The 71,752-nt window shown below is 46.4% G+C and overlaps 1 protein-coding gene across 1 annotated transcript; it reads left to right on the plus strand.

Moving 5' to 3' along the window:
* Positions 1 to 2,725: 2,725 nt before the first annotated feature.
* On the plus strand, positions 2,726 to 56,184 carry PKP1 (plakophilin 1). The gene is made up of 14 exons (XM_032791899.2): positions 2,726 to 3,066; positions 11,503 to 11,603; positions 22,933 to 23,339; positions 31,318 to 31,462; positions 32,712 to 32,919; positions 34,274 to 34,451; positions 37,940 to 38,054; positions 38,612 to 38,767; positions 39,113 to 39,289; positions 43,421 to 43,574; positions 44,287 to 44,473; positions 49,788 to 49,872; positions 50,990 to 51,093; positions 52,760 to 56,184. The coding sequence occupies exons 1-13, from the start codon at positions 2,865 to 2,867 to the stop codon at positions 51,059 to 51,061; spliced, it is 2,187 nt and encodes a 728-aa protein (XP_032647790.1). The 5' UTR covers positions 2,726 to 2,864; the 3' UTR covers positions 51,062 to 51,093; positions 52,760 to 56,184.
* The last annotated feature ends 15,568 nt before the right edge of the window (positions 56,185 to 71,752 follow it).

Here is a 71,752-nt window from a genome sequence, read left to right on the forward strand (position 1 = left end):
CCACCTGCAGCTCTGCCAGTCCTCTCTCTAGTCCTGATGTGCAATTGTCTGCTATTCCAGTCCTGGGACCACACACAGCCAAGCCTTCTCGATTTTAACCTGCTGCAGCTGCCTCCTACTGTTCTGTCTTGAGCCTCTCTTTAGCGAAGAATGGTAATTAACTTTGTGGTGCCGTGGACAGGTGAGCGACTAGGGACTAAAGTGAGAAGAAAAGTGGGTGAAATTCTCGTTGCTGCACCTGAAGTGCTCTAAGTATGAACATTGCCATGTTTTCTTTCTGTTTTGACATTGATCCTGGCGTCATGAAAGCGTGAAATTTGTGGCCCTTTTACCATCAAATTTAGGGGGACCATATTTATTAAAGTAAAATCGGGATGGCTGGGGCTCACCCAAGCCATGCCCCCCCCCCCAAGATTGCCAGAACTGCCCTCCCCATGCTGCCCGAGGCTGAGGCTGACCCTCCCCACCCCCATGCCGCCCATGGCTGGGGCTAATCCCTTGTGCCATCTGCAACTGGAGCTGATCTCCTGAGCTCCGCGCCACCTGGAGGGGAGGGGGGGAGCAGATTAGCTTTCCAAGCAGCGCTGCCCACCAGCAACAAATTTCTCCACTCCTGCTGGCAGGCAGCGCCGCCTTCAGCTGACACCCCTGCTCTCCACTCTGCCTTGTAGCTGGGACAAGTGCCCAGTTTTGGCAAAACTGTAGGGACGGCTGGGACAGAGCTGAAAAAGGGGACTGTCCCAGCCAAAATGGGACACGTGGTCACCCTAGTCAACTTACTGTTTTCACAAAATGTTTCAGGGAGGCGTGAAACAGGGCAGAACGAAATGGTGACCGGGTCCCCTCCATGTTTTCCTCACTTCTCTGTACAAAGCCCATCAACCTTATGTGTGACCCTAGCCAGCACTTCAAGTTAGCCCTCCAGCCATACAAAGCCAGATCACTGACCCTCTCTGACACTGAGGTCCGATAAGGAGAAGCCTCAGTATGTAGCATGTAAGGTTTCTGCATTATAAGGATCTCTGTACAGAAATGCAGAGAAGCTTGTTCCTCCTGAAGCGTGTCTGAGCCTTGCACCTGTACTCAGCAGTACCTGTGCCTACACCTATCCTAATTAGTGCTTCGGCCTGCTTCTGAATTTGTCTGTTTCATACTCGCTTTCCTACAGGTGCACCCGTTTTTTATGGCTGGAAAATTGGGCTTTTGACCAAACAAACATGGTTTCAGGAAGAGTCTGGTTCCCCAAGAATGTTTATATTTGTAGTTGGAAAACTGACAAACTCAAAGCTGAAAAATTTGGGGGGGGAGGGAATGGGTTTTGTGCTTTTGGGTTGAAATTTTCAATTTTTTAATATCAACTTCCCCCACCCCTGAAATTCCCCTCACCCCTAAATTTTCTGACCAGCTCTGCTTCTCATGCATGTATCATACATGTATCTGGTATCTGCATTTGATTTTCTTAGTGAGAAGCTGTAGGCCATCCTCAAGTGGGAGTGGAAGTGGAGCCCAGGTCCTCAGAGGGCTAACTCCCATTGCTTTCAATGGGAATTAGGCACCTACAGACCTCTGAGGATCCAGGCTAGAGTCCCCTGAATTTTCCTGTCAAGTGCATGGAATGAAGAGCAGAAGTAGGACCAGTTCCGACTCTGGAGGGTCTGTCTTTGGGGAGGGCTCCCCATGGTGCTCCAGTAGCAGTACTAGAATCTAGAGGCCCTAGCCAAGCACAGAGCCTTATTGTGCTAGGTGAAAGGTGTTCCCTGCCCCCCACAGCTTGCAGTCGAAGTGGACAAAGGAAGTGGTATCCTTTGACAGAAGGGGAACTGAGGCAAAGCAAATCACACAGGGTGTCTGTGAAAGATCCAGGAATTGAACCCTATGTAGTGTGTCACCCCCACACGCTTCTGCTGAGCAAACACCATGTCTGAAATTATCTGTTCTGCACTGTCAACCCAGGCAGCTCAAACTCCAGTTTGAGCCCAAACCCCGCTACTGTCCATGCAGAAATCAGTCTGACTTGGGCCAGAACCCCTCTGGACTTGTGCCCGTAGGCCCTGCTCTGCGGGTGGATCAGAGCCTGAGTCCTGCTGAGACTCTGCTGCAAGCCGCAGACCCGAGTCAGAAGTTCAGCATAGCGCAGTACGGACGCGTTCGCCCAGCTGAGAGCCCTGGGTCCAGCAGCTGAAAGCCAGGTTTACAATGCAGCGCGGATGCTCTAGCAGACCTGGATTTACAATGCAGCGTAGAAATGCCCACAGAGAGACTGCCTGTCCCCTAGGCTGTTGGTGCTGGTGCTGGATGCTGATCCAGTTCACGCTGGGGAAAAGAAAGAAACCTCAAAGCAAAGAAGGGAGGGAGCAGGCTGCGTGGGGAAGGGCCCAGTGGTCCAGGGAGGAGGACAGTCATGCTGGGTAGTTTTCTACCTAGACACACAGCTGGCAATGAATCTGCAAAGGGGAACTGGAAGCTGACACTCCAAGGATGAAGTTTCCCAAGTCTATTCCTCTCCCACTCCATCTGCCTGCTCTCGCTTCTCTACTGCCTGATGCATTTATGTAATGAGCTTAAAAAGCGCAATCGCATCAAAGTCAGCAGCAAACCTGCCTGCCCTGCAGCACCTGAGCTGAGCGTGCTGTGCTCTGAGTGGGTGTGTGCAGGCAGGGAGCTGTATATCCCGTCTGACGGAGGGCGTGCCAGCTCACACCCCAGCCAGAGAGCCAGGGGAAGGAGCACGGAGAAGCCAGCAGCAGAGGGACATATGGCAAGGAGGGATTCTTGAGGTTTAACCCCAGCTCAAGAATTGTTACCGTTGTGTTTTCTCAAGTGCAGTCAGGTGAAGTTCCAGTCCACTCGCTCTATCTGCAGCCATGCTTCACTCTCCTCTGAAAACAGCCCTGGCTTATGAGTGTTTCCAAGACCAGGCCAGCTCTACATTGGCCTTGCCCTCGGATCACAAGCTGAAAACTAGAGGCACGGGAAAACAGAGGGTCCAGGAGCAGGTGATGATGACAGTGAAACGGCAGAAGCAAAAGTCCTCTCAGTCATCGAGCCTTGGGCGCTCCAACCGAGGTAAAACCCCAGCTGCTGCGCGCCGAGTAGCAAGGGATTCACATTCCCCCTCCCTGGGCTGCTTCAGAACCCGCAGTGGGTTTGTATTTGGGGTCTTTGTAATCTAGGCTATTTTGGTTCTGGGTTTTGTCAATAACTGACAAGCTGGTCTGTTTCTTTGGAGTTGCCTGCTGGGATTTCTCTGTCCAGAAGAAATGGCAGGAAATCTGGAAGGGCTAGCACAGGACTCGGCGTCAGGACCTCTGGGTTCAGTCCCTATCTCTGTTGCTGTGTGATTGGGAGCCAGTGACTTTACCCACTCTGTGCTGCCATTTCCCCATATGTAAAGTGGCCATCATCCCCTTCTCATGGCTTGCTGTGAGGCATAGTTAGTGTATCTTCACGATGTGCCTTGACAGCATCAGATGGAAGGTGCAAAGCATTATTAACTCTTTGTTCCCTGACTCTAAATAGTGTTTCGCTTCCCAGACAGTGATCTGTTTTCCTCTGCGTATTTCCCTGCCAATTGGATTATTTGCCAAATGTCTTATGACCTGCTCTGTATCTGGGCTCACAGCTTTGTGCCCTTTGGGTGGCTTCCTCCTCCTCTAGTCTAGGCTTAGGAACGCTGACCGTGAGCAGCCCAACACATGTTTCCTGTAACCTCTCTGCTAGGCTCAGTGTAGCCAGCCAGACATGTGCTGTCTTTATACAGGGCAGCTCAGGCGTGCTAAGGAGTTTAGAGTGGTGGAGAGCCAGCACCTTGTAAATCACAGGCTACATTCTGGGTCTATGGCTGGCTTGCTCTAGCAATCGCTGCTCTGTTGATTGGTTAGCACCTAAGGAGATGGAGGACTAGGAATCCCCATCACATTTGAAAGGTGAAGATCATCTCTCCCCCAGCTCATTATTGCAACTTTGCGCCTGAGCCCAAGTGCTTTTCTGAACCTGACTGAAAAGCAGGTGAGCAGCATTGCTCACAATTTACAGACAGAGTTAGTGAGATACAAGAAGCAAAGTGACTCAGCCGTGGTTACACAGCACGTCTGTGGCAGAGATGGGCAAAGAACTGAAGAGCCCTGGACTGTCCTTTCTTTTAGAGTTTGCTTCGTTGTTCTTCCTTTGGGGGAACTGTAGAAATTTTCCTGCAGAGGGAGAAAAAACAAAAACCGAAAAAACCTCAGAGCCAACCTTGCCCCTGTCCCTGGTCCATGTGTTGGGAAGGGTTCTGTGACTGAGTCACCTACCTCAGTGATCAGCTTGAGCCTCTCTCACCATCCGCTGCACCGAGTTATTCCGGTCTCGGTTGTGCTTGTGATTTCCAGTGGCCTTGCGATCTGGATTTCACTCCTGCCGAAAGAGCAGCAAAGCTGGGACATCTCCTCCTAGGGAGAAGATGTCCAGCTGTGATGGAAGGATAGTGAGGTGTTAGCAGGAAGGATGAGTGATACTGATGCTGAATGAGACATGCAAAGGTCTCTGCTCAATCCTTGAAGACCTGGACTGGCTTTGCAAGGTTGTGAGAATCTCAAGGCTGATATTTCTAGGTCAAGGTCGGCAACCTTTCAGAAGTGGTGTGTCGAGTCTTCATTTATTCACTCTAGTTTAAGGTTTCGTGTGTGAGTAATAAATTTTAATGTTTTTAGAAGGTCTCTTTCTATAAGTCTATAATATATAACTAAACTATTGTTGTATATAAAGTAAACAAGGTTTTAAAAATGTTTAAGAAGCTTCATTTAAAATTACCATAAATTAAAATGCAGAGCTCCCCAGACCAGTGGCCAGGACCCGGGCACTGAGAGTGCCACTGAAAATCTGCTTGCCTGTCGCCTTTGGCACACGTGCCATAGTTGCCGATCCCAGGTCTAGGTGGACTCAAATGTGAGAGGGGTCAAATATCCTCGTGCCTCTTCCAAAGGTTCTTGGTTACAGTGGCACTTGACTTCAAATGTAGGGCTGGCTTCCGAGGAGAAGTGGGGCTGCATTGTGGAGTTTGGGGTAGGGGTCAAGATGTTTATACAGTTCCAGCTGGCTTCCTAAGCCCCATCAAACTCTTTCCTTTCCATTCCGAACCCACGGCACGGGGGATGTAGTAGCTCTGTGGAGGAGAGTGTGTATGCAATACCCCATACACTGCCATCCTGGCATAGTATGAATCTGTGGCTGCTGTGATTGTGGGAGCCAAGGTGTTGGTATTGAAGAGGGCAGAAGCAAGTTTGTCTGTGCCAGCTGAAGGCACTAATCACAGAGGTAACTGGAAGATGTGGTCATGTGTAAATCTGTTCCTAGCTCCTCTCACTTTTATTGATTAAGGCTTTGTGGTCTCAGGACCTGGTGGAATAAGAAATAAACCAGGCTGAGAGTAGCTGCCGGACGAAGAGGCAAGGACTGAGACAACTTTGCCAGTTAGTGATGCTATGGTCGCTGTTCACCACTAACACCTCAACTGTAGGCAGAAATCTTTGCAGGCGTCAGTGCCAGTTCTGCCCCACACCTTGCTACAGCACTGCTGGAGATTCAGTGTACGGCAGATGGGCAGGAGGGGGTGCCATTCAAAAAATGTGTGGAGAAACTGGGCAGATATTTATATGGTGACCAGAATCACCCTTGAGGATTTGATCCAATAAACAACATCCTGATTTTCCAAAGTGCTGAGCACCCAACCCTCCCATGGATCTCAATGGGAACTGCAGAGCACTCAGTGTTTTAGAAAACCAGGTCCCTTGGCTCCTAAATCCATACTTCACATCCAGCTGCTATTGAAAATTTGGCTTATTGTTGGTAATCACCTTGGACATTCTTGGCCAAGATATTTAGGAAACATCGACTGTGGGACGTTTTCTGCTTTTTGATTCTTCCGTGTGTGTTCAGGGACTAAATAGCATTTCGTTTTATGGCACCCAACATTGTGCTGTGTTTGTCACATGAGATATAAATTGCACAAGGTCCCAGAACCCAGAGCAGATATCCCAAAGTTCCCTAGAGAGTGGGGCAGGGGTGGAATCTCAAAGCAAAGTAACTTGAAAGGAATTGGATTAGTGTGGGATTTTTCAAAAGATCCTACGTGACCCAGGAGCTCGTAGAAAGTCAGTGGGGCTTGGGATCCTAAAATGAGGTGCTTTTTGAAAATTCCACCCCAAATCAGGCTGATTCTGAGCGAGCAGGTGTCTTCGTCAACAGCGACTCTGTGACCAGCTTGTGCAGAAAGGCCAGTGAATAAGTGGGCCATGGAAAATGAACTCTCTCATCCTGGGACGGGTCCCTACAGCTCCTACTGCTGCGGTAGTGAGTGTAGGAAGCGTACTCTGTTGCTGCCCGTGGCCGATCTCTGTTGTGGCTGGATAGAGGACTTTGCATACTCCAGAGCAGTTAGAATCAAGATCCGTTGATATTTTTTTTTTTTTAAAGCCATAACGTGGGCCATAAAATTTCATCCCATTAGCCTTTCATTGAGCACAGTAACTTATGTTTGGCTAAAACATGTCTTCTAGAGAGGTATCCAGTCTTGAGCTGAAGACTTCAAGAGCTGGAGAATGCACCACTACCCATTGCTAGTTTGTTCCAATGGTTAGTCACCCTCCTTATTTCTAATTTGAATTTGTCTGGCTTCAACTTCCAGCCGTTGGTTCATGTTGTGCTGCTCTCTGTTAATTAAAGAGATTAATATACACCCATTCCCTCGCTATGGCATGGGTTCCTGGGTTGACAGTTGTTCAGTGCGTGGCTGTGGTTTATTGCTGTGGTGTCATTTTGAATTTTTTAAATAGATTATTTTTACTTCATGGATAAGATTTGGGGAGGGGGGGAAACCCTTCTGAATCTGCAAAGAAAATGGAAAAACTGCTCCATTGACATAGCCTATCTCCTCCCCTATCTCCCCATCAGTCCTTTTAGCGCTGCTTAATGTAAGTTTGCCTGCAAGAAATCTGATTAACTTCCATTGACTAAGGTCATTCCTGCAACTCACTTACTGCAATTAGCCCTGAGTCACATGGGCAGCCCCACTGAAGAGCCTGTCAGCAAGACCCAGAGTTTGCAGGGGCAGACCCGAAAGACATACTAAGGAGTGAGAGAGGTCCATACAGCCCCGAGCCTGCTCCTACCAGCACCATACTATCTGTTCAACATCACCTGTAGTGTGTGCAGCTGCAAACTAGAATGCTGTGGCCCAGCTCTCAGTTGGTGTCAATCAACATAGCTGCTGTTGACTTCAGTGCAGCTCACAGGTGCTGGAAGTAAGGGGCTGCCGCATCCCCTGGCTTGAAATGGTTTTCATCCTATGCAGGTTTACAGTTGGTTCAATGGCTCTTACCCCCTCTACTATACAAATGGTTCCAGTACCCTGGTGCAGTTATGCTGATTTACACCTGCAGAGGGTGTGGTCCTTCATGGCATGTCTCTCCCTACCACAAGGAACCCTCTGGCTTACATGGACTCCGGCTCAGTCCAAATGCATTGTAAAGATCTAATTAGCTGCCGGACTAAAATAAACGGTATACAGCACACACTGAACCATTAGGTCATAATACTTCTGTTGGCAAGTGTAGGCTCTTCCCCAGTGAGCAGGACCAGTGGATTTCCCAGTAGTAATGAAGATTTCCAGAAATGCTCCTCCTTTGGGGATTTTCCTTGGTACTCTCCCTTTTCCACCCCTTGCCATGCCATTTTCCAGGAGACTTTGGCTTTCACTTCCAGAGCCTCGAGATCTGGGATGCACAACAGGCACCTCCACTTGGAAAGGCAGATTATGGGAGACCCACATTGTCCTTCTCTCCTATCCGCTGATTGCCGGTATCAAAGCCCCCGCCCACGATAAACCGAAGCATCAACTGCTTAAGTAGGACAGGACAATAAGAGGCTGATGTTTTACATTGATCCCCCCTGGAAATGATGCTCTCTTGCATGGAGGCTGAATTTACTGTCCAGTTCTAGCAGCTGAGGGCCACAATTCCATGACAGATTTCACACTCCAGGCTTTAAAGAGCGTAGCACCTTTGGTGCTGTACATGCCACAGAAATTCTCAGTAATAAAGCCAGTCATTAAATCTCATGGGCTGGAGGGGGGGTAGGGGGTGAACTGTTTGTGATGCAAAATTCCTTGATACTCCAGCCCATAGTAATGAAGCTACACAATGAAAGCAAAGATGTGCATCAGAGGGGCTTATTTATTATTTGTATTGTGTTATCAGGGTACCTAGGAGTTTAGACAGGATCCCACTGTGTAGGTATTGTACAAACCCCAAACAAAAAGACACTCCATGCCCCAAACAGCTTACATACTAAGTATTACAGACAGACAGGGGAGTACAAAGAAACAATGAGACAATATCTGTCAGCCTGGCAGGCAGTGACCTTGCAACTCTGCTGGCTGGTGACCTGATTCAATAAGCATTTAGCACTGTCTGTTGATGAGCATCAATCATGAATGACTCAGGGTGATGCTCAGCTAGGGAAAGAAATGGTCTTGCTGCAGCTCAGGGCAAATTGAGAAGGTCCTTATGAAAAAGGAGGGGAGGGGGAAATTGTCCCCAAATCAGGGTCAGGTAAGCCCATGACCTGCCCTGAGCACCAAACCCTTCCTGTACTCAGGAGTGTGGAGTGAAGTAGTTGTGATATGGTTAGCTGGGTTACACAGATCATTATGGGATGGAGCCAGGCTCCAGCCCTCTCTTACTTTTAGTTAATGTAGTTTTCTCCTGACCCTCGTGATGAAGTTGAATAAAGTAGCAAGTTCCCAGCCTGCAGCTCTGTGAGTCGGCTGATTTTTGCTGCAGTGAGTGGTCCTTTTACAAAAAGGGAAGCTGTTGAACTGCATGGAAAGAGTGCAAGGGGAGAAGGCATAGAAGCTCCACTCTGGGTGTTATTTGACATGAGCACAGATCAGGAGAGTGTTAGCTAAGAAATTATTCCCAGACAACTGGGGCCAAGGGATCTGCCCCTAGTGCCGGCTTTGTTAGAAAACACATATCGCCGGGGAGAATCACATGGGTTAAACTCATAGTTTTGTGTCCCACCCTACTCGTTCCCCACCCCAGCAGCTATGCACCAACCTGCCCTATTGAAATCAACCCGGGGAATTGTGCCAGGGGAATGCATAGAGTGGGGAAGTACTCAAATGGAGCAATGCCAGTGTGCCATCCATCCATCCACACGTCTTGCCATTCTCTTTGCCAATACAGCCCTTATAGGAAAGTCCTTTGGACGTGAATAAGAATTAAATGAGTTGGGTTATAGAGAAGTTAATAGGGTTCTGGACAGCGCTTAATTTGTAATGAAAGAGGTGCCAGGGATCAAGCAATTGTTTTCACTTTCATAACTGATGCAGCAAGCCCAGAGGTGTCAGGGGTATGAACTGCCAAACTCAGAGGTGCCAGGGCTCTGACCTGTCAAGCTCAGAGGTGCTGGGGCTATGAACTGCCAAGCTCAGAGGTGCTGGGGCTATGAACTACCAAGGCTAGAGGTGCCGGGGCTCAGCTCTGGCAAGCCCGGGACCAAATTAAGAATTAGTTCTAGAGAAATTACTCTCTGAACCTCTTGAGTTTAATGGACAATGGAATCTTCAGTCTAGACATTGGCACAGAGGAGTCGGGGGAAGATTTCCCTGCTGATGCCCATTATGGGTAATTTCTCCTACCTTTTCTGGATAAGTGTTTCTCCCCCTCTGGTACATTGTTCCAGCCTAGGATGATCACATGGTCATCATCCATGCTATTGCTGTGGCTGGGAGTGGTGACTAGAATGTGCCAGCCTTCAGAGGCGGGTTGGGCTGGAGCGCTCATCTGCACCGTGATCTTTCATTACCCAGTGTGGGCGTTATTAATGAGTTAGGAGCCTAAATGCCTTTGAGGGTCTGGGCATTAGTGGCTGTAAGGCACTTTGAGGGGGAACAGCTCTGTGTGAATGACTGCAGGGTGTCTCCAAGTTGGCACACCAAACAGTTAGAGATGTAAGAGGGAGAAAGGGAGCTGATGATGCATTTTCTGATGAAACAAGGCTTTATCAACAAATGCCTGTTTCTGAAACAAAAAGTGTTTCATGGAAACGTATGGAGTTCAGTGAACTTTAGATGAACTGTAGACAGGTTTCCATCAGAAATCCGCCAGGTTTCCTACCAGCTCAGGGATGCTGAGCCAAGGTCTTCCAGAGTCTGCAACTCTGGGACAGCCAGCCATGCAGACTGGCCTGGGGCTGTGGACACTAAGGCTTCCAGGCTCCCTGACCCAGAGCTGGGAGCACTTCAGCCAAGGCTCCCAGGGTTTCTTGGCTTCTGGTTCCCCATGAGCCAGACTGGCAGAGAGCCTAGAAGCTCTGGCGCCACAACTGGGCCAGGGACCACAGAGCTTGGGCTTCCAGGCTCAAATTTCTTTTGTAATTTTCAAAATGAAGTGTTTTCAGATTTCCCTTCCACGTGAAATTTTGAAATTCTGCTTTTTTGTTCTGAAATGGAACAAATTTTTTTCCAGAATTTCCGGTTGAAGGGAAATTCCAGTTTGGGACCATCTCTTCTAAGAGATAAAAGGGGCTACATTTTCAAAAGTGCCCGCTAATTTGGGTGCTCACATTGAGATGCTTTGGACTTGATTTTCAGAGGTGTTGAGCACCTAGCATTCCCATGGAATTCCATCATTTGGAGCCAGTGAGTCTTTACATTTCCTTAAATCAGGCCTTGGATGTCTCATTTTGGGCACCCAAAATTAGTGGGCACTTTCAAAAATGTAGGTCTTATTAACTCACACTGTATTGTGTTGTCACATGGTGCAATGGAGTTCCAGCTTGGAGGATAGTTAATACTTCTTCTAATCTTTGTTCTTAATGATCAATGTGACCTCATATAAAAGGCTTTTGGAAGGAAAGGGAAATTGGAGAAATGAAGCAAGGATTCCCTTACTAGAGTTTGCCAGTGGGAGATAGATGGAAAGAGGTTTTACACAGCAGGGCTGGTCAGTTATATGCTGTTGAGAAGTTCATGCTTCTAGGCTGGGTTATCCAGTGGCTGATTAGAAAACCTGCAGGGTTTCTTCTTGATCTAGGAGATTTGGATAAGGACAGAACTGAACCTCTAAACTCCATTTCCACCACCATTAGCTAAGGGCCAGAGTGGGTCTCCTTGATTCACAGTGACTAGCTGAAATTCATGGGACTGCTCTCAGAGCAAGGCACTACCCAGCACAAGAAAGGGTGGAAGAATCTGGTCCTGAGAGGTGACTGGAAGGTTGGATCACCCCTCCCCTGCCCTTTATTCCTTTCTGTATTACTATTCAGAAGGGGCTTCTAGCCTTATGCAGCCATGTCCATTGAGAGAGGACTTCTCTGCCCCTGATTTATATGTCCATTGTCCTTCTCTGGTGGCCAGTGGGGAAGACCTTGACCCATCAGAGAACAAAGAACTCCATGTCCCACATGCAAACCACATAGGAGCTTAGCTTTCCATTCCTAATGTTGTTCTTCTGCTTGCAGGTTCCATTTATGATGGTTTGGCTGATGGCGTCAACTATGGGACTGCCCGGGGCAGCTATTATGCCAAAGCCCAGACAGGAAACAGCAACTGGGGGTATCCGGTAAGGTGTTCTTTCCTCTGTGCCTTGCTATTGGGGTGTTCAGAGAGCAACTCTCAGCATGAGAGTCCATAGGAATGGACTGCTGGTCAATATGGAGAGCCAATGGTACCATAGAGACAAGAGTAAGATGGACATCAACAGCCTCCAGATGTTCTAGGCAGATGAGGGAGGAAGTTACCTTGTTCCCTAAGAATGGAGGTAGCAAATTTGTTTGGGCAGTGCAACAAGCCTGGGTCTCAACATTCCACAATCTGGATCAGAACTCCCCTCTGCTGGTGGGTGGATGGTGTGGGGCAATTACAGGGGTAGGTTCAAGAAAACTTGTTTCTGACACTGGATCTAGTATTTTGCTTCTGGCTCATCTCTGCAAATAAGGGAAAGATTCGGCGACAGGTGTGTGGGGGATAGGTAGGAAGGTCTCACTTAAGCTGTTGCCCCGCCTAATTGCTCTGACTGAAGAGGAAACGCTGCATTTCAGAGCCCTCTATTTAGCAAAGCTGACGGCACTGAATCCAGAATCATCTATGTGGTATTTTCAGCACTCTACAAAGCCCGGTGATACTTTTCTGTGATTTGGCCATTGTGTAAAAACACCCTGGGGGTGCAGCTGGCAGTTTGGGGATTTAGATCTTCCCTTATTTAGCTTTGTTCTTGCTCCTTCTCTAGTTCCTGCACGTTTGCTGTAAATGCTGTGTCTTTGTTGGCTAGTAAAAGCCAAAGGCTGGTTACAATTTGGATGCCAGTTCATATCCTCTGTGATTTGCTATGTTGAATGATCCTCCATATTCCCCTAGCCAGCACCAGCTGAATGACAATAGCTGTGGTCACCATGAGTGTGTATCTGACCTGAGTGGCGACTAATAATGAACTCACGGGTCGGATCCGAACGTAAACCTATCCCCAAACTCAGAACTAGTTAGAGTTAGGACTTAGGGTTCAGGGTCACAGAGTCCTCTTGGAAAAAGGCGGATGAGCTGACTGGGAATGATCAGGGCCTCCGTGTTACATTTCCCAAAGATGGCACCAGCAATAGCGCAGTGCCCCCTAGCATTGCAGCTGAGCACTACTTCACTATTGACCTGGCCATTCCCTGAAGGTCTCTTCTCCAGTTGCAGACCAGGGGTGCGGTTTCCCAAAGTGGCCGAGTCTTATAGCCTTTCGGTGAGGATCCTAAGTTCCTTGGTCACTTTTGAAAACGGTGCTGAGTCTTTGGTTACATTGGTGATTTGAAAATGTAATCCCAGGCCTAAATCTGCTTGGGCCCGTGAGATTGCACACTACATGCAGACAGGGGAACTTCTTTTTCCGTTCTGCTTGCCCCCTAGAGGTATTAAAGGAATGCAAACACCACCACCCCACCACCTGTTTTCAGCTAACTTTGAGCTCTGTCTGCAAGTTTGCTTGAAACTCAAAATGTCTAGGCTCTGTTATGCAGGTGTGTCTCCCATTTGCATTTCCTCTACTTTAAGAAATGGAAAAGGTGGCAATAATAAGATCTAATTTTGTTTTTGAGGGGCAATTTCCTTAACACCTTTCATGTCTTGATTGGAATTGTCGTTTCTGTGAAGTCTTAAAAGGTTTTTGAGCTAGCAGGGCAGTGATAAGAACATGGCATCACTTACGGTTTTGCACTGAGTCCTGACAGTTGGGACAGCGATCCATTATAATCCTTGCAAGCCTTGATTGTCTCTCCCCAGAGTATGAAAAGTACTAAAGGAAATCCTTCTCTATCCTCTACCATAAGATATGGTCCTTGCCCAAAAGAATTTGCACTCTAAATATTGTTCTTGTTGGTAGATGACCTTGAATCACTGATTTTAACCCGTGTCTTTTTGGTGATAAGAGAGGTTATCTAGGCCTGTGGTTTGCGTGTTACTGGTTTATTCTCTTTCCTCTGCAGTTTTCTTTACCTGGAGAATCTGCATTGTTGCTCCTGGGTTTACCCTTGTATTTCATTTTATTACATGATGCACTCTCGATAAGCGTGTGTGATCATGTCCCCTGCTAATGGCTGGCACACATAGATAAAAGCCTGCACATTATTTATTAATAAAGACCAGATTTTGATATCCTCACTCCTGCTGTGTAGTACCTTGCTCTGCACTTGGCCCCACTGAAATTGGTTGGACCGCTCATGGAATATGGTAGTATTCAACCCGTGTGAGGGCATCAGAACTTGGCCCTATAGGTGCTCTCCTTTGGTGTTCCCTTGGTAGAGGTTTTTGATGATGAAAGTCCTGGGTTCTATCCCTGCTGATGACCCATGGTACAACAGCTGTATATCGGATTGGTTTAACAGAGAGACGACCCATGTTTAGGTGAATGTGGGCCCTTCTGTATGTTCCATCATCACACTATAGACGTGGTGAATTGTGTGATCTCATTTCACTGATGGCTGCATGGAGCCATACCACGCAGTGAGGTCTGAGTCACGCACTGGGAGCCTGCGAGAGGCCCTTGCAGGTACTGTACGCACCTCAGGCAGCTTGCATGTCAGTCCTGAACCTAGAGGTTGCCACCACTTCCCAAGCTTGGTGACCACAGACCTATTGACAACAAGAAACTCAGCCATGGTGCAGCTGTTGTATTGAAGAGGCAATGTACCAGCGTCTGACCCAGAGGGTTCTGAAAGGGGAAGGAATGCTTGGAGCAAAAGCCCCATATTATAACTAGCAGAGCAAAAGACCCTTATACGCCCACGATTGCCTTTCCCTGCCAATGTTGCCCTCCCCCCTAGTTTTTTCTTTTACATTAATGTTTTGGGGAATGCAAGGTGCTGGATTGGCAGTCCTAGAGGCTGGAGTGCTCTGCTTATCCATGAATGGATACATACAAGACAGCAGAGTGCTCTGTCTCTGCAAATGAGACAGACAGCTGGCCATCCTATGAAACAGGCCGTAAGTCGATGTCTATAGAATCATATAATATTAGGGTTGGAAAAGACCTCAGGAGGTCATCTAGTCCCACCACCTGCTCAAAGCAGGACCAATCCCCAACTAAACGATCTCAGCCAGGGTTTTGTCCATGACCCATTAACTCTTTGGTCTGTCTGATGATGATACTAACAGGAGATAAATTAGTGCTTGTTATTACACTAATGAGTAAGTGCCTTTTTGTGACACTTCTCCAGTAGGAATTGTACTGAGACTGTCAAACTCATTACATTCGTGGGAGCAGCTGGTGCAGGAGGTGGCAGAGCTCCAGCTACCAGCTTTCTTCCAGCAAAGTCCTCCTGCTCAGATTGAGTTCTCCACCAGTTGCAGTGCAGAATAGGCCTTAGCAGACCATGGAATATGACTTTGTTATCCCCAATCCTGCATTCTCTCTGCAGGCAAAATTTCCCCCTGACTTCATCAGGAGTTTTGCCCGAGTTAGGATTTCAGGATCAAGGTTGTTATTTGTTGCTACTGAAACATCTGTGGAGAAAAAAGGATGCTTGGGGCATATTTCTTAAAGAAAAAGGAATTTTGTTTGTTTCATACAGCCACAAGCCCGGGCACCTGGATCCATGAGTCCAGATCCAAGGTTTTGCATCCTTCAGAATAGCCATGAGTTTAACAATTGCTTCCCTGGCCAATGCAAGTTGAACCATCACAGAACTAGATGAAAGTTGCCTCTCTGCCTGTGACAGAGAAGCAGCTTCCAGAAGTGGATGGGAGGGGATGAGCGTCTCTGGAGGAGCAATATATTTTTGCTGCTTTTGCAAATGTTCTCCTTGCTGTGCTGTGTTAACATGCAGCAACCACTGCATTTCACAAGCAAGATCAAGGGTGTTCTCCACCCGTCACCTAGGGTGGGACCCAGTCATATTTCATTGCCACAGCTTTCCCTTGAGGCCTGGGAGAGACTCGGTCTCGACATGTTTATACGGCATCATTTCCTTTTTGCTGTCTGCTTCTCTAGAAATAAACAAACTGGTAGTGAGTAAAAAAAAATAAATAAGAGCTGGGTAATAAAGAGATTGCATTCTGAGGTGCAGAATTCAGAAACATCCAGCCATTGGAGTGTGTGTGTAGGTGGTGTCTTGTAGCTGAAAAGCAAATCAGGAGATCTGGGTTCAATTCCTGGTGCTGGCACTGACCTGCTGTGCAACCCTGAACAAGTCGCCTTGCCTCTCTGTGCCCCAGTTTCCCCATCTGCTCAGTGAGGATCATGATAATGACTCTTCCCCTTTTAGTAAAGTGCTTTGTGGTCTGTGCATGAAAAGCACAATAACAGGGCTAAATGTTGTTAAACATAATAATAATGAATATTGTTATGTGACTCACCATGACTCAGTTTCCCCATCTGTAAAATGGGGATAATGATACATATTTACTTACCCCCTGTGGGTGTTATGTGACTTAATTAATGATCCCAAAGTGCTTTGCAATCCTGGGCTGAGGAATGGTGCTCTAGACACGCTTGTTAATTTAGATGTGGGTGGATTTTACTGCTTGTGAAGGAAAGGGATTGACTCCTGGGCTGGTCAGGGAAGTTCTGACTCTGAGAGCTCCTCTACCTTTGCAACTCTGCCTTTGCCCCTCAGTCTCCTTCCTCATTGTATTTTTGTATGGATCAATGGCCCCTAGGGACTAAGCTTGGATTTCTAAGTTTGTTTTATAGGGGTGATGAGAATTTCAGACTCAAACTCAGGGCCCTAGCAGGATGCGAGGGACTTCCATTGAGTCAATGAGACTAGGAGGACCTCAGCTTTCCAGAGCTACATGTTTAGGCAGCATTGCAGTAGATCTTCTGCTCTGCTGGTAGGGACTGTAGGAAATTCTGAATTCACTGAGTGAATCTGTACAGCTCAGGGAAGGGCAGGGCTGTGCAGAGCTGCTGTAGGAAAAGCAGAAAGTCTCACAGTGAGATTGCTGTGTGGGGACTCTGGTTGTGCTTTCGTATGGAGCTTTGCAAAACTTGCAGTGCGGAATGATCCATGATTTTCTGCCTCGTTTCCCATTTTCAGGGGCAATTTCTGGGCATATTATGGACTTGGGATCTATGGTAGGTGTGTGTGGAAAGTAGTGATTTATTCCCCTTTGTTAATCCTCAAATAAGCCTGTTCCCCATAGGAAGTGCTGGAACATCTGGCTTCACCCAAGTGATACTAACGTAATGGAAAGAGGAAAAATAACATGATTCTTGCTAAGTGGAGAACATAAGAACAGCTGTACTGGGTCAGACCAAAGGTCCATCCAGCCCATTATCCTGTCTACCAACAGTGGCCAATGCCAGGTGCCCCAGAGGGAGTGTACTTAACAGGTAATGATCAAGTGATCTCTCTCCTGCCATCCATCTCCACCCTCTGACAAACAGAGTTTAGGGACACCATTCCTTACCCATCCTGGCTAATAGCCATTTATGGACTTAACCACCATGAATTTATCCAGTTCTCTTTTAAACCCTGTTATAGTCCTAGCCTTCACAACCTCATCAGGCAAGGAGTTCCACAAGTTGACTCTGCGTTGTGTGAAGAACTTCCTTATATTTGTTTTAAACCTGCAGCCTATTAGAGAAAGGGGTCTTGGGTGCATAAACTACATAATCACATGTTCTCCTCCTGCTCCAGAGTTGGTTCCCCTTAGTCCAGATGGTGAACAAATCATCCTTAATCAATTTTACCCTGCTGCTCATTCCTCTCCCCACAAGATCCCATGGGGCAGCCCGCAGTTTCTAGCCAAGGTGAATCAGAGTGCAGAATGCCATTACTTAGAGCTACCTTTGGTGCTTGGATTCTCTTATTATATGTTATGATCACCCTGGATTGAATGGACGGATGGATAGATATTAGGTCGAGAACACTGCAGGTGAGGCACCAAGCCCACACTTGAAGTTAATTAAGTGATCAATTTAGGTACATTTTAGAGGAAAAAACTGATTCAGACAAATTCTTGGGTGACTTGTACACTCTGTCTGATTCAATGTGAGTATGTGTGTGCGCACATGAGCAGTCATCTTGGATGACTGTACGAACCAGTGGAATTCTCAACCAAGAAACAGCACATGATAAAGGAGAACCAGGGTAATTATAACCAGCACATTCTCTCTCTGTGTCCCCTCCTTGCTCCTTTTCTCCCACTTCATATTATTGGGTCTGGTTCCAGGGAGGGCTCCCTGAATGTTCTTTACATTCATTACATTGTATATCTCCTTTGCACAATCCGCGTCTACTGTAATTCATGAACATATTTTGGTCCTTTCTTTGCTATGACCAGGAAACTGGCATAGGAGGGGAAACAGCTGGTGACACTGTGCTCAGATATGTATATAACCACTGTTTATTTTAGATAGAGATCCAGACTGCTCTGTGATCCTAGTGCTGGAGCCAGCCAGAATATTGCAGGCGAACAGTTTATTTGCTGGAAAAAATCCAGCTTTGGTTCAAGTGAAACTATTCATGTATTTGGATCAAATTGAGCAAATACTTTTGTCTGGGGGGGAAAACAATGAACAAGTCAAAATGTTTTGTGTTGACATTTTCTAAATGAAATGTTTCAACTCTTTCATTTTGAAATGAAGTTTCATTTAGAAATTTAGCTAGCCTTGTTTTAAACAAACCAAGGGTAACCCCCCCTCCAAAAAAAAAAAAAACAGGGGGAGAAAACTATTTTCGGTCGAGTGAAGCAAACAATTTTTGTATTTTTCAGTTCAGCCACCAAACCAAAAAAGCAGTTCTTTGCTCAGCTCCACCTAGGACAGATCCAGAGTCCAGTGTAAATGAGAGGGAATTTGACCCAGTCTGTTGGTCCAGTTGTCCTCTCCTCTCCATAAATCTGGTGTAAGGGAGTCGAGAATCAGGCCCTGTAAATAGCCGCGTTCCCTCTCTCACTTGTGCCAGCTGTTGATTTTTTTTAATATTCTCCCCATCTGGCCCTAAGCCCCAGATCAGTGTGACAGCGGAGGACATTCCGCGTGGTTAGGAAACTCCATTCAACTGTAAAGACCAGTTCTAAGATGAAGGAGGCCTGCTTGAGCTTACTTAGCTGGGGTTTGGCCCCCATGTTCATCCTAAGAGGCAAGGAAGGGACGCCCCAGCAGGATGTCACTCCGCATCCAAGCTGGAGAAATATCTCCTGCGTCCCTGCATCTTGAGTTAACTGACATAGGCGTGCGGGCAAGAGGACCTTCCCCTGTTGCTTGTTGGAGCAGTTCAAAGGCAGGGCTGGTTAGCTTATGAGCTTATCAGGGAAGCCAGCCTCGGTTTGGAGGGGACCCTGTTGCTTTTATGGTGGACGTGCTCATTCCTCCGTCAGAGCTAGAATACAGGGTGTAATGAACCCGCCAACCAGCAGCTCTTTCTCTTTATGGTGTTGCCTTCCACTAAGGAGAAATAGTAGGACCTAGGGAAGGGTGGAGGCTTTTGATCATATGATTCAATACAGACCTCTTACAGGATCAGCACTGATGGGCTAAGGGGTCTAGACTAACTGTTCCTGATAATAAGGGGCTCTCTTAGCTACTCTGGAGGTCTGAGCAAGCTGCCTGCAAGAGGTGTTATCCTCATAATACGCCTGCTAGTCAACAGAAGTTTGAATTCAAGCTGGGGAATGGGTGGCAGGACGCAAATGTCCCTTGCCTTCGAACAAACACAAACCTGCTGTGGACGCAGTACTCGAATGCACAGCACAGGACCCCCGGCATCTCAGAGGAGAACTCTGTGTGCAATGAAGAAAGTGCTATACACGTGTGGGAGCCAGGTGGGTGTGTAACAGGGGATCTCAAACTGGGGGTCAGAATCCCTCAGGGGGTTGCGAGGTTATTATGTGGGGGGTCGCGAGCTGTCAACTTCCACCCCAAACCCCGCTTTGCCTCCAGCATTTATAATGGTGTTAAATATATAAAAAGTGTTTTTCATTTATAAGGGGGGGTCACACTCAGAGACTTGTGATATGAAAGGAGTCAGCGGTACAAAAGTTTGAGAGCCCGTGGTGTATAAGATGGACTCTGGTAACAGCTTCAGCAAGGAGTATCGGGTTAATATTGCACCAGAGAGCCTCGCTGAGTAGCAGCTCTGGGACAACTTCCATCAACCAGTGGTGGCCATGTGGGGAAGACTTTGCTGTATCCAGTGGCTAATGCCACCCATGCACCAATAGCCAGTGGCCCCAGGGAGCTGGCCTTTGACCAAAGCCATCTCAGTATTACATTTTACATGGATACATCATATGTAGAGATGGGACCCTCCCTTGGGAAGATTCTAGCTTCTAGGAATGAGCAGTTAGAGTGGGGTGAGGCTCTGACATCTCAGGAGTGGCTTGGCTCATTCTCTCCTGCCTAGCCATGATCACCTTTGCTCTGTGCAAGCTCTCAAGGATATGTGATCTTTATGGGCTGGGTGGAATAAAGAAGCAGCAGGTTGTTAGACTGAGCACTCCCCCCCCACACACCCTTGCTATGGCTTCCCTTTATGAGTCAGTGTCAGGTTTGACTCTGCTAGGATTATTTTGAGGAGCTGTCAGCAATTAGGCAGAGATGTTGAGCCCCTGGGGCCTTTGCTGCAGCCATTCAACTATCTATTATGTTTCCATTAAGGACTTAACATATTTTTGATGTGAAGCTGCTGTTTTTCTTGTCAATGAGTTCACATCGGGGGCCTGCCGGGAGAGCAGATGAGGGGAGGTGTGTGGATGGGGGGCGTGTGCATGCTGTTTGTCTTGGTGTGTATGTCATGGGGGAATTATTTCATCCTGCATTTTAGCATGGCTGGCAGGTGGTTGTTGTTTAGCTGATAAACGATCTCTCCTCCCCACCGTCCTTTGAATGGCAAATTCCAGCTTATTGCCTTTTTTGGGAAGACTCTTTTCTGGTAGACAATGAGCCCTCACCAGCAAGTCAGCACAGCTCCTATCTGGGCGGGGCAGGGTAGTTGGGAAACCTCTTGCACACTCCTGGAAAACAGCTGCTGTGTGGTAAGAAGCTCATTACTGAAGCCAGCGCATGAGTTTTACTGCAGATGCTGCCAGCTGCTGGGCTGTTCCCATTCTAGACCTCGTTCAAGTGGCACAGCCCTAGCTGTTACCTGAGTGTTGCTGTGTATGGTACGGGCCTGATGCAAAGACTTTGGAGGTCAGTGGAAAGACTCCCACTGACTATGGATCAGGCCTTATGTGCAGGTAGAACAGAGGCCAAAGCAGAGAAGTGAGTCTCTCAACAAATCCACTCAGCACCTCTGTGTAGGGTAGGCTGAGAGTTCATAAGGTAAACATCTGCAGCTGCCCTGTTCTGAGCTGGAGGGCAATATTATAGCCCCATTCTCAACCACAGATGCTGAGTTTGAGGCCTGAGTTTCCAAAGGAGTCCTAATTTATATGGGTGCTGTGGCTTATCCCATCCCAGAATTCATAAGGGAGGGTTTGGATGGGGGCCCATGACAGTGGTTCATCATCCCCAGTTCCTCTTCGCTGTAGCTGACCAGTAAATCATCTCTTCCCCTCCCCTTTTCACTCAGGGCACGTCGGGCCAATGCCTGGCTTAGCTGGAGGAGGAACAGGAGGAGGCAGAGAAAGGGAGCATTCCCTTTGTTCAGTAGAGTGCAGTTCACTCCACTCAACTGGGACGTGTTGAATTAGGAACCCTGCCTAATGGGGGTGTCCTGTGAGGAATCAGTTTGACCCTCATGCCACTCAATGCTGGTTGGCCAAATTTTGAAGACTTCTGTTCATCTTTTGTGGGAGTTTGCCTGGGTTAGGATTGAGTGAACATGAAAACTAGATTCTGTCCTCAGTGATGCTAAGACATTCCGGAGTCACTCCAGATTTATACTGCTGGAACTGACAGCAGTGTTAGTCCCATGGAAAGATCTCAGGGTGTAGCTTCCCAACTTCCATGAGCATTTGTAGGGCTGAGCAAGGAGGTCAGGGCCAGGCCCTGTAACTACTGCTATTGGGGATTTAAGAGAAGGAGCCAGTGTCAAAGACAGGCACTGGCCATGGCCATCAGGGTAATCTGTCTCGCAGCTCTCCCTGCCCAGGGGCTCTGACACAATGGCGATGGGCATGGCAGAAGAACCTGGCTAGATTAGAATAGAACTGAGCAGGGAGCGGACAAAGACTCTGTTTTTTCTGGCCTGCAGCATGGCTGCGGGGCCTCCTCACAATACAGCTGCCTTAGCAGCAGCCTTAGTACCCCACTGGCATCTTCTGCTGATCAGGAGAGCTGTGTAACACCTTAGCACCCCCTTTCCTAGCTGGCAACGTTTCCAAGCCTCTGCCAAGTGCAACCCTCCGAGAGGCAGATGCCAAAGTTAGCATCCAGAAGTGGTGTTGTTGCAACAGAATCTCAGGCCAGTTCCTGAGCTCAGTCACACTGAGGCAAATCTGGAGTAACTTCGCTGAAGTCACTGTGGATGTGCACCAGTGTAACAGATCAGAATTGGGCCCATTTCTTTGAACTAAATACAGTGGCGTTTTGCTGTTTAGCCCTGGCATTTCTTAAGAAATTTCATCTTATTGTTCTCAAAACTTCAAACGTTATTATTGTCATGAGCTAGTCATTCACTCCTTCTTTAATGCATATATCCATCCTATTTTCCCCACATGGGCCCCATTTTGGGCCTCTACTGGGGAATTCTCACATACGGGTTAGTGTGTCTATCAGGGTGGAAGATTGATAAGAAGAGTTGATAAGGACAAAGCAAGCAATGGGAAGGATAGAATAGTGTTAGGGTCAGCGACTGATGGGAGGGGGTGACACGTCTTTCACGTGACATATACACCTGAGCTCCAGACCCCTGGAGTTCATATAAGACCCCATTCTGTGAGAAATGGGACATTTGCCCTGATGCCCTGCCAAATTCTGTTGGGTGGCAGTGTCGCTGCACTCTCTTCAAAGGCTGCCACATTTCAGTCCAGAGGTGGCTGCACATTGGTGTTAGGTGAGTTGGGTCAGGTGTATATAGAGTTGGTTAAGAGGCTGAGAAGCCTTTGGGATGAATATTAATGCACGGTATTGAGTAAAACTACAAGAAGGTGGGGTAGTTCAGGGGCTAGGGTGCTAACTTGATGCAAGGAGACCAGGATTCAATTCCCTGCAGTGCTCCAGACTCCCTGGGTGAGTCACTTAGTCTCTTTAGCCTCGGTTTTCTAGCTGTACAATGGGGATATTAGCACTGCCCTACCTGGAAGGAGAGAGATGGTAAAGATTGTGAAGTGCTCAGATACTAGGATAATGGGGACCATCAAAGTACCATGAACAGGTCCTACTGTAGTTAATGGGTGGCATGCCCACACCTCCCATTAAAGCCAAGGCTCAGTGCCCCCTCAGGATTTGGCCCCATTTGGTGAACTCCTGGGAGTCACTTCAAGCCCCTTTTAATTGTTTTGTTTCCTGTTTCCTCCCCCTTCAGATGTACAATGGGACCCTTAAAAGAGAGACCGACAACCGACGCTTCAGCTCTTACAGTCAGATGGAGGGCTGGGGCAGCCGGCACCACAGCAAAGCCGTCGGCAGCCCCACCAGCCCCGGCGGCAACTACTGCCTCAAGAGCAGCCGGAGTGAGCCTGACCTGTGCTACGAGCCTCCCCGGGGCACGCTCAGGAGAAATCAAGTGGGAAACCAGGCAGTGCACAAGGCAACCCTGAACCGCCAAAGCATGTACAGCAGCTGCAGCACCCACCATGGGACCACTAGGAAACCCCTCCTGGATCGCAACCTCTCCTGCACTTTGGGCAACAAGCCGGACGCATTGTACGCCCAGCCTGTGACGAGCAGCAGGCAGGACGGGGTGTATGGGCATTCTATGTCCAGCTCCAGGTGAGTTCCCATATGCCTGTGAGCTCAATGGATTAGCCTAGGACTTTTCTGCAGAGTGAAATCCCTGGAATGCAGGGGCCTCGGTCAAGCGCCTCTCCTGTTCACCCTGCCACTTTGGGTTGGCGTTCATTTCCCTGCAAAAAAGGACCGGTTTTCATACTGCGAGTCCAATTTCCAAATGGCCAGCTCCCAGGGTCTGATCCTGAGAGGTTCTGGGTACCTGCAGAGTGCCACTGAGTCCCACTGCACTCCCGAACCAAGCCTGTGCTTAGACAGCACTGGCTGATTTCTGCAGGAGGCGAGTAAGGATGAGCAGATGCTCAGAAAGGGCCTCAGGATTTAGTCCAACTGTGAGTTTGTCCAGAAAGTAGACAGAGTGAAAGTACTTCACAATCTGATCCCAAATTATGTTGTGATCTATTCTACTCTGCTCACTCCCTTCCCTATACACAGTATGCAATCCCATCAGACACTGACAGGTGTGGGAGGTATATGAGGGGTGGCAGAAGTGCTTCGTCTCCCAAATGTCACTTTCTCTCAAACATCTGCATTCAGAGATCGATGAGCCTAGCTTGTGCTCAGGAGGTGATGCTCTGAGCCGTGGTGTTCAAACCTGCGTTGTCTCACTAGCCATTTCTCTGTTTGTGCAACACCAGCACAATAGGGCCCTGGTTTATGTGGTGCTGCCTCACTGCATAGAATTAATAATTACAATAAAAAACAGGAATCACTACAGGATCTGCCTGAAAGCCTTGCCTAATGCAGCCTGAGAGCATGACGCAGAGGTTGTGAAAATTCCATTTTGGGAGCCAGTTCATGCCCCTTGATCACCCTGAGTTTTGACCCTTAGCTTTACACACCACTTGTAAATCTCCCTCGCTGAAAATTGTCCACAGGTGTTTAGCAGGGTCTGAGACTCCATGAGCTGGGCTATTGGTGATTTGGCTTTATGCAGGCGCAGCCTTCGCTACTTTTGCATGTGCAAAATGTTACTCAGTTTAGCCACGGCTTTCCTTGTGGCTGGATGGCCCATTGCTCAGAGTATGGTGTTGTCCATTGGCTCATTTCGTAAACCCTGTAATTGCTTTGGGATGGAAGGCTGCCATTTTCATAACTAGAAGCAATTCACTCCAGTTGCGGGAAGAAGGCTGAGAGGCTGTAGAGTGAAGAAATATACCCAGTGAACAGTTGCAACAATGAAGATGTTTTCTGCATAAGGTGAATGTTACCTTTAAGTAATTGGTCCCTGCTGGGTCACTGTTTCCCTACTGAAATTGCTGGTCTACATGGAACTTTTCTCATATGTAGAGTTACTTGTAATTATGGAATGATATGATTCCTTGAAGAACAGCTGTGGTTTTCTGAAGATTTACTCCAGGAAGAACTGCCCTTGTGTCAGAAATACTCTCCAATGCCAAACATCCCCTGGTTAGGGAGTGGTCCCCTTTGCAGAACCCTCCCAACTTGGGGTGTGGCTCACCCTGCAGAACTGGTTCTGACTTGGGAGTTGTCTATCATGAAGCGTTAGACTTGGCTTGGGAGATGTCATCCTGGAAGAACTGGTTCTGGATGGGGAGTTTAGTCCCTTTTAGTATTGTACCTGGCAGGGGGGTTGTCCCCCACCATAAAACTAATTTAGTTTGGGGAGTGGTCTGACTGGTAAAAGTGGCTCTGCCTAGGCAGTGCTGCCCTCTAGAGCGAATTCAGATGAAGGACACTTCCTCTGTGTAGATCGATTAGGGAGTTGTTCCCTTTGAAACAAGGTTAAGGTAACCAGATGTCCCGATTTACTGGGACAGTCCCAGTATTTGGGACTTTGTCTTATATAGCCACCTATTATCCCCCACCCCTGTCCTGATTTTTCACACTTGCTGACTGGTCACTGTACTCTTGCTTGGAGGGTGGGGAGATGAAAACTAGTTCTGATGGGAGTTGTTATTACCCTGGGTCTGCTTGTGGAGTTGTCACCTGTGCATTTGTTAGGTTCTGTAGAACTTGTTCTCACGGGGACATGCCGTCTTTGTAGGACTGCTTCTGGGCTGAGTGCAGTTTGTTGCAGAACTAGATCTGGTTGGAGAGTTCTGCCCCTGGGAGACCTAGGCAGCGTTTTGTTCTTTTGGAAGTACAGGTCTTTCTTGGGCATCTGTCCCCATCATTGAGAGGAGTTGTTGTCCTTGAGGAACTGGGCTTGGCTGAGTAATGGTTACTATTGAAGAATTTTCCCTGGTTGTGGCATTGTCCACTGTGTACTAGTGGTTCTTAAGGCGGAGTTTTCACTTTGCAGAAAAGGGACTGTGTGGGGCGTTATCCTCATACTAGGAACGTTTTGCGTCAGAGAATAAGATGTCTGCAATGAAACACTGGCCTTGCTTGTCAGATTGTCTCCTGTGAACAACTGGACATGGTTATGCAGTTGAATAAGTGGTTCCCCACTACAGAACTGAGAGGGCTTGAGGTATTGCCTCCTATGTACCGGAGGTTCTGTGCAGTTATCCTCTTGCAGAACTGGGTTCTGGTTGGGAAGCATCCTCCCTATTAGCAATCTCTCTGGACTGATGGTCCTCTCCAGAGATGGTCCTGGTTTTGGGGTTGACCACACTGCACTACTGGTCTTGTTGTGGATGAATTCTTTTTAGAACCAATCCAGGTTGAAGCAGTGTATAGGCAGGCATTATACCCTTGAGAAATTGAGCTGGATTGGGGTGTTTCTCTTTTGGAGAACTGTTTACAATCATGAATGGTCCTCCTTGTAGAACTAGTTCTGATATGGGTGCTATCCCTGCAGTAAAACCATTCCTGGACAGAGAATTAGCCCTAATGTAGAGCTGGTCTTGTTCTGAATGATCCCGCTAACCCATCTGGTTCTAGTTCCATCTGCTGCATCACTCCATTGTAGAACTGGCTGAGGTTGGAGAGGTCTTGCTGTGGAATAGGGTCGGGCTGGGAAAATTAAAACCCATCCTTTTACCCTGGGCTTTTCCTCAGTAATTCTGAAGCTACCTTGGTGGGGACAAGTAAATGATACAGAGAAAAGAGGAGGAGGAGGAGAAGTAGTAAGAAGTAAAAGGAAGAAAGGGATGAGAGTTGAATTAAAAAGAACTACAAGCACATATCACAGTGGCGCTTAGCAAGAGAAGATGGAAAATACTGTCTATTTAACTTTTTTGTATGGCTATGGTATTATTTGCACTTTGATACCAGGATGCTAAATGCATTAGAATTGTAAAGCTAGCTGCATTGGGTAATCCCTCATACAGAACTGGATCTGGTCAGGGCATTATTGTATTTCTAGAACTATTCTTGGTTGTGTGTTTTCTCTGAGTTCCTTAGGAGACAACTCTTCCCCTTCTAAAAATGACCTCTCTCTTGTGCAGTACTTTCTGCATGGGAGGACTCCACTGGTGTACCACTGGTTGGGGAATTGCTCCCCTTCCCTATCTGGCTGTGTTGGAAGCGTATTGTCTCTCATAGATTTGGACTTTGGAATTGTTGTTCCTGTAAAACAAAACCTTGTTGTGGGTTTTCCCCTGCTTTGTAGAACTGGTTCTGTTGGGAAAGTTGACCCCTTGTAGAACTTGTTCAGATTTGCTTGTAGAACTTAGTCTGGTTTGAGAATTTTCCCCCTTGAAGACCTGTAGCTTCCCCCACATACACCAGGTCCTGGCTGGACAGTTTGCTCTGAAGTTATTAGGCAGACTCAGTGGTTATGTGAATAAAATCTTCAGCTTGTTTAACTCACAGCAGACAATCACCTCTTCACTCACCTCTGCTTCCCCCTTCATCTGGATGTAAAGCATGATATTCTTGTTCTAAGCCCTGGGGCATGATGGGACTCCCTGGGGGCCACATGTCCCAGCTCAGAGTCTTTGAGCGCTCAGAACGTGCCTTTTGTTGTGCTTATTCCAATGGCTGCTGCAGCTGGTCAGCTCCCAAGTAGTGCCATTTGCATGTCCCAAAAGTGGAACTCTTTGCAGTCAGTTCCTCCTCCAGTCAGATGGTGTGTCATTCGGTCACTCATTGCTGGCCAGGTTGGCTAAATGATCTGTAGTGACTCTGCCCAGTTAGGAGAAAGCTTCCTTCACTCCAGTGCCACCAGATTCAAAGTGAATGCTATGAGCCATTAGTGAAGGGCAAGCTGTATATAATGCACGCTAGGAGCAAGGGCGTCTTTTGTCCCTCTCCAGCTGGTACACATAAGAAGACAGGAAGCTACTACTGCCACCAGCTAGGGGAGTCCTACCTTTAGCTGAAGCAGTAGAGGCTCTCGCCTTTAGCATTTCAGGTCCCACCAAGCTAGGCCAGTTATACCTGCTCCGTGATAGCCTGCCAGAGAGGGACTCCGTGTTCTTTGTAAGGACAAAAAGGTGAGTTCTGGTGCCCGCAGACCCTCCCTAGCATGAGGACTGCTGGACTTGAGCTGTAGCATGCACTGAATTTTGGAAGGGGAACAGTGTCAGCCATAATGCTGGATGTCCACTGAGATCTTCTTTCAAGATATGGTTGGCATGTTTGCTTTACCGCCACCATTCAGCTGTAGGCAGAAGAAAGAGGGTAAGATACATCTGCTGGGTACACCTCAAAATGTGTGGCTGTCGATGGCAATGGCATGTAGTGACCCACTTGCCCCCGTTGGTCAACATCTCATGGAGTAAATGCTTCAGCACCTCAGTGACAGCAGGTGTTGGCATGACCATAAGTTGTACAGAGAATAACTGGCAGAGGAGGACTGGAAACCTGAGCTAAAGAAAAGGGCCAAGGGTATCAGACTGGATGCTATGGAATAGGCAGCAAAGCTGTTGACTCGAATGGGATCCTCTGGACTTGTTGCCTGGCCAGAATCCAGTACAAAGCCTGATACGTTCATCACTGTCCATGTGTGGCTATCACAAGACATCCTGGCAACACTGCCAGGGCTGTACTATGCTAGCCTGGCCTGCATGGGTTGTGCCTGAAGCACTGGGTGCGCTGCCGCTGTAACCACAACAATATAAATTGTTCTTAAAAGTTAGAGCACAACACCTCACTACTAGCATTGTAGACTAGTCTCTGATGGAGGTTGTGGTGCCTGATATAGCTCCTTTCTGGAGATGGCTGAGAGACTGAAGAGAGGTCAATAGCAGGGAATGTATCTATCCTCCCTGTCCAGGCTGATGGAACCATGGGGCAATACCAAACGTGGAGCCTAGCCCTGAGTCGTTCTTCCCTGCTGTAAACTGCCTCTGCAAATGACCATAGTTCGGACTGTCAGCACAAGTAATCACGGCCTGGTCCACTAGAGGCCAGAGTCACCTGAAGTGTGTATCTGTTTCCCAAAGGTAGAGTGATGCCTCTGCTTGTTATGACATCCATCACAGCTGGCCTGACGGGGGTTCGTACTGCAGTCGTTCATGACAGGAAGAAAACTGCCTCCTTTCAGTGTCTTGTGAATAGCACATTGGAGTTCATCTCTCAGGTCTTTAGGTCTCAAACCATTGAAACAACTTGCCAGCAGTGACAGATTCTAAGACCAGAAGGGGCCATTATGATCATCCAGTCTGACCTCCTATATGACACAAGCCATAGAACTTCCCCCAAAATAATTCCCAGAGCAGATCTTTTAGAAAAACGTCCCATCGTGGTGGATTCCCCATCACTGGCAATTTTTTAATTAAGATGGGATGTTTTTCTGAAAGATCTGCTCTGGTTCAAAGCATGTATTATTTTGGGGAAATACATGTGTTGTACAGGAGGTCAGACAGGAAGATCACAGTGGTCCAATCTGGCTTTGGAATTTATAAATCTATGAAGAATGGAAGGGAATCCGCCTAGCTAGCTGCCTATGGTGCCAAAGCTTCAACAGTAATTATTTGGGTGGATCAAAGATGAGTGACAATACTCTGAGCCATATTTGAGTTCCTAATGGTTGTGGAAAGGTGCTCAGTGCAAGGAGTTTTGAGTCATATGTTAGGAATCATTGGGCTTGTGGATATTATCTTCTCTGTAATGTTTTTAATAAACAATGAGCAGTGGCTTTCCTAGCTCCTCCCTGCTCCTTCGTCCCCAGGATCCCTAGACTCTCAATAATGAAAAAGAAAAGTTTCCATTCTGCTTAGTTGCTCTGGTTGTAGAACTTAATGTGAGCGAGGAGTTGTTCCCTTGGATGAATTCCCCTGGAGAAAATGGATTCTGGTTGCTGACTCTTTCCACTGTGGAACTGGACCTGGTTACAGAGATTTCCCTCTATGGTTCTGGTTGGGGACAGATTTGTCACCCGGGGAAATGCCTGTGTGGGGAGTTGTCCTTGCAAAACTGACCCTGATGGGGAACTTGCCTATAAAAATTGCCTCTGTGTTGAGAACTTCTAGAACTGGATGCCATCATCAGAGCCGCCATCACAGCTGGCACTCATCGGCTAGTATGCTCAGCAGAATGGCCAAAGATTGAATGACCCCCGGAGATAGAACTTTCTTCTCCTAGTCAGCATGGATACAGCGGAGGGAGCAACTTCTCCTGTCACAGCTCAGGCTGTGCTTGTTCTGTTTGTGGAGGGAGGGCTTCAGTTCCAAAGCTACCAACAGCCTGGTAGAGATGGTCAGAATGGACTAGATAAAATGACACCATCCTGAACCTTCACCAAAATATGGCCCAAAGCAAACATCTTCTGAGGTTCCGAAGATTCAAAATCAACCGTTCCTGCCCCCCTTTTATATGAGACTGGACTTCTTTGTTTCTAACTTAATAACAAAATCTCAGCAAGAGGGGCTATCCTTTATGGGGAAACCCCATAGAACTTAATAGAGATGAAACCATTAAGGCACCATGGAAGTTACTCTGGACAGTCTATACAATGTGATAGAGAATGATGCTTTTCTGTGGATTGTTTAATGGAATTTAATGGAGGATCGTCTCACTATATGGAATTTCATAGGTTGATTTAAAAATTCCGTAGAAAAGGTATAGTTCTCTTTAAGAGTCTGCTGGATTTTCCCATCAGGGATATTCCCTCCATGTGCTAAAACCAAGAAACATCCAGTTCCCAAAGACACAATGTCCTAGCAGGATCTGATCATGACCTCACTGAAGTCAATGGTAAAACCCCATTGATGTCAATGGGAGCACAAACAAGGGAAAACGTCATGGCAAAACATGAACATTTTAGTCTCACCCATCCTGTGACCTACCATTTTCCACTTGCAGTCGGTTAATTCTTTAAATAAAATTAAACAAACAATTGGACTGCTAGTGCTTGATTTTTCCTCGTGTTGCACCTTGTGTTGTCATTAGCATTGTGAAGTGGGAGCATTTCTACCCACTCTGCATAGGTGCAAGGCAGGAGATAATCAGGCCCCTCATTTACAGAGCAGGGAGGTGCATTTTCAAAGGTCTGGGTGGGTTTTTTTTCCCAGGCTTTCCACCCCGCTCCCCCCAAGTGCATACTCTTGTAACTCACCTCGGGATTCTGTAGAGCTCTGCAATCATTCCACTGTCAGTGTCCATCCGCAACTCAACTTCAAACCTCCCTCTCTAGGCTCTTTTTCTGACAATTGGCCACAAACAACAATGGCTTTCCTTGAAACAAGCCTGTAATTTAGCACCCTGAATGTTAAAATAGATGCATATGATCATGGTTATCATTGTGAAATCTACAAGAGGTCACACACAGTTTCCCAGCCTTCTTTTTGTAAACAAACTGCATCATTCCATTCTTATGGATGTCAGTGGGAGTAAGGACTGGGTTAAAAAATGAGTCATAACCTGAATACTTAGCCCACCAGATTTCCTGAGTTCATGAAGGTTGCAGCTCTCTTTGCATGGACCATACTGCAATATTGATATGTCTGTCTAGATAAACAAACCCATAAGATCTAACAGTAGTAGGCTGAGGGGCTGTTGCATACTTGAATCTGGTGGCATCTGTCAAAGAAGTCATCAGCCTCTAAAGCATATTGCACTTTGCCACGTAGTGACTGATCCATTCCTTTCCCTTCTTTTTGTTTAGAATATGCAATGATGAGTTGGACAGCGTGGCAATGACCATCCAGAAAGCCATACAGCTCCTGTGCGCCTCGGATGAGAAATCTCAAGCCATGGGTGCGTACTATCTCCAGCACACCTGCTTCCAAGATGAATCTGCCAAGCAAGAGGTAAACTAACTTGTTTCCAGCTGCATTTTCAAAAGCGGGCTCTGGGTCTCCCTTCATTTCAGAAAGTCCATGTGAGACATCTGGGGCCTGATTTTCAAGCAGTGCCAAACATCTTTATCTTCTATTGCCTTCAACTGGAATTCTGGGTGCTCAGCACTTTCTGAAAATATGTCCCAAGGTTAATTAAGTGAGGCTTCCAAATATCAAGACATTTTTTCCCAGCTGACAGTTTCATTCATTCATTTATGAGCAGGTGGTTTTGCTAGCCCCTAGGCTCACAGCAATGAATTCCTTTCACAGGGGCTCTGGTTACTTTAAAGAAGTAGGACCAATTCATTGCTGAGTCTAATTAAGTCAACCGGTCTACAGAGAGTCTAAACTTGTGTGGCTGCTACCTTCCCCCAGTCTCATCAACATGTATGTTACATCAACTCTAGGCTGCCTTAGACTTAGATTCACACCCACTTCCTCTTACATATCAGCCTGGAATTTGGCCCCTTGATTCTGAGTGTGTGTTACACCAACATACATGTTGCCTCTGAATGTGGCCCATGGTTTCTGGGTGCAGGTAAAGCACAAGGAAATGTTGTTATATTACAATTATAAGGTTGTCTCTAGGTAGTTTTTCACTACAGTAATAAGACTCATGAGGCCATATCCTCAGGTGATGGAAATCAGTGTAGCACTGCTGAAGTCAGTGGGAGCAAACACTAATTTACTCCAGCTGAAGATCTGGCCCATGGTCATTACTTGCAGGTCTTAATTGCTGACATCAGTTAGTAATAATACCTAGGTCTTTTCCTTGGTAGAGCGTAGAGTGCTTTACAAAAGAGGTATCATTCATTATCCCTGTGTTTACAGAAGGAAAAACTGAGGCACACAGCCGTGAAGTGACTTGTCCAACAGCAAAGCAGGTCAATAACAGAGCCGAGAATAGAACCCAGTTGGTCCCAGGCCAGTGCTCTGTCCGCTAGCCACACTGCCTCACTACTTGGATACCCTAGTCATCAAGGCAATCAGCACAGACTCTCTTGACTACAGCTATCAACCCATTTGACTGCCTTGTGAAGAATGGGGTATTTTGGATCTAGCCAGCCTGTAATACTCAGGGTATCTTTTCAATTCCACTTAGTACACACTATGCTGTCTTCTTGCGTTAACGTCTATTGCCATCGTCTTTTAATGCACCAGAGCAAATAGATGAGCTTTTCATGGGATGCTGATCCTTGTCTGTCTTCCCCTTTCACAGGTCTACCGGCTGGGTGGAATTGGCAAGCTAATAGAACTCCTCCGCAGCCCAAACCAAAATGTCCAGCAGGCTGCAGCTGGGGCTCTTAGAAACCTGGTCTTCAGAAATCCTGCCAACAAGTTAGAAACCCGACGGCAGAATGGGATAAGGGAGTGTGTGAGCCTCCTGAGGAGAACTTCGAACACTGAAATACAGAAACAGCTGACAGGTACATGCAAGCAAATGAGAGATCCTCAGCTGGTGTAACTTAGGATAGCTCCACTGACTTCCACACCAGCCTATAACACCTGGGGATCTGGCTCCTAGAAATTGGGGCCTGAGTCTCACCTGCCTGGCACCTTGCGTTGCCATATGCACCTGTGAAAAGTACAACACTACCAGACCGGCATGACGCTTTGCACTCGCTTTCCCCAGATGCAAATGACAACACAAAGTGCGAGACAGTGCAGGATCAGGCCCCTGGATTGCCCAATTTATCAGCTTTCTGGCTCTTGCACACGGGGGCAGGGGTTCCCAACCACTGGCCCATGAATCAGGTCTGAGACTTAGAGATGACACCTATCTGACCAGGTTTACCACCACAGCTGTGACCGTTAAGGGCTTTTGAGCTATCAGGGCCTACGTGTGATCATCTGAGAGCTGTGTCCAGGGCATTCTCAGGGGAGGGTCCCATCCTCTGGCACTTCATTCCCCTTCCTGGTCTGACAGGAGCTGAGATTTGGGGGTTTATTTCAGAGAGTATTGCACAGTTTGTTTAGTGTCCTAGGCTTTTCCTGAGGAGTTAAGTTCTACTAGGATCAAGTGCATGTGCTAACAGTGGGTCAGCCCAAGTTGTATTTGATTATAGTGTACTTGAGCCTTGGATAGATGGTTCACTCCCCTCACTGCCCCAGACTGAAATATATACAGAAATATGATCTTTGAGGCTGGGACACCAGGCTCCATTCTGAACTGTAATAGGGGGCCTCTGTCCCAGGCCGCTGTGATGCCTCTACCATCTCCCATTTAACTGTATATACTCTGAAACTAGAATTTAGAGTATGCCCAAGTCCCATGGTGGGTTAGAGGGCACACGGTTAAATAGGAGGCAGTGAGCCTGAAATACAAGAGGTTTTTGTTGCCTGGAAAGGATGGAGACCACTGAGCTAGTACAATGCATTATGGGAGAACTAGGTTCAAGACCCTTCTCAAGATAACATGGACTAGGTAGAAGAGGTGACATTCTGGGTCTGTACTGGGAAGCTTGGTTTGAATTGTACACACAGCACCACACAGGTTGATCATGGAGTGGCATATTGGTTGGTTTCAGATGAAACTCTCTTTTCTGTTAGAGCTGGGATTGGATGGGGAGATTGGACCAGAGCATCTCTCCCCAAACCTGGAGGCTGTCTCGAATGCCTCAGTTGTAGACCTAGAGCTTGATCCTCTGCTTCTTTGCACAAGTTTTCCAGGGATGTAACTTTCATGGAGTTATTCCTTAGTTACAATGTTAGTGAGAGGAGATTCAGGCCTTTACTGCATCGAGACCTTGAGGTCATGTTTGTCTTGCATTTTCTTTCCAGGGCTGCTGTGGAACCTGTCCTCCACTGATGAGCTGAAAGAAGATTTGATACACGAAGCTCTCCCTGTCTTGACAGATTGTGTTATCATCCCTTTCTCGGGGTGGTCTGATGGGGTCAGTAATAGGACAAGAGAAATTGTTGACCCCGAGGTGTTCTTCAATGCCACAGGCTGTTTGAGGTAGGTCGGCAGACAAGCATCGCTCACACCCTTTGTGGCTATGCTTAAAATGGGCCCCTTGTGTTGACATGTCTAAAATGGATTAGGGAAAACTGGTGCCATATGTACACAGCTGGCAGTTAGACACAAAAGTAAGATTTTCCATCTTTTCTAAAAATACTACCCTCCTTCGAATGATCCTTCATAAATAGACTTGGAAGGATTAGATTTTTATTGGTAAATGTCAGTAAACGTTGATTTCACCATACACACCCAAACTGATGAAAAATATTTCAATCAATAATAACCTCAATTTACAGACAAGCAAAGTAAGAAAAATGCCTCTTGAGAACTTTTTAGAGTTTGATTTAAGGATATTTACTTTGTATATTTTGACATGTGATGTTGACAGTTTGTATTTTAAGTCATAAACCTTTAACTTTTTGAATCTCAGCATCTATTGTCATTAATTATTGTCTGATCTCCCAAAATTTCCTGCAACTACGAACATTTAAATTGATAAAAAACAATGCATAAAATAAGCATGATTGATATTATCCATCAAAATTATAAGAACATAAGAATGGCCATACTGGGTCAGACCAATGGTCCATCTAGTCCAGTATCCTGTCTTCCTAAAGTGGTCAGTGCCAGATGCCCCAGAGGGAATGAACAAAACAGGGCAATTGTCAAGTGATCCATCTCCCATTGTTCACTCCCAGCTTCTGGCAGTCAGAGGTTTAGGGACACCTAAAGCATGGAGTTGTGTCTCTGACCATCTTGGCTAATAGCCGTTGATGGACTATCCTCCATGAACTTACCTAGTTCTCTTTGGAACCCAGCTATACTTTCGACCTTCACAACATCCTCTGGCAACGAGTTCCACAGGCCAACTCTGTGTTGTGAAGAAGTATCTCCTTATGTTTTTTTTAAACCTGCTGCCTATTAATGTCATTGGGAGACCGCTGGCTCTTGTGTTATGTGAATGGGTAAATAACACTTCCCTAGTCACTTTCTCCACACCATTCATGATTTTAAAAAGTTACAAGTGAAATTCTGCCAAGCCTATTCATAAAGTTTTCATGGTATCTAGTGCTAGATGAACATTTTCCATTGAACTCATTTTTCAACAGAAAATTGGGTTTTTGATAAGATACAACATTTTCACAGAAAGTGTCTTGTTCCCTTGAAAAGTTTTGATTTTTCATTAAAAAACTTTTTGAAAATATTTAGCCAAAACAAGGAATTTGGGGTGGGGGATGAGGTCGGTGGGTTTGGGTCAAAATTTTTCAGGTTTCAGCTGAATTTTTTTAAATTTTGATTGCCAAAAAACAAAAACAAAAATTGTTTTCCGTTATATGATGAAAAGTCAAAATTTTCTGCTTGGGACTAAACCTCCTCATTTTTGATCCAGCTCTAATGACTATTTCTTGCCAGCAAATTCCAGCTGATTCTTTTTTTTTTTTATACTGGATCCTTTCATTCCAGTTACAGTCACTGGGCGCTGGCCCATCCCAGTATAAGTGTCAGTGTCAAAGTGAGAGGCTCATATATGGGCATGGAATGGTTTTATTTCTTTCTTGGAAAAGCCAGAGCACTTCTTAGCATGAAGATCTTCGTCCTGACTTGCAGTTTCTTCTTCCAGCCTCCAGCTCCCCCATCATGTTGGGAACAACTCAGTGGGGAGATGAAAAAGCTGTATAATTAAGTACTTTAACGAACTGAAGCTCTGCCTTAGGGAGTGTAGCAACAGACCGCGTCCTTACCAGACGCGCTAGCTAAGGGGAGCTACATTCTCTTGTGAAACTGACTAAGCAGACTGACTGCAGCAGGGACTGCAGATCTCTCTGCCTGTCACTATCAGCCCCCCCCCGAGGTCTCAGCCTTTTGAGGCTAGAAATCACTTCTGAAGGACAGTGCGCTACTGCCTCCATCCCTCTCTTGGAGGAGAACTTTCCCTGCAGTTACGCAGCAGGATGATTTTTGTAAGCAGGGCTGTCATCTGCTCCATCCCTCTAAAGGCACTGGAGCTCAGATATGCGGATACATGTTAATGGAGAAATGGCAGTATTGGGGGATACGGCGAAAATAGCCATCCAGGGGGCAGGGGCAGTCTTTTGTGCACTGGTTTGTCATTTCTTGTGCTCATAATGCATAGCAATGCCACGGAGATAATGCCAAATTTGAGGTCAGTTTGGGCCTAAAATGAGTCTGTAATAATATCTGATCATTGCCAAAAGCCTAGCCACTCAGGTTTCTTAAGAGTTTCTGGCTGGCAGGTGTCTGTGAGCTATTGCAAACCACTCATTTGTGAGCTACTGGTGCATTAAACAGGATCATTTCATGCCGCTGCTAAAACTCTGCTGTCTTAGTCGACACCTTATCCAGAGTATAGCGCAGTGAGACCATCACCACTTCAATCTAAGTTTTGCCCCTTTTTCTTAAAACCTGGTGTCCCCTGTGTGAGAGAGATGACAAATTCCTAAAGTATCCCGGACAAGCCTTATTGGATTAAGCTAAACCTTACTGAATTCAGTTAAAGTATTTTAGGAGTTCGTATTGTTGTGAGATCATATATAATGTCTCTAGGAGAGAGACATGACTCATGTAAACCCTGGGAAATGTTAGGAGCTTCAAAGGAAACTTTTAAACAATGTACTTTTTGAAGCTTCGCTTTGAGGAGGGGACATTTGTGTGCTGGTCATGGTGGTCACCTGTCACATGAGGACAAGATCAGAGGTCCAAACAGTAGAAAGGAGGGACTCAGAGAGACGTGGAGGTTCTTGTTCTGAGAACAAGGTGTTATGAACTGATAACCACAGAAAACCCTCTGTGAGGTTTGAAGGACTGATCACCAGCCCAAGCCTCTGTTGGAATTCGGGGTGATCTCTGATAAGCTTATTACCATGCATGTAAGTTGTTGTATTGATTTAATATGTTTTCTCTGTAATACTTTCACGTTAAGAATAAATGTGCTTGTTTAGAAAGAGCTGTGTGGTAATGATGCTACACTGACCTACGCCAGTTGAAGGTGTGCTCCTGGTTCTCTATGGCAATCTCTAGCTACTCATTTTTCAACCCTCTCTCTGGAAATAACTCTAAGCAGATATCTTGCATGTCCTCACTGTGTACATACATTGTCTCTAAGGAAAAATTGTACTGGTAGGATTGTTCTCTCTAAGGGGATATCTTTCCTCTGGACTTACCCTAAAAGGAAAATCTCCATGGATGAAATTCACCCCTCTGGAGAGTAACATGACAAGGCCTATACACCAGCTAGGTCCCACTTTCATCGTCAGAGTTGAAGTGGGACTTAGGTGGTGCATTGGCCTTGTTCCGTCCTCCTGCAGAGAGGTGAATTTCATCCTATAAAGGCAATCCTTCCAAGCAGGTTGAATTCAAACAGAGTTATGTGTGGAGCTCAGTGGCTGATGGAAAATACCCAGCTAATGGAGCTACTTATCTGTCTTGCTTTATCTCCCTACATTTTATAAAATATCTTCCTTCAGAAACCTGAGTTCTGCAGATGCTGGACGTCACACCATGAGAAACTACCCTGGCCTGATTGACTCAGTCATGACTTATACCCAGAATTGTGTGGCTGCCAACCGGCCTGATGACAAGGTACTAGACATATGAGCTTCTGACTTACACGCAGTTCATCAGCCTGTGCCTAGCCTCCTAGCAGTACACCCTGAGCACTGAACCTGCACAGCTCTTTTGATAGGCCGGCTATTGAGTTTGGTGTGCAAATGGATTCAGAGCTCTTTTGAAAATTATGGCCTACATGTCACAATGGTCACTGCTGAGTGCTGAATGCTTCTGAAAATCTGGCTCTGATTTAGAAGTGAATTGGAAGTGAATTAAACTAAATCAGATTAAGGCTACTCTGACCCCAAATAAGTGTGTCCACACAGGGATTTAATGTGGTTTAATGAATCCTCTTTAAAAGTTAATTCAGATTAACTTTCTGGAATGCCGCCATGTAGACAAGCCGTAAGTAAAATCAGAGTAAGGACCTCAGAGTTTGGTGTATTATATTTGTGTTCCGGCAGCAGGGTTTATCCACCTTATACCGCAAGTCGTCATTGACTGTCGCTAAATATTGTTACAATATGCATACTGTTCCATGTTCCTGTCTGACAGTAAAACTGTTGTGGTTTTTTGTGGGCTGATTTCAGTCCGTGGAGAATTGCATCTGTATCCTGCACAATCTGTCCTACCGCCTGGATGCCGAGGTGCCCAATAAATACACCCAGCTCAACCATGTGGCCAGGAATGCCTATGTGGACAAGACCCTCACAGGCTGCTTCAACAACAGGAGTGGGAAGCTGGAGGTAAGACATGCTCCTGATTCCGAGTGCTTGCAAAATGCACCGTTTACTCAGCCCCAGTCACTGGGTTCGAGTGAAGAGCTGCCCTGCCTCTGCATTATCAGGGCCAGAAAGGGGGTCTGAGGAGTTACACAGGGGTCACATGTCCTCCAGCTGGTACATCTGGGCGAGTTGAGAGGCTGGCAGCATATGCCAGACCACACTGGATGTGTCGTCTGTATGCAATAGGTGCACGGGTGCATGCAGATATTTATACGTGATCGACCGCCCAAGCCACCAAGGATAACGAAGTGTGATTCATGTAGAAAACACCAGGCTCCTAGATATCAATCTTTTACTTCCCCTTAGAATGATGAGTATGTTCTACCCATTCCCGATGAGGAGTACAAACCCAGAGGGCCCAGCTGGCTCTACCATTCTGATGCCATCCGCACATACCTGAACCTGATGGACCAGAGCAAGAAAGATGCCACCCTCGAGGCCTGTGCTGGGGCCCTGCAGAACCTCACTGCAAGCAGAGGACTGGTGAGCGCTCTTCTCTCTCTCTCCCTCTCACACACTTTCACACACACTCACACACTCTCTCTCACACACACACAGACTCTCACACACACACACAGCACAATGGGCTCTGCAGGGGGGACAGACACCTCTTCTAAACTGCAAAGTACCAGTAGAATTGCTCCACGGTTTCTACTACAGCATTAAACTCTACTGCCATTACCCACACACATTTGACACAGAGTGCACTGAGGATTTAGTCCACAGATCCACTGGACACACCCTCAACACTCCCCTGGCTAAGGCTGACACCTCAAACCTTCCTCCCCGCTAGCAACGATGAACATAGCTCCACAGCACACACTCTTCGTGGCCTTCACCCAGCAGAAGTACCCTGGTTGTCTTGTCTTTTGAGGTCTGTGTGCCAAAGTAGGAAGGATTGGGCCTAAGATACAGTCTGTGTGTATGCAAAATAGGGGATGGGCATGGTGAATATATGGTCTTGCTCTTGCCTAAACGTTGTTGATTTTAATTTGAGTGAGATGGCTAGGTAGATAATGGTTCATTTATAAGCCAACTCCCCCAAGATGGATAAGTAAAAATGGAAAGTTTTTATGACCCGTTCATAAGCTGACCCTATAATTCAGGGGTTGGCAAACTTTGGCTCCTGGGCCATCAGGATAAGCCGCTGGTAGGCCAGAATGGTTTGTTTACCTCGACCGACTGCAGGCACGGAGGTAAACTTAAGTAAACAAAGTGTCGCGGGGCACCAGCTGCTTACCCTGATGGGCTGGGACAGGAACTGGTGGGGAAAATTTTGTGGGGGGAGAAGCTGGGAGTCAGTGGAGTAACCCCTATGGCCACTCCCCACATGACCCCTCCCCATGTGTCCCCTCCCTGTCCCATCCCTAGCCTGGGACCCCCACACTCTCCCCATTCCATCCCTTCCCACCTTAGCTGGGGCGGGCCGGGGAGGATGTCTCTGGCCTGGCTGGAGCTGCTCCGGCAGGCTGGGCGGTGTGGCCACAGCATGCTCCGGCGGACCAGGCAGCACGGCCACAGCCTGCTCTGGGGGGGGGTTGGGACCGAGCGGCATGGCTACAGCCTGCCATCCCTGGAGCTGCAGCTGCTTCGGAGGCTGAGGGGAGAGCAGCGTGGCCAGAAGCAGAGAGACTGTGGCCCTGCTTCTTCCCTTCTGGCTCTGCTGGCTGTGCTGCCTCTCCTTGCCCCCTCTGTTGGGGGGGAGCGCATCCCACTTCTCCCTCTCTATACCCGTTCATAAGCTGACTCCCTTCTCTGATGTTTCCCTTTTTTACCAAAAAAATTCAACTTATGAACGAGTATATATGGTAATACATAGGTTGGAAAAAGAGTGTTTGTACATTTGGGTATAGTGCTTAGATTATCCACAAATACAAAGTTAGATTTTTAAAAGTCATATGATGCATAGAGTACATAATCAACAATAACCCAAATTTAGGTGAATAGATTTAGCAATACAGTTTAGATATTAGAATCTGAATACTCAGGTACATCACTCATGAAAAGTTGTACAGAGATTTGATTGTGGAAACCAAAATATATCAATGAGTGGAGATTGTCCTTCAGTAATTGAGAAGTAGGTAGGTTATCCATTTAGAAAATACAATCCACAAGGAAAGTTTTTGTTACTTTCCTGACTGCACTTCTCACCGGCGCTCCAGCTCATCCCCCCTGATATTGATGACGTCCAGTGATGTGTTCTATGTAGATGTCCCTTGACCACCTGATGGTGTCCGACTCCATGAGTTGCCTCATCAGCCGAGTGTAGCATTGACTGATTCCATATTCTCTCAGCACTTGCTCGTTACTGGGGTCCCATGCGCACACAGCACAGAGATGTGTCGTGTTATGGCATCCCACCCAAAGGCCACCTCATGATGCCTCAGGGGAAGTCTTCTGCTGCATGTCTAGGTGGTGAAAGGATGACACTAAACTGCCAGCCTTGATTTGCTCAGTCTTTGGATATGAAAAGCTTTGATTTCTTTCAAATCTGAGAAAATTATCCCTTTTGTCAGTGGGGTGAGGATCCTCAAAGGGGCATAGGGAATTTGACTTTCAATGGGAGTTGGATAGAGCTGGTTTGGGAAACTTTGATGGAACCACATGCCACTGAGGTATGCAGCTCTCCCTAAATCAAAACGCTTCATGAAATCAGACTGATTTCACTAGAACTTTGGCAGTTCTTTATTTTTGTGGTTTGCTTCCAAAACAATGTTGAAACATCTGGTTTGATGTTTTTTGGAACAAAACGTTTTGATTTTTCATTTTGAAATGAAGTTTTGTTTCAGTTTTTAAAAACACTAGATTATACTAATTATTTTAAAAGTAGGCATTGAGAAGAAATGGTTTTGTGGAAATGAACATTCCTACTATCCTGAAACCCCTTTTTTCTTCAGAATTTTCCTTCGCAGAGGATTTCCGATTCAAAATAAAGCCAATTTTCAGAATCCTTCCCAAAACGATTTTTTCTCCTCCTTTAGAGCTGGGTGTCTAATTCCCTTAGACACCTTTGAAAATCCCGGGCTTGCGCTGGGATTGGTTTTGTAGCTTAGGAAAAAACTTGTCAACAAAGAAAAAGGGAGATTGGTGAGATGAGTTACTGACTCTGGAAGGTAGAGTTTTATGAATGGTAGGAATGTAGAACTTAGAGGAGATGGAATGGAATGCTAAACTATGTTGCACTGTTCAGCATTCTATTACCAGAACAATTACCATACTCAGATTTCCTGCCAGGAAGATTCCAGGTCTCTTCTATAGAGATTTGTTGAAATGTGGTATTTGTATGCAACTAATAAACTTCGTTTTATTAAGCTGAGTCTTTTGGTTGAAATCTGGGACACACAATGCCTTGTGTGTTAGATCCGTGTTCCTTTCAACTAAGATTTCCAGCATGTTTCCTTATATTGATCTCTGTTTGCCCTCCCCAATTTTCCTAGAGTAGTGCAGGTTTGCCATGAGATGAACTGCAGAGCATAAAAGTCAGCACATAAATGATATGGACTTATGTGATTTTTTTTTCCATGGGAATATCTTTTCATGTGCAAATGTGAATTTTAATGAGCTCAACATTGCAAGGGGGAAACTTGCAAAGGAAATTTGCAAACGCTTATCCCACAAGCTTTCGTCAGACAGATTTTCCCTTGAAGACGACAGAATTCTACATGCAGGTGGTTTGCAGAATGGAATCCTTTAGCCCTTTCGGTTACAGACTAGTGGATCTGTTCTCTCCTCAGTGTCCTGGGATACTTACCTCAATCCTGTTAGCACCAATAGGTAACACAGCACATGTCTGTTCTGCACTCAGGGAGGGTAATCAAGCTGTCTGTCATCTCAACCCAGTAGAATGCACTGGTGTTAGCACTGCAGCTGATTACCCGAAAGGAGAAAAGATCCTGTGCCAATAAGACATGTCCTTATTGGAAGAAAGAATGCAGCTGTCTGGCAACATCATAAAATTGTTTAGCAGCTTGTTCATTGTTGGTCTCTGAGGCCAAGAATTCAAAAAACAAGGCTCCTGTGTCCGTATGTAGGCATCTAACTAAATGGACTGATTTTCGGAGTTGCTGGGCATGCATCAAGCCAATGGATTCACACCGGTATAAACAAGGACAGAACTTCATGAAAGCGCCTGTCTTTTTAAAAGTATCGTTTAGCTGTACAAGAAGTGGTTTGTTCCTTCTAGGATGTGAGGGGTGGCAGGAGAGGGGCAGTTTGTGCATGAAACTCAAAACCCTCTGATTAATGCTGATAGGATTTAACTCATAAACCTCACCAGCTTGTTCCCCACCCCGGCCAAGCAGGTTGAGGCGAGACTGACTCTCCAGCCCTAATATAAGTTGTTCATGGACAGAAAGGGATGCATAGGAGAGACTCAGATCCTCAAAGGTGTTTAGACATCTAATTCTCATTGAAATAAATGGGAGTTAGGCACCTAAATACCTTTTGAGGTTTTGGATCCAAGAGGCTACAGAAGAGTAAAGTATGATATTGATGATTCTTGTATTACCTAGCTATACTTTCCTGTCTATAATGTGTATAACCAGAAATGCTGTATAGACAACACCTGGCCTGCATGGGTTGGCTGTCACTAACAAATTCTAATTTGTCCCCTAGATGTCCAATGCAATGAGCCAGCTGATTGGCTTAAAGGAGAAGGGTTTGCCTCGTATAGCACGGCTCCTCCAATCCAGTAACAGTGAAGTTGTCCGATCTGGGGCTTCCTTGTTGAGCAACATGTCCCGGCATCCTATTCTCCACAAAACCATGGGTAAGGAGCTTCCATAAAGGCCGTTTCCGAGGGGTTGTCTAGCCTCTGCCCTTCTTTCACAAGCCCACCATCTGTTGTAAACCCATCAGCTGAACTATGCCAAGCATCACCACCGGACATAGAGTCACCAAACCAATGCACTGATATCACGCATCTCCTCCCCACGGCTGGTGAGCGTCAGGGCTGTGATGCTGGCCAAGAGATGCTATTTGTCCTGACCTATAGCCACCATGAGGAACCCTCAGCTGATGTCTTTTGGAGTAGTGCGCAGTTTGATTAACAAATGCTACCTCACCCCATTAGTGGGCCTCTCACTTGATCCCTGGCATGCTTCATGGATAAGATAGAACAGCTGGTTTCTCTGGGCCTCTTTCTGGGAGTGAGAGTGTTTCCCCTGGTTGCGTTGGACTTGGCTTCTTCGGGTGGTGTATACGTTTTCCCAAACCTCATCGCTTGTGACACCAAGCCATGTTCATCGTTATTGCTTAGATCAAATAGGGCCAGATCCTCAAAGGTATTTAGATGTGTAACTCCTGCTGAGTTAGGTACATAGATACCTTTGAGATCTAGGCCATAGCTGCTATTGTGTGATTATTAATGCCTCACTTAGGGCCTGATTCTGCAGCCCTTCTGTTACACAGTATTTACTCAAGTATCTTATTGATCTGCACTGGTTTTTATTTGTCCTGATTGGAATCTTCCTCCTCTTTAGCTCCCCAGGTGCTTCCAGATGTGTCCCGTCTCCTGGCCTTCCAGTCCGGGAACAACAGCAACTTTGGAGATATTATGTCATCTGCTTGCTACACCATGCGGAACCTAATCATGTCCAACCCGCAGATGGCCAAGCCTTACTTGACAAGCAGCTTGCTAAATAACGTAGTAAATCTGTGCCGAAATGGGTGAGTGATGGCGAGGAGGAGGCTGGGAAGCCATGTGCAAGCACGTTAAGAGACTATGCAGCCAACTTGTGCACGTGCCCATGGGGCCTGGAACAACTGCATCCCTGATGCAATGCTGTTTAGTGACACTCCCAGCGGTCACCAGGTACTGTCTTACTGCAGGGGCTGAGAAGCCCCTGATGTTTGTTATGAGAGATTACAGCTGAATCTCAGATACTATCTTGTGGTGACAAATGGGAAGTGCTAACTTCTCAAGGAGGACCCCCCTACATCTACGCTGGGGCTTGCATGGGAGCCTGTGCACTGCAGCGGGGAGGTGTGATTCCGTGCGCAGGTAGGCAGACTCGCACTAGCTCTGCTGGAGCTGCTAGCGCTAGCAGTGTGGATGTTATGGCAGGGGCCGTGGCTCAGGCAAGCCACCTGAGCTCAGATCCAGGGGTCAAGTGGTCTTGGACTCTGGCAGCTAGCCTGAGCCACTGCTCTGCTGCAACCTCCACACTGCTATTTTGTGTGTGAGTCTATCTACCCATTCTGGGAGTCATACCTTCCAGCTTCAGCATAGACATAACCTAAGGGAGTTAGGAACCTACATCCCATTGAAATTCAATAGGATGCCCAGTGGTCTATGATGCGATGTTAGATGGGGTGGGATCTGAGTTACTACAGATAATTCTTTCCTGGGTGCTGGCTGGTGAGTCTTGCCCACATGCTCAGGGTTTAGCCGATGGCCATATTTGGGGTCGGGAAGGAATTTTCCTCCAGGGCAGATTGGAAGAGGCCCTGGAGGTTTTTCGCCTTCCTCTGCAGCATGGGACATGGCTCACTTGCTGGAGGATTCTCTGCAGCTTGAGGTCTTCAAACCACAATTTGAGGACTTCAATAACTCAGACATAGGTTAGGGGTTTGTTACAGGAGTGGGTGGGTGAGATTCTGTGGCCTGCATTGTTCAGGAGGTCAGACTAGATGATCATAATGGTCCCTTCTGACCTTAAAGTCTATGAATTTGGGCACCTAACTTCCATTGAAAATCCCAGCCCTAAATATTAGTGATGTTGTTATGAATCCCATCTACCTCTTATTCAATCAGGTGCTAAAGCTCTGGGTTCCCAGCATTATTGTTGTTATTAACGATACTCATAGAAAGTGCTTGACAAAGAAAGCCAGGATCATTATCCTAATTTTACAGGTGGGGAAACTGAGGTAAGGTCAACCTGCAGGCCAATGCTAGAGTCAGGAATCAAACCCAGGTCTCCTGAGTCACAGTCCAGTGCACTATCCACTTGGTGCTTCAGTCATCAGCCAGGCTCTGAGGAAAGCATATAACCATGGCAGTAGAATCCACAAACTCATAAATGAGGCAGAGAATTGCTTGAACTTGCTGGCACTTGGCGCCTGCAGGAGCAATGAGGTTCTCCCAGAAGATGAAATGAGCCTTGTCTTGGAGAAAGCTCAGACATTCAGAGAAGCATTTGGAGCTGTGGAGAAGGCACACAGGGAAAAATGACAGGAGGCGCAGAATGGGCAGGCAGACTTCATGAGCAGCACCCAATCACTGCACCATTACTTGCTAAAGCTCTTATAGAGCTCGTCTCACCCTGCCCTCCCCCTCCCCCCGTAGGAGCATGGGGGGAAAGGGGAGCTCCAGAATGCCTCTCACAGCCCCATTTGGGCACCCCTGGCTCAGGGCTCTGTGTCTAGGGCATGCAGTGAGACTGCTTGTTCCCAATTCTCCACCCTGGTTTTAGGGATGAAGCTTTGCACGCACTGATGGGGCTTATTCCACATTCCCCAGTGATCTCCGTGCTTCTGGCACTCACAAACAGGCCCACTCTCTGCTCCCGGGGACTCAGCGGCGTGTCTGTGGTATGAACCCAACCACCTCTCTTTGGGCTCAGGGCTGTTTGCCTGAGTCATGTCCATTCTCAGTCCCCTTAGTCACCGAGCTGCTTACCTGTAATAGAGGGCAAGTAGACCCGGTCTTAGCTGTCTCAGCACAAAGGGACTTAGGTGCAGCAATATGCTGTGTTACCAGCCCTCGCTTTTAGATGCCTAGAAAACCACTGGAAGAACAATGGGACCCCCTAAGCCTGAGTTAGGTGCTTAGGCTCCCTCATCAGTGAATGGGGAGAGGCAGGCACCTCAGAATGGGATCCACAAAAGCCAGCACGCTAGGCAGGGAGCCATGTATGCCAGCCACTGGGGGAGGTGCCGAGGGGGTGGGGAGCCATGCTAAGCCCAGCCAGTCACAGAGTTTGGTCCCTATCTCTGCCTGTGATCCACAGTCAGGTGATGTAGGTGCCTACACCATTTTTTGGGAGATTAAGTACCTGCCCAGCCCCACAAAGCACAGCCAGGGAGATGGGGAAGTAGGTGGCTGTCTCCTGTCTAACCCTTACCTCAGTAGTTTGGGCCCTCAGCTGGGATGTGGAGACCCTGCTTCATTTCCCCTTGTGCTTGATAGGAAGGGGTGGGAACAGGGATCTACCCTCTTTCAGGTGAGTGCCCTGATCCCTGACCCCAGGGGTTTTCGGGTGTAGGTTGTCTCCATCTCTTCTTGAAGAGGTTTCACTTTAATGAAATAATTAGCGATTAATTGGGCCACAGAGAGCCTAAGAATCACTCTTTAGTCTAGTGTTTTGGATGCTCACCTAGACTCTGGGAGGGTTTGGTTCAATCACCTGCTGTTTGTTGAGACGGGATTTAAGCAGTGTTCTCCTACATTGCAAGAGAATGTCCCAATTGCCGGCCTTAGAGGTATGCTGAGGTGGGGCTCCCTTGGTCTCTTCTACTGAAGCTGTTCCACTTTAATTAACTATTAATTGGGCCAAAGCCAGATACAACAACAGGACATCCTCTGTAGCCAAGTGGTTAGGGACTCATCTGAAATGGTGGTGACCCTGGCTCAATTCTTCCCTGTTCCAGATGAGAAGAAGAGATTTAAACAGCATTTTTCTTCTGTCTTACCTGCTGAAGCTAGTCTTCTTTAATTAAATATGAATTGGGGAAAAAACAGCTGTAAACAGCCTTCTATAATATAGTAGGGTGCGTGCTTGAGTCCTCCAGCTACCTACTGTCTTGAAAAGACTTGAACAAGGAGCTGCCCTGGCTTTTCTGTTGACACTGTTCCACTTTAATTAATTATTAATTGGGCCTACACCTTAGAAGTCCTCTGTAGTCTATTTGCTGGAGTAAGTCCCTAGGGTGGTAGAGAATTGAGTTCAAGTCTTGCTTGAGCCTGAGGAGAAGTGATTTAAACAGCAAGCACTCGCAGGCTGTCCTGTTGAAACTGTTCCATTCTAATTAACCATTGATTGGACCAAACAACTGCTAAGCATGTGAATCCCTCTATAGTCAGGACCGGCTCCAGGTTTTCTGCCGCCACAAGTGGCGGGGGAAAAAACAAGGCCGATCGGCAGCACTTCGGCGGTAGCTCAATCGCACCACTCCATTCTTCAGTGGCGGGTTCTTCGCTCCCTCTCTTCCTCTTCAGTGGCACTTCGGCAGCAGCTCAAAGAGGAAGAGAGGGACTCACCACTGAATTCCCGCTGAAGACCCGGACATGTTGCCCCAGTAGTGGATGAAGTGCCATCCTTTTGTATTGGCCTCCCGAAGCACCTGCTTCTTTCGCTGGGGCCTGGAGCCAGCCCTGTTTATAGTATAGTGGTTAGGGTGCTCACCTGGAATGCTGGATCTCCTTGGTCAATTCCCTTCTGTGCCTGCTGAGGGGAAGGATTTTGAACAGGGATCCACCCTCTCTGGGCCCTTTTAATAAAATGCAAATCACTCTTCTGTCCCCTGTGGCTGGCTACCTGCCCAAGCTGTGGGAGATCCCAGTTCCAATCCCCCATCTGCGCAGGGACCGGAACAGGGATCTCCCACCTCCCAGAGACTGTTGCAACCTCTGGTGAATAAGGACCAATCCAACTTTCCATTAGTCAATGAAAAGATTCATTAGGAATTGGATCAGACCCTTAATCTGCTACAGGTTTGCAGCATTCCTTTGGGGATTAGCTGGGTAGAGCCTCTAGTTTGTCACAGGCCGAAAGATTTCTAGAGTCAAAAATCCATCCACTTTAAACATTGGCCCTAGTATTAACTGACCTTCTCTCTCAGCAGAAATCATTGCCTGTAATTTTCATACCTGTTTTAAAGTGTTTGGATCAGTTTTTACCAATGGTCAGTTGACTTCATTTCACATAGTCTGACCAGCAGCTGCTGCTGCTATTTGCGTGGCCATGTGCACACAGCTGTGTCACACCTAGAACTGACCACGCCCCTGCATGAGTTGCTTTCTAGTGCTTCATTGTCCAGGTTTTGGCTAGAGCTGGGGCCAAGTTGCAGAGTATGAACTGGATCAGAACTCTCCGAAAGTCTGGGGTGGTCAGGGTTTATATTGGACCTGTTATAACAGTCAGAGCCAGCAGTGAAGTTTGGATCCAATTCTGGGTCTGAAATGTTCCAAAATCTTAGGAAGACCTGAAGCAAATGCCTGAAGGCCTGAGTCTTGTTCACAAAGTTGTTACTTGGGGAAACTCCCATTAATTTTTGCTGAGTAAGGATTTCAGGGTTGGTACAAGTACAGGTCCGGCACCCTTGGGACCTGACCGTGCTGAACTAGAGAATTTGCCAAACCATGAGAGGGCAATATTGTAACGAGTGGGTTCCTTTTTATTTTTTTCTCGCTGAGGCAAATAAATGGAACACCACTTGCAACGCTGCTTAGCCCAGAATTACTGTCTTTCTTCATAACAAAGTGTTAGTGTCATTACACAAACTTACTGTATTTCACAAGGCAATAAGTAGATAAAGCATAAAAAAACCCAAATAAAATCATGTTGGACCATGGATGGTGCTGGAGCAGAGAGTGCTGGACTAGAGAGGTTCAACCTGTATTGTTGTTGTTTCTTCTAAGTTGCATCTCAGCTGTCCCCACGAAGCAGCATGAGGTTGTTCCTTCTATTGTATTACTGAGTGATCTGTGCTATCTAGTTCCAAAGAAGTCCCACAATGGCACGTATGCCATTTCCCCCTTATCTTGCAGCTGTTTAGATTCAACAGTTCAGAAGTGTCTCTTTAGATCAGCTTCTTCCCATTCCTCTGAGTTACTCCCCTTTGGACCATCCCAGAAATCCCCGTCCCTCCTTGGCATTTGCCCAAATGATGTCTTCAGGGCAACCTATGAGCATGTAGTTGAATGATCTCCATTGTGGCTGGCCAACCCTCTGCAATGGTGGAGCTGGTTCACACCCTGCTGAGAGGGGCATTGGTGGGCTGTGGCCAGCTGAGATTCACTGGATTTCTTTGATCCTTCCAGCTCCTGTCCAAAAGCAGCTGAAGCAGCTCGTCTCCTGCTGGGTGATCTGTGGTCACACAGAGAGCTCCAGAGCATTCTCAAACAGGTGAGAAAGCCAAGTGTTGGCCTTTTCCTAATTCTCAGGTAACTGGATTCACCCACTGAGGTCAATGAATTTGCGAGGGATGTAAGTCAGTGTTAAATATTGCCAGTGTCTACGAGAAAAGCTTCAGGCTTTGAGAGTGCCCTTAGAGCTGCGGACCAACATATGGGCCCCATTTGCCTCTTGTTTACCCTGGTGTAAATAACTCCATTGAGGCCCATGCAGATCCACTGGTGCAAAGCCAGCACAAATGGAAGAAGCAGGTCCACGGAGTCCCTACCTTGTGTGGCTAGAGGAAAAGTGATTGCGACAGTCCCCAACAAGGGTTCCTTTTCTCTATTCCCACACTTCCTCTTTTGTCCCCAGACCTGCCCTGTGGTCACCTCCCCTACTTCAGGGAAAGAATAATCCATTAGACCAACAAGAGAAGGAGCCAGCATTTGTCAGGTCCCCTCTCCTTCCCCAGCAGAATCCCTAAACTTACAGAATGGAACTAGCCTCTTTGCTCTAGACTGGTTTCTTTCACTAAACTGGGGTTCTCCTCCCCACACCATGGAAAGCCAACAGCAGCAGGTTGTAAAAGGATTGACTGAGGGGAAGGGGCAGTGTGTGGAAAATGGGTGCAACTTGTGGGCCTCAAATCCACACAAAGGTTGATGGTGAGGGTTTTTTTCTGTTTTTAACCTTATGGCAGCTCTCCTTAAGACACCAATTCCACCTGCAATTTGACAAGACAGAGTCACTCTAGCATATTTTACACATGGTCCTTGCACAAATGTGTATTGTACATACCTGATCTTTAGTGTCTTTCCAGTATAGGCAACGATATTTCCTCAGCAAGGCGGGTTGAGGTCCTGCTATCTATAGCAGGAAGACAATCCAGGAAAGACTAATTCCCTCAATAACTATGACTATTTGCATGCACATTGCATGCTTTGTGCAGGCAAAAGATTGCACAAAGTGCATGCAACATTAACGTTTCTGCAAAAGATATAGTGCACACAGCCAACTTGCTGGATGCAGGTGGTCTTTGAGGTAGGACAGGGGAATTTGATAATTAGTGATTTGCAAGTTACCTGCATTAACTGCCTTCCAATAACTTCCATGTCTCATTCTGCAGCAAGGATTCGATAAGAACATGTTGGGATCCTTAACCGGGAGCACTTTAAGGACCCTGTCTTCCAGATTCTAAGAAGAGACCTTCAGCACAGGTTCAGTTCGCAGGTGAGAAGGGGATTGTCATTGCTGGAAAAAATATGGTGTTTAAGGACAAACAAGATGGTGCCTTGACACCAGGAGCAGTGTCATGTCATGTAAATGCTGCTCCGCTCACTTACATTTACTTTAAGTGGTAAGCATGTGAGGCTGTTTCCATGAAAACCCTGTTTCACCAGAAAATGGTGGTTTTTTGAGTCAGTGACATTTTTCACTAAAAGTGCTTTTTTAAGAAACTTTTGACTTTCCATCAAAAACCTTTTTGGCCAAAAAGTTAGTTTTAGGCCAACAAAAATTTTTGGTTTTTCAATAAACAGTCAACATTTTCAATAGGGGAGGAAAAAATTCCAGTCGTCAGCTCTTACTGCTTCTAATGCAGAAATTGCCTCATTGGACTTAGATGTAGGGAAGTCATTTCCTTCCGACTCACATGGTGTGACAGCTACACAGATGAGGTCGGCAGGACAGAGACTGTACCTTCTCTATGTTTGGACAGGGCCTAGCACATTGAACAGAGCATGTGATGTGACCACGAAACCTCCTCTCTACAACCAGGACAGCCCTTCAGTGGCTTTGACCTTTTTTTTCCAAGCTAGAATAGGAACTGTTCAACATCAGTTTGCAGAATGCAATTATTGGGCAATGCAGCTTCTGTTTCAGCTCTCTCTAGGAACATGTCAGTTCTTGAACCACGAGCCACATTAATCAGACCTTATGATTAGCATGGAATGATTCCCAAATTTAATATGACACTTAACAGCTTCTAGGCATTTTATGAGCCTCATTAGTCCTCAGAAAAGCCCATTGAGATAGCTAAGAAGTGTACTAGGGTCTGCATGTTCCAGCTAGGGAACCCAAGGCTGAGAAGTTAAGGTCACCAGGATTTTGAAGTACTCACTAAAATTCATTGCCTCAGTTTTTGGTCAAGAAACCTGAGACATAGGGCCCAGTGGCATGCCATCATTTTATGCAAAGCATGTATTGCATGCCCCAGGACTGGCTTTGCCTATGGGATGATTCTGTCCAGTCCCCAAACATGCAAACAAAATGGCATCTTCTGCATTCACCATGTGTGAGGTCACACCACAAAGAGGACACCATTTTGTAGGACAAAATGATATCCTCTGCACAGCGTGGGCTCACACGCACAGTGAGCGTGATGTCATGCTGTATGGAAGACACCATTTTGGATGCAAATGAACAATCACATGCCACTGAGAGAACCTGATTTTCAGAGGTGTTGATTGCCCATAACTCCAACTGAAGCGAACCAGAGCTGCTCAGCATCTCTAACGCATCAGGCCTTTCACATCTGGGGTTTGGGCACCCCAGAAATTGGGGCATCCAAAATTAGTAATTTGCCCCCTTTTGCAGTATGTCCTATGTGGTCAAACATTGTGGGGGCCCCCAAAATGTCCCTGTGGTGGGGCAAAAATGATGGAATCAAGTTCCCTTGCACAGGGGTGAATTTCAGCTGTGATGAATAACTTGACCATCTCCGCTGAGAATCGTGGTCTGATAGATTCTTGTAACTTTACCACAGATTCAGGCAGGGGAGGGGAACAGCACAGGGAAAGGATGTGGGGATTATGACGAGTCAAAGGGTGAGGACATTTCTGAATGTGAAAAAGGCATTTTGAAATGAGTAATCAAGGTGTTTGTTTTTCCCTTGCAGAGTTTGTCGTTGGTTCGTGTCTGGAATGACTTAATCCTCAAGGGATTAGTTAGGACATTACAGATATGCAGTGTTTATAGAGTTAATCTAACTGTAAAGCAAACTAAGTATACAATTTTTTGTGGTTGATACAGATATTTTGAAAGCATTTTGGGGGGAGGGTGGGGAGAGGAGGAATTTGAGTTCAAAATTTCCAGATGTCAATAACTTTTTTTTTCAAACTGTGTGTGTTTGTGTAGACACACACAAAGTGGGATTTTCCAAAGAGATACCTAAAACAGTTAATCCTGCAATTTCCACTGAAAGCCAATGAGTCTTGTGCACCTTCACCCCCTTAGGCACTTATGAAAATCCCACCATATAGATGTGTGTGTGTGTGTGTGTGTGTGTATGTATATATGCACTAAACACTACTGTACCAACCCATGTCATAACCTATTCTTATGCAAATGTGTAAAACTACTAACTATATGCTATGTGTTTATTTCATTGTAGATGACCACTATAGACAGCTACAAACCATAATGTTTTAGATGGCTGGTTATTTCTAAACTTGGTGGACATGGGCTTCTTTCTGCTTAGGACTCTTTGTCAAGTCAGCTTTCATATTCAGAGACAGGTATTTTCTCTTATAGGTTAGATGGTTTCTAAATCTCAAGAAGCAAATTCATGTCTGAGAAATCTCACTGGACGCAGGGCCTCAGAAAATCTTCTCATAAGCTGTACGTTACTGTACATTAGTCATAGATAGTCTAGAGCATGGAAGCTGCTGAGGCTACAAACCATTTAAGACACCACAGCAAACATAAGACACGTATCTTACTAAATACCGCCATTGCTTTCCTAATAATGCTGTAACTGGAAAAGCTTGGCATTAGATAGGTTCAGCTCGACAAAGGGACATGACATTGTTTCTCAGGGACATAGTGCACACTAAATGGGGATAAAAGGCAAAGAAAAACAGCTGTTTTATCACTGTTGGAAATAGTAGTAGGAGTAGTTGAGTGGTTAAAGAAGTTAGAGAGTTCTTTAAGGAAGGACAGTCTGGAATACTTTTTGGTCCCAGATGCTATCCAGTTCATCCTGTATGTGGTAGAAAAGACCTAAATTTCTTCTTAATCAGTCAGTTTCTTCTATGACATTAACAGGATGAAACTGATGGCTCTGTCTTGCTCTTTTGAAAAAGTCCACACTATCTCCAGTGCTGTTGAGCGAGCATGTGTTGTTTGGGGAAAGGGATAGGATCAGCTATGTGAATGGAATATGTTTGCAGAAGGTCTGTGCTAGGTGTCCCGCATGTGATATCATTGCTTAGCACAAGCAAGTCATTCTACAGATTCCAGGGCTAGCTGGAGGTCCCGGAAAGAAATCATTAAGGAAGTGAGTGAGAGAAGGAAAATAATGCTAGTGTTTTGTTGGGAGGCAAAAGTCTAGGGTCAGCACCTCAGCTGGAGCAATGCAGCATAGCTCCGTTATCGGCAGTGGAGTTTTGTCAGTTTACAGCAGCTGGGATCTGGCTCACGGAGTTTAGGTTGGGCCTCCTATGCCTATTCTCTAGGTCTGAGCAAAGGGGCAGAACTTGCACCCTTGTGGAGTAGAATGCGGGTGGGGGGTCTCCAGCCAGGGTAAAAAGGCAAGGAGGAAATGGTAGAGTGGAAGCTCTTAGCCACTTGATTTTTCACTTGGGATGCAAAAAGTATTTTTAACCATTTGCACCTTGATGAGCATCATCTCTTTGCTTGTACCCATAGATGTTTATTTCTACATGTTGTATCCTTTCTATGCAAGGATGTCAGCCAAGTGAAATAGATGGAGAATAAAGCCTCCCTGGGGTGGATTTGTGGACTTAGTAGGCTAAACAAAATCATAGTCCCAGTCTCAAGAGGGAATTTGGCCCCAGGACATGATGCCCTCATACCTTCCAAATATGTAACCGCTCCATTTATGTGGTTCAAAATGTTCTTAGGAGAACATCAAACTTTGCTTGTGCAAGATATCTTTTCAGTTTTAAAGTGCATTGTGCATAGTTGTGGCAGGCATGCCATTTCTCATTACTGGTGGTCGTAGGCACAATCTCAACAACCGTACGCTTGCAGTTCATGCATGGAGTTGCATGTGTAAATGGGGCACATACCTTTGAAATTCTGGAGCCGAATGTCCATAGCTGTAAAGTTAATAGGGACAACCTGCTGACCTGTTAAATGCATCAGTGTCAGACTGAGGGAATCCTAGTGTAATTTTGCAGTTAATTGACATACTGTGCCTTTATTTTAAGGCACCACCACTGTCAATTGTAGAATAGTAGAATGTAGTATATCACTTTAGTTAAGACACAAATAGCTGTACTTGGATACTTTATAAAGCCGATAGGATTTTATTAGTAATTACTAAACTCAAAAGGCCAGATCCATACCTGGTATAAATTCCATTACTTCAGTAAAGAGTTTATCTAAAACTAACAAATAGCTTCAGAAATATTGTCCCTTTAGTGTGGTGTTAGTTACTGACTCACATAAGAAAGCCCATTAATCTGATATGGCAAAATCACACGTTATCAGCCATCACTGTGCTCCCAGAGGTATTTTACGGCTACTATTCCCTGTAAAAAAGGGTGATATTAGACTCTATTCTCCCCGCTCACCATGGTGTGAATCTGGGGTAATTCTACTGAAGTCAATGAAACAATGCTGGTATAAAACGGTTGTATGGAAAATCAGGCCCATTGGGATAACAGAAGTCACTGCAACCAATTGGCTGGGTGTGTCCCCTCAAAGCAGCTTACTTGCCAAAGAAGAACAGAGTTCAGCAAAACTCCTGACATGGGATAAGGGCGTAACTCTCACTTCCCAGTAGTAACACTGTACTGTTTAGAGAGAGAGGCTGTTTTTTAATTGCATATCCTTAACTGTGACATCCTCCTCGACAGTATATTCTCCCCGCTCATTCTAAGTATATTTTGAGCCTTGGATTTTTTTGTTTGTTGGTGTTTGAATGCCAGAATTGGGCTTAGCATACCCTCAAAGCAACACCAATGAGAACAAGCCCAGTGTACATATCATGTGCTCTTGTTTGTGGTGGGTGGGTGGGAGGGGAAACAGAGAATTACCAGGGTGGGGAACATACCCAGCACCAGTGCTGGCCCTGCCACACGTTAGGGCCTGATATTTCCAGAGAACACTAGTCATGTAAATAACTCCCTTAATTTAGGCTGAGGTGAGCTTTGGGAGGGAGGGGGTCCCCACATGTGCTGTGTTTTAGGTATTTTAAATTCCTAGTAAAGGGAAGTGTCAGATCATCATCTGTCTTTGTAACTGACCCATCCATAGCTGTACGGTCTATGCTGTAGAGATGTGAGAATAATGTCTGTTGTTTTGGCTGCACTGTATGTATTTGCTTCACTGGAAAAATCTGAAATCCAATAAAAGTGGCTGAAATGTCTTTGAACTTTTTTCTCTGGAGGGTGGTGGTTTTGCTTTCCCTGCCATTGGAATACTGAAGAGTAAAACACCCATTTGAAACTGGTCAGACCTCCTCACCTGGATTATTGTGCACAACATGGGTCCCCTCAGTGTTCAGGAAAGATGAAGTCACTGGACCAGGTACAGGAAACGGCTGCTAGGGTGATCAGGAGACTGGAGAACTGATCCTCGGAGGGGGGACTGAAAAAAGCTTGGCTTGTTGTGCCTAGCAAAATGTGATCTGAGAGGTGGTCAAATTACCCCCAATGTATTTAGAGAGTAAACGCCAGAGAGGGAGAAGAGCTGTTTAAGATAAAGGACACTTTTGCACAAGATGTTACAGGCCAGGCATTGATTTAGGCTGGAAATGAGTAGAAGGCTTCTAGTCATCAGAGGAGTCAGGCTAGGAGGAGTGGGGACAACCAACCTAACTAGTTGTAAAATAAGATCTTGACACATTTACAAGCAGAATGCTATGACAAGGTTCCCATAATGGTGGGAGCTATGGTTCAGTGGCCCAGCGGGCTCCCTTCTGATCCTATAGTTTATGTTCCCAAATCTTACGCTGCAGCAGTCAGGAAGGAATCCCTCTGCCCCATGTGTTGTTCTGAATACCTCTCCCCACACCTGCCTCTGAAGCATCAGAGATAGCTCCAGCTAGAGGAGTAGGATAGGACATGATGGACCAGCTTGATTAAAGTTGGAATGCATTTTTGGACCATGACTACAAATGTTTGTATATGGAATTAATTGACACTAATTATAGTTCAGTTCCACCCTTTGTCCTGCTCTTGGCTGCATTGGTGTAGATGCAAAGGGTGAGGAGACTTAGGAGGAAGGTGACTGCTGGATAGGGAGAGCAAACTGTGGGGTGGACTATACATGGAGAACACTAGCTACAAAGACTCAGATCCTAAGTTTCCAGCTGCTTTTGTAGAGGGCTTCCGGAGGCCTCATTTCACCAACCAGGAGTACTGGGTGCTCTTGGTAACTCTTCTTTCATGTTAGATGAGCAAGCTGCACCCTCACTTAGTGAACCCTATGCATTATATATCTTTAATGGTCAGAATTTCAGATGGGTTGAGCACGAGTAGCTCCTGCAAAAAGTCAGTGCTCAGGACGTCTGAAGCAAAAGACTAAACTGGGAAGACTCTTGCTGTTCTCGGTTTCAGCTGGGTTCAGTTCCTCACATGGTGTATGTGCAATATTTGGCCAATAAGTCATGGCTTATCTGGTTACATTCCTCCCCACACAGATGCTACAAACAGGGACCAAGTTGGTATCCACAAAGTTCATTGTTCAGTTATTGCATTTAATAGGGTCCAATCCTGCATTGATTCATATATGAATAGATTTAAGGCCAGAAGTGACCACTGGATCACTGTGGCCTCCTGCATATCACAGGACCTTACCTTTCACACCTGCATTAAACCCAACAACTTATGTTTGGCTACAGCAGAACTTGTGGCTGGCTAGAGTATAGCTTCCAGAAAGGCATCCAGACCCTTGATAGTTTGTTCCAGTAGTTAATCACACTGTTAAAAAAATTGTGCTTAATTTCTAATTTGAATTTGTCTGACTTCCAGCTCTTGTCCTGGCTTTCTCTGCTCAATTACAGAGCCCTGTCCTAGGTAGTATTTTTGTTCCTTGAAGATAGGATCACAGAATATGAGGGTTAGAAGGGACCTCAGGAGGTCATCTAGTCCAACCCCCTGCTCAGAGGAGGACTAATCCCCAGACAGATTTTTTTTGTCCTAGCTCCCTAAATGGTCCCTTCAAGGATTGAACTTCCAATCTTGGGTTGAGCAGATCAGTGCTCAAACACTGAGCTATTCCCTCCCCCTACTTATATATGGTCATCAGGTGACCTCTCACTCATCTTTTTGAGCACTTGGTCTCTCACCAACAGGCATTTTCTCCAGACCGTAAATCATTTTTGTGACGCTTCTGCACACTCAAATATTCCAACATCCTTTTCCAAGCATGAGCACCAGCCCTGGACATGTCTCCCTAAAGCCAGCTAACATCACATCCTTAGGTCTTTTCACTCCTCCCCTATTTACACAGCCCAGGACCACATTAGTCCTTTTTGCCACAGTATCATCCTGGGAGCTCATGGTCAGGTGCTTATCCACAATTGACCCCTTAAATCCTTTCAGAATGGCTGCTTTCCAGGTTACAACCCCCCAGGATATAGGTATGGCCTATATTCTCTCTAACTTTGCATTTGGCTCCATTAAAATCTATTTTGTTGGAATGGGCCCAAGCTCAGTGATTTTATATTTACTTCCAGCTCACTGATGAATAGCTGAGGGCCTAGTACTGATCGCTGAGGAACCCCATTCGCAACACCTCCCCCATTCCATGATTGTTTCCCCATTAACAACTACTTCTTGAGACGAATCAGTTCTCAATCCATGTACTGTGTGTTCCAGTGCTAGTCTTTTAATCAATGTAGCGCATTAGTCAAAGCCTGTTACACTGATACTGTGCACCCCAACACACCTGCTGGTTTGAGTATGATTTTAGTGCATCTACAGAATGCAGGATTAGGTCCTATGGTATAGGTCAGCATATACATGTACAGGTCCTGCAGGACAGGTGCATTGAAGGGTGGCTTCAGTTCAGGAAACAGAGAAATCATTAAGTAAGAGAGATGGGTATCCAGGGGTATACATGGGACCATCCACCATGCAACCAGCTGCAGCATGTAACACATATGTGAGCACCATAAAAATGGAAGTCTGATATAATATGTTTCACCTAGGAAAGTGCATGCACGCACACACTAAGTTAAGATGCCTGGCCAAACTAAAGTAACCCCATTTAGTGATAATAAATCTAAAGGCGACTAATTCTTTATTAAGGTGACTGACCAGGGGACACAGGCCAGAGCCTGCAATTGGCCTGGAAGAAACACAGGGACATATTAGGAGTTGAGAAGGAAGGGATCAAAGTGCCTTTTCTCACTCTGACTTTAAAACCAGCTCTACCTTCTGTTACAGTGTAATGGTTTTGTGTTTGAGGCTCTGGTGCAGCTGGTAGGAAAAGGCGCCTGTGGAAATAAAGCCTGTCTCAATCATTGAGCCGCGGAGGGAGGGAGAAAAGGAGAACTGATGTACTGTGATAAGAAATGCTTAGCATTGGCATCTTTTGGAATTGGCTCTTCCTTGCTTATCTGACTCAGTGACACCAGCTGCTTGTCAAGACATGACTCTCTGAAATGAATGTGCAAGTGAGATCAAATGATGTAAGAGGTGAAGTGTCCTCAATTTCAAATGGGCTCTAGAGAAACCAGAGGCTCTCCTTCGGGGAGCAGAGAGGTAATTGGGCTGACGTGACTGCAGCTTGGGAACCTGCAGATGCATGTCTTCTGCAGTGTGAGGCGATGAGTACGGCACAATTGCAGGCCTGAACGCAGCACACAATTCTAGGAGTTCACTTTAGTTAGGTGGAAGGGTTGGGTAGAAATGCCCCCATTTCTCTCTGTGCCAGCCCCAGCCTTGGCTGCTTGTTAACCATGCACAGAACCTAAACCATCTGATCGCTCCTGTGCTAATAAAATGTACTTAGTTAAGCCCACATGTAATTCACCCATGGGAACGGCGATCAGACAGCTCCCTACCTTGCTCTGAGGGTTGGTACCAGCGTAGAGCCGCTTTATACCACACCATTGGCCATAAAGCTACCCTGAATGGCACCAAAGATGCCATTGGTGTGGAGGGTGCAGGACGATGACAAAACATGAAGAAAAAAAATGTCCCTTAGCATGAATGGCTCAGGGTTTTTTAAAAAAAAAGCACTCTGGCCAGAAGCCTGGGGATAGCAGCATATGGACACCACTAAGAGTGGGGAGAGGGAGGGATGCTGCCCTTTGGAAATACACATACCTTCTCTACGAGCCACAATGACACTTTGCACTTGAACTGCTAGCATTGGATGGCTATTTCATTAGGGGTTGCAAGACACCACTGTGTTTTAAAGCCCCATCGTAAGAGATAAGAATCATCATGTCGCTGCCATCATCCAGGTACCTGCTTCTACCCTGCACTTTCCAACACCGCTAAGACTGGTTGGTGATTCATCATAAAAATGTATCATGATGCAGCACTACTGCGTCAGGCCCAGCCAAGCTCTTCTTGGAGGGATTGTTCCATTGGTAATTACATGCCAGAAAGTACTTCAGGTGACCGAGTAGTTACTGGGTTCGCAGGGGAGGATAGCAAAATAAAATGAAGATAGAAGGAAGTTTTAAAATGTACCCATTGTATATAGGAAATGCCACTAGACTCAGTGATACCTCTACAATTGGAATGCACCTGCTCTATACTATGGTGTAGGTAACCTATGGCACGGGTGCCGAAGATGGCACGCAAGCTGATTTTCAGTGGCACTCACACTGTCTAGGTCCTGGCCACTGGTCCGGGGGAGTAGGGAGAAATCTGCATTTTAATTTAATTTTAAATGAAGCTTCTTAAATATTTTAAAAACCTTATTTACTTTACATGCAATTGTTTTGTTATATATTATACACTTATAGAAAGAGACCTTCCAAAAATGTATTACCGGCCTGTGAAACCTTACATCAGAGTGAATAAATGAAGACTCGGCACAGCACTTCTGAAAGGTTGCTGACCCCTGGTGTAGGCTCATTGCTGCCTCTGTCTCTCTCTCTCCCCCTCTGGCACTCTCAGACTGTTGTCTTTGGTGCCTATCCCACTGGGTCAATGCCCATGGAGCCCAGAGTCTGAATAGAGACGAGGCCCTGCCCTCTCTGGGGTCTCTAGGCATGCCCTTGAGGTGCAGATTCTTTGTCTAGCACCCTTTTCTCAGAGCTAAGACCCCACAATCCAATTGCCCAGCCCTGACCACTCAGGCTCCTCCACAGCATAAGCACCTCCTCACCCAGAACTCCAGCAACGTGGGTGCTCTGGGTCTATAGTTCCCCTCTCCCTTGCACTTGACAGGGGACGCACAAAACACAGAATTCTGCACATGCTCTAAAGAAGTTATTTAGATAATACAAGAAAGACACAGAGCAATAGAAAATAGCACACCCCATACACATTTCCTTTCCTCGTCACTGTGCCCAAGCCTCCTCCAGCTCATGGCTTCTCTTCAGGATTATGGAGTCATAGAATCTTAGAAGATTAGGGTTGGAATCGACCTCTGGAGGTCATCTAGTCCAACCCCCCGCTCAAAGCAGGACTAACCCCAATTAAATCATTCCAGCCAGAGCTTTGTCAAGCCAGGCCTTAAAAACCTCCATAGGTAACACATTCCAGTGCTTCACCACCCTTCTAGTGAAATAGTTTTTAGTGACATCCAATCTAGACCTCCCACACTGCAACTTGAGACCATTGCTCCTTGATCTGTCACCTGCCACCACTAAGAACAGTCTAGTTCCATCCTTTTTGGAACCCCCTCCCCTTTTCAGGTAGTTGAAGGCTGCTTTCAAATCCCCCCTCACTCTTCTGCAGACTAAATAAGCCCAGTTCCCTCAGACTCACCTCATAAATCATGTGTCCCCGTCCCCTAATAATTTTTTTTACCCTCCACTGGATCTCCAATTTGTCCACATCCTTTCTGTAGTGGGGGGACCAAACGGACACAATAACTCCAGATGAGGCCTCACCAGTGCCAAATAGAGGGATAATCACTTCCCTCGATCTGCTGGCAATGTTCCTACTAATACAGTCAATATGCCGTTAGCCTTCTTGGCAACAAGGGCACAATGTTGACTCATATCCAGCTTCTCATTCACTGTAATCCCCTGGTCCTTTTCTGCAGAACTGCCATAGCCATTGTCGTCAGTCCCAGTCTGTAGCAGTGCATGGGATTCTTCCATCTTAAGTGCAGGACTCTGCATTTGTCCTTGATGACCCTCATCAGATTTCTTTTGGCCCAATCTTCCAATTTGTCTAGGTCACTCTGGACCCTATCCCTACCCTTCAGCATATCTACCTCTCCCGCCAGCTTAGTGCCATCCACCACTTGCTGAAGCTGCAATTCATCCTATCATCAGATCATTAATGAAGATGTTGAACAAAACCTGCCCCAGAACAGATCTTGGACACTCTGCTTGATACCAGCTGCCAACTAGACATTGAGCCGTATCATTACCTGTTGAGTCAGCTTTCTATCCACCTTAAAGTCCATTTGTCCAGCCCATACTACTTTAACTTGCTGCAAGAATACTGTGGGTAGGGTGACCAGATGTCCCGATTTTTATAGGGAACAGTCCCGATTTTTTTTTTTTTTTTTTTTTTTATATAGGCTCCTATTATCCCCCACCCCAACCCCATTTTTCACACTTCCTGTCTGGTCACCCTAACTGTGGGAGACTGTCTCAAGATATGTGAGATTCTTTGTAAAGGAAGCACCCATTCCTGACCACTCCCCTACCCCGATGTTCTTCTCAGTATAGGAGAAGGCTGATGTGGGGCAGTTCACCTGCACATTGGTCACAGGAGTGCTAGTTCATTGGCAGTGTCTCAAGGGTTCACTGCAGATGTTATCCCTACAGTACACCAGTCAGGGCCGGCTTTAGGAAGTGCGGGGCCCAATTTGAACAGTTTTGACGGGGCCCCAGCAGAAAAGAAAAAAAAAACGTAAAAACAAAACAAAACACATGGGGCTTGTACTCACCAGGTGGTGCTCCGAGTCTTCGGCGGCACTTCGGCTGTGGGTCCTTCATTCACTGCAGATCTTTGATGGCACTGAAGGACCCATGCCAAAGTGCCGCCGAAGACCCAGAACAAGCGAAGGACCCACCGCCGAAGTGCCGCTGAAGACCCGGAGCGCCGCCAGGTGAGTAAAAATTAAAAAGGTGCCTCCAGCCAGGGAAGAGATTCTCACTGGGAGCGGGGCCCTCTTAGGTGCAAGGCCCGATTCGGGGGAATTGGTGGAATTGGCCTAAAGCCGGCCCTGACACCAGTGAAATAATTCCTTTGCTACAGCCCCCAGCAGGGTAAACCCACAGCAGAGCGTTGCTCTCACCTGCACAGAAACACTATCTTGTTTACAAATTGGGGAAACAGCGATGAATGGCCAGAGGCAGGCAGGACTTCCCTTGCTGGTCAGCCAGACACTGCATTGACACTAACACTTTCCCCTTGTGAGCAGGCTGCTGTTTCAAACGTCTAATACACATACCCCAAGATGCTTCAGATACTGAAGTGTCTCTCCTGCTGCAGGTCATCTAACAGTTCCTTGCCCTTGGCTGTTCCTGCAATTAAATAGGACCCCTCACTAAAGCACACCCCTCTCTCCTGCCCAAACCTTCCTGTGTCTTGCTCTAGAAGTCTCGTGTGTTTATAGGGCCTGCCACCAGTTTCTTCATTCTGCTGTTTGGAAAATGGAGAATGGGACAACTCCTGTCTCCTAAAGAGAAACTGGTTTCTCTGAGTTTCAGCCAAGCCGTTGCCCCCAAGTTCTTCCACCTGACAGCAGGATCATTAATGACCCAACAACATAGCAGAGTCCTCCCGGACTAGGTACAGCCCTGGCCTCCACAGCGCTACAATTTCATGTTAAGAATTCCAGCTGATCTTTATGGAGTTAAATGGTACAGACTGGTTAAGGCCAGAAGGGGCCAGCATATCAGCCATAGCTTCTCAACTACATTAACAGAAGCGTCACATTTTGGTCAAGCGCTCCAAAAAAAAGAAAAAAAAAAAGGAGAGAGAGAGTGTTAGGAGCTGTCAGAATTAAAGGTTGTTCATGCCAGTGCCCAGCCCAGCCTCACCAGCTCCTCATCCCAGACATTTTCAGACAGCAATTGGCAAATTTCAAGGCCCTGCTCCACAGTGTGGTGTCACTAGAACCTCCCAACTAAATGGTGCTGAGAATTGTTTTAGCATGAACAAGACAGCCTCCTTGTGCCCTGGCTTCAGGTGGACAAACAGCTGAACTGTTTCTGCTCAGTTTTCCCAAGACATTCAGCCTGAGGAAGACACCCACGTGGACACACTTTTGACGGGTCACAGTAACAAACATGCGGAACCCACCATAAAATTCATTGTTCCAAAACACAGCAGGGAGGAATGAGACCCAGCAAGCCATCCCCACGAAAGACATTGCCCAACTATCAGGTTGTAGTCTATCAGCACCTATCAGACCTGGCCTTATGTGAGCTGGAAGCTCACGCCTCCATTCTCTCTCACTTTCCCAGTGCTCCAAGATGCAGAGGGTCTTCTGCTGGAACGAAGTATTTGATGAACTCAGGGAGAAAAAGAAATATCTGTTGTCCTGCACATTCTCACTCAATCCAGCTGCTGCATACTTCCCTTTGGCCCCAGAAATTCTGTGCTGGCACCTGGGTCAGCTAAAGCTGTAAACCCATAACTGCCTTTGGGATCAGAGCACCTGCAGCCAAGCAGAACAGATGAGTCTCAAAAAAAAAGAGGCTGGGGGGAACTGAACATTTTCCCATAAGAACAGCACTGACAGGTCGGAGTCCTCTTTGCAATGCAAACAGGGATTACACTGGGATTTTAAAAAAAGAACAATTTAGACAAGTAGATTAAGGCAGCAGATTTGCATTGATGAGCGCATTGGCAAATGTGCCAGCTTCCTTTTGGAGAACTCAGGTGTGAGTCATCAAATTCTTACAGGCTGACATTGACCAATACTTCTGGGGAGAATTATATTTAAACAAACAGCAGAGTAAATTCTCCATGAGCATGCTCAGCTGCTACAGTGTAAGGTAGGAGTGAAGCAATCAGGGAGGGGAAAGGTAGGTGCTGGGTGAAGTGAAAGGTTGGGGGTGTCTAGCTGGATTAGACATGGAGATTAACAGCCTCATCAGTGGTAAACTGCCTCTGGGGTGTCTGTTACTGATCTGATTATGTGTAGCGGCAGTCAAAAAAGCAAACAGGGTGTTAGGAATCATTAAAAAGGGGATAGAGAATAAGACAGAGTGTATCTTATTGCCCTTCTGTAAATCCACAGTACACCCACATCTTGAATACTGTGTACAGATGTTTTCTCATCTCAGAAAAAATATACTGGCATTAGAAAAGGTTCAGAGAAGGCAACTAAAATGATTAGAGGTTTGGAATGGGTCCCATATGAGGAGAGATTAAAGAGGCTAGGACTTTTCATCTTGGAAAAAAGAAGACTAATGGGGGACATGATAGAGGTATATAAAATCATGAGTGGTGTGGAGAAAGTGAATAAGGAAAAGTTATTTATTTGCTCCCATGATAAAAGAGCTAGGGGCCACCAAATGAAATTAATGGGCAGCAGGTTTAAAACAAATAAAAGGAAGGTCTTCTTCACACAGCACACAGTCAACTTGTGGAACTCCTTGCCTGAGGAAGTTGTGAAGGCTAGGACTATAACATGGTTTAAAAGAGAACTGGATAAATTCCTGGAGGTTAAATCCATTGATGACTATTAGCCAGGATGGGTAAGGAATGGTGTCCCTAGCCTCTGTTTGTCAGAGGGTGGAGACGGATAGCAAGAGAGAGATCACTTGATCATTACCTCTTAGGGTCACTCCCTTTGGGGCACCTGGCACTGGCCACTGTCAGTAGACAGGAAACTGGGCTGTATCAACCTTTCGTCTGACCCAGTATGGCCATTCTTATGTTCTAATGACTCCAAGACCAAATAAGAGCAGATTAAAAGGATACACAGCAGCTTTGGGTTTGTGCAAATGGTTCTTAAGCTTTAGTGAGTTTCCTAAGACTGTTCTTCACAGAGCAGCCAAGCAGCATCGCATTAGAGGCTGAATGCAGATCACGCACATGCACACAAGCATAAACACAGTATACACGGAGAATCCATGTGCATGCCTAGTGCATACAGAATGTGAGCACATACCTATTTCTATCCCCACTCTTGGTAGACGTTGGGTAGATATGCACACCCCCCCAACACACAGTATATACTAACCATGTACGCTCACACAAAGGGTGTGCACAAAGGGCATGCATCCACATACTGTGTGTACACGCACACCACCAAATCCTCAGCCAGTGCAACTGGGTGCTGCGCCACTGAAGTCAATTTATATCAGCTGAGGATCTGGACTGAAATAATTCGCAGAGCAAACCTGTACAAACAGTACACACAGTGCTGCGAAAGCTGGAATTGCTATTCTCAGCCACCCTCTCACACTTAATACCAAATAGCGTGACTTCCCTTCCTCAGTATCAAACATTGTTACAACCCCTATAATCCTGACTCAGCCATATTGTGAGATTACTGTGCTCCAGGGGCAGCCAACCTGTACAAATTAATCTGGAAGACGAAATGTTCCTACAGCTGTTTTTGATAACAAGTCTGCAGTATCAGCCTCCCCCAGCTCCCCTACCTCCATGTTCTAAAAAAGAAAAAGGATACACCTGGCTTAAAACGAGATTTTATTTGAAAAACCCAGTGAATTTGGGATTGAGCCTGTGAAAGTAGAATGAATTATATGGTAAAAATAAGAATGGATTAAAGAAATGTTGTATGTACCTTTAAGCAGAAATAAGAAATGTTGAAATACAGGTGCCAGGAAAAGAAACATTAGGCATAAACAAGGGTGCTAATGGCGAAACATTAACAGAAGATCGGTAATAGTTAAGTAAGGAAATAAGATATGCATGGCTAGCCCAGGTAAACTTATCAGATTCTGCTTCTTCTGTTATCTTGCTAAGTGCTCCCCACCTTTTATCTGTATAAATAAGATAGTTTGTGCCTTGTATGGTGCTCACATTATCTGGGTGTATTAGCAGAGCGCTGTGCTAATAAAACAGAGTGGTCTGACAAACTGTGAGTCCTGAGTCTAACTTTGACAAGCCTTTAGGGTGCATTTGGATCGAACTTGGCAATTTTGTTTTTAAACTGGAAGCTGAGCTTCTCATATAATCACAGGACTCCAGGAATTGGGGATTTAAGACAGACACCAAAAATCACAACACTCTCACTAGCTGGTGACACTGCAGCTCAAAGGAAGGAAGGAGAGGTCTCTCTACATTGGCAGATTGTGTTGGGAATATGAAAGCAGCACAGGCATGTAACAGAACTAGTTCAGGCATGATAGCAGCCTGCGGTCTTCACGAGCAGAGAACGTGGTGGTAGCAGGCATTAGACAAAAAGCTGGCCTGAGAGTCCGCAGCCTCTGCCAGCCGCAGGCATAAGAGACTTACTACAGGGTCTCCAGGGCATCTACAGTCACAGCTGTCAATCAGTTCAACAGGCCTATTTTGCCATTGCATGCCAGTAAGGAGTCTCAGCAGGGAAAGACAAGAGGCCTGGCTCTCTACTGCCTTTGCACTTTGTGGATTCATTGACACTTGTGCAAGCAGAGAGCAAAGCTTGTTATAATGCTACCAGGTCAGAATGGCAGTGTGCTATACCCACTCTGCATTTGTGTGCATGACGACACCATGGGTGGGGAGGAGTCAGGCCCAAGCTTTTGAAAAACCAAAACCACTGCAGGTTTTGTCCATGTGGAGTTTTCCAAAAGGTAACTGCACTAACACTGAGGAGCTCCCTCTCTTTATGAATGACCTCAAAGCTTTATAAATATCCCACTAGCACTGGGCTAATTGACATGGGGCCTCTGCTCAGGCAATAGAGGTTGCTGCTGTTAATCCAACGGCTGAGGTTCGGTCCACAAAAAAAAACCAAACCAGCCAATGGTGTCATTGCACAGAGTTTAGTGCAACACCAACAGACCCTGGTTGTTGGTGGGTGGGATCGAACCTGGGGCCTTTGGCGCTAAATGCATGAGCCTCTGCAGCAGGAGCTAAAAGCCACGTGGCAAACACATTAATCTCTCTCTGTAAGTGTCTCGGTGCCACTAGATGTGACAGAACACCACACTCAGGAGGTATGTGGGTTATGTTAGCTGAACAAATTCTTAGCCTATTTGGTTTGCACATCTTGTTGCTTTCTTCTTTGCAAAAACTCTCTTGTTCCATCACAGGATACAATTACTTCTGCTGTGGGATAGGAGTGATCCTTGTGGGCTTCAAGCAGGAGAACCGGGCCCAGCTTTCAGCAGGGCTGGAAAGAGCATAAGACGAGATGAGACCAGGAAGCAAAGAGCTACCTGCAAGTTTAAAGGTTGTCTCAAACCGCACAATACCACTTCGTTCCTATATAGCACTTCTCATGCACAGACCTTGCTGTGCTTTACAAAAGGAGGAAAGCATAGTCCCCACTTTACATTAGGGGAAAGAAGCAGGGCAATGAAGTCCCTTGCTCAGTATTACATAGCAGGGGAAAACAGCAAAGCCAAGACTCATGTTTCCTGAGTGCCACAGCCAGGGCCGGCTCCAGGCACCAGTTGAGCAAGCAGGTGCTTGGGACAGCATGTCAGGATCTTTGGCAGCGGGTCCCTCTCAGAGGGAAGGACCTGCCGCCAAAGTGCCGCTGATCAATTTGCGGCTTTTTTTTCCGCCGCTTGGGGCAGCAAAAATTCTGGAGCCGGTCCTGGCCACAGCAGTGCTCCAACCAACCTCTCCTAAGTGGCACCTGGTCATTTGATACGTGCTTTGTGGGAAGGGTCAGGCCAGTTTGCCTTTTCCTAGCGATGATTCCTCAACTCAAAAGTGATGTGGATGCAACCTCCTGCAGGCCTGGGGTGGCCAGCAGCCAGAGGGTTAAAGTCAAGGCCAGGATGAACAGACCAGGCTGTTTATAGGTTTCAGTGGTAGCTGTGTTAGTCTGTATCAGCAAAAAAAACAAAAATAAAAATACCCACCAAGAAGTCCTTGTGGCACCTTAGAGACTAACAAATTTATTTGGCATAAGCTTTCATAGGCCAGAACCCACTTCATCAGATGTATGAAGTAAAAAATACAGGAGCAGGTATAAATACAGGAAAGGATGGGGGTTGCTTTACCAAGTGTTAGGTCAGTCTTATGAGATAAATCAATTAATAGCAGGATACCAAGCAAGGAAAAATAACTTTTGAAGTGGTAAGAGAGTGGTCCATTACAGACAGTTGACAGGAAGATGAGAGTAACAGTAGGGAGAAATTAGTATTGGGGAAATTAAGTTTAGGTTTTGTAATGACCTGACCACTTCCAGTTTTTATTCAGGCCTAATCTGATGGTATCTAGTTTGCAAATTAATTCCAATTCTACAGCTTCACGTTGGAATCTGCTTTAAGTTTTTTTGCTGAAGAATTGCCACTTTGAGGTTTGTTATTGAGTGACCAGAGAGACTGAAGTGCTCTCCTACTGGTTTTTGAATGTTATGATTCCTGAGGTCAGATCTGTGTCCATTTATTCTTTTACTCAAAGTGATGACTCCATGATGTGTGATGGCATGGAGCGATAAACCTGCATGGGTGTGGCCATGTTCCTGAAACTCATCCAGCACAAGCTCTTAGATAGAATGCCAGCATTCTTGCTGGGGTGAGCCATCATGGGAAAAATCAATCGAGAGAGCACTCAGATGCCTGCTGTACAGCAGAGACATGGATGCAAAGTGAGTCAGAACCCCACCTTCCCCTACCTAAGCAGGTGGCAAACGTGCTCATGAGAAAAAGGGAGGGACGCACACAGACAGATTCTCAGCTGCTGTACATCACCATCGCTCTACAGACTTCTGTGAGGCTGCACCAGTTTACACCACTTGAAGATCTGGGCCGACAAGCCCACCATATGAGTAGCTGGGCAAATACATGGATTTCATTGGCATGGAAATTGATAGGATGATGCGGGTGGGGTTAAGGGACAGTCAGTTTCCTACAATGCTGCTAAACAGTGGCACCCCAGGAATGTAATGATATTTGTACGGGCAGAGTTTTGAAGCAGTGGGAAGGAGAAACATTCTCCAATGTTACAGTGGGGATTTATCCATCAGATTCCTAGACACACCTAGCGCTGGCTGAAACTCAGGATTTCTAGTTTGCGAGAAGTTTCAGCATTTCAAAATTTGGCTTCATTCTGATTCAGAGCGAAACCAAATTGTAAGTCTCTCATGAACCAGAAATTCTGAAAGCATTACATTTCAGAAACATCAGTACATAGTGTTTTCAAGAGGAAATTTTCTTTCTGGGATCAGACAAGTGATCTTGACGTTGGTGTCAGTTTCATCTCTGCGATTGCTGTGTTTTGTCAGAATGTAAGAACGGCCATACTGGATCAGACTAATGGCCCATCTAGCCCAGTATCCTGACTTCTGACAATGGCCAATGTCAGGTTCTTCAGAGGGAATGAACAGAACAGGGAATCATCAAGTGATCCATCCCCTGTTGCCCTTTCCCATTCAGAAAAGTTCCGACCATCTCCAAGTACAACAGTACTGCAGCGTTAAGCTAGCACTCACCTCATGCTTTACAGCCCTGGCCCTCCTACTGCTGAGTGCATCATCATGGCAGCAGAACAGGAATCAACACAAGTCAGTTGTGCTACCAGGAGCAAAGCACATCTGGAAAGTAACAGCACTTCTCATCTGCTAATCTCCCAGCACTTTACTCACGTGGGAGATCATTTCCACCTTTGTTTAATGGGGTCGGGGGTGTGTGTGGGGGGAAGAGAAGAGGCACAGAGAGGGGGACAATACTATTCAGCAAGCTGGGAATGACACCCAAAGTCTGACTCCCAGTCTAGGGCCCCCATCTATGGCTTCACTGGGATGCTGCACTTTTACAGATCCCATTGCACAATAAGCAATTACAGTTCTGGTCTGGTGCCCACTGAACTTAATGGAAATCCTTTCACTGCCTTCAATAGGTCAGCCTTTTTGAGTGCCACGGCTTCTAACAGGGGCATTCCGCTCTGTCCAAGACAGACATGTGCCAATACCCCTGCAACAGTGGGACCTGGAGGATGCTGCACTCTTGGGGATTCATCACTCAGTGTTAGGCGAGACATTAAGCCCAGGGACTGGTCATCATTCCCTGTCTGATTGGTCATGTTCGGAAGCAGCACATGAGCTATTGCTAAAAGCATATGATGCATTGATCGATGCATTTGATCTGGAAAGCTATCAACAGGCTCCCATCCCATGCCCTGCTTTGCGTCCCATTTGCCTGCTCATACAAATATTCAATTGACTCTGCTCATAGATATTCATGGAGCACCAGTATTTTCACCCACATAAAACTCAGCCTTTCTGAAGCCCTTAGTTCTTTTCTTCCATTCAGAATGAAAATGGTGGCATCCTTGGCTGAGAACCTGTTGCACTGGTAGCACAGCAAAATTTCCCTAATCCAGAGGCTTCTCTGCTGAGAGGAATGGGTTTGTCCCCGAGCCTGCATGCTCCACCTCCAGGAGCTCAGCAGAGTCCCTCTAAAGCACAAAGTGAATCTATGCTATTTGGAAGTGCAAGTTTCAGCTCTCTGGCATTTGTTTTGTTGCTTTGATTTGGGTTATTATGCTTCTAATGACTTGGAACTGGCAGTGCAGCTTGGTGCTGAGACTGGCACTCCATGTTCTTCAGCCAAAGGGAGGAAAACGCCCTGCCCAGAAAAGCACAGGGCTGGATGTAAACAGGCTGGCTGTTACAAGGTGAGGTGCGATCTGTCTTTTCATCCCATCAGCTCCCTGCCTGAAACTTCTCATACAGGGTCAGATTTTCAGAA

The sequence above is a fragment of the Chelonoidis abingdonii genome, chromosome 4 (genome assembly GCF_003597395.2).
Source record: "Chelonoidis abingdonii isolate Lonesome George chromosome 4, CheloAbing_2.0, whole genome shotgun sequence".
Lineage (NCBI taxonomy): Eukaryota > Metazoa > Chordata > Testudines > Testudinidae > Chelonoidis > Chelonoidis abingdonii.

What these genes read in the sequence shown, in the direction of transcription:
- PKP1 (XM_032791899.2), top strand. Translation starts at nt 2,865, where the DNA reads ATGCTTCACTCTCCTCTGAAAACAGCCCTGGCTTATGAGTGTTTCCAA. An exon ending in ACAGCAACTGGGGGTATCCG is followed by an intron (nt 11,604 to 22,932) that starts GTAAGGTGTTCT and finishes CTCCCCCTTCAG; the next exon opens with ATGTACAATGGGACCCTTAA. An exon ending in TCACTGCAAGCAGAGGACTG is followed by an intron (nt 39,290 to 43,420) that starts GTGAGCGCTCTT and finishes TTTGTCCCCTAG; the next exon opens with ATGTCCAATGCAATGAGCCA.